A 71437-nucleotide genomic window follows, 5' to 3' on the forward strand; every position below is an offset into this window, starting at 1 on the left:
CCCCTGACTGTAAATATAGAACCACTATGACGTTGATATTTTGAGTTTTCAGTAAAGTATCTTGACAAATATTGGATGAATTAATTTATTTGGTTAGATAGAGATAAAGAATGAAGATCAATTACAATCAAGATAAATTGTACCATTTAGTGATCTCCCAACTTCATTTACCATCTACAGGCTCCTGCGATACTCCTGGGACGTGTGAATTACGTATAGTATGAGTTGTTTTACAAAGCATCCCAGTAAAGCTTTATAGCGTCCTGGTAGCTAATAACACACGTGGAGACACTTCAGTCTGAATACTGTAGTCTGGCAGACATACTTATTTTGTGAGAGAGGGGGTGGGTATGTTGAAGGGATATTAGTTCCACATGCCACTCAGAGCTGCCACCCATGAAGCTAACAAGCCTCTCAAAAATGTTGAAAGAAAGAAAAATATGGTAATTTGCTGCAGTTGCTTGCTTGTTAGTATCTAACTGCTGGAGCTCACACATGACATGCCAGTCAAGAACAAAAGCCAAATTTGCTAATATTTACATTTTTATGTCTGGCATGTGAACACATAGGTGAATAGTTCCAAGGCCAAGTTATTGTCTCTCACCTCAACTGTTTTGCACCAAAGACGTTGATAAATCTGATGACAAAAAGACACTACACTGAGACCCTGTGTGGGGAAGAATAATTGATAGTTAAAGTAAAGTCAAGGAAGATTTGTAGCTTGAAATGTTGGATGTAAAATGAGATGATGTTGATTGTTTTTGTAAGTGTGGACAGGTTTCTCTGTTGCGCCGTAGGGTAGGTGGCTTGGGTAACCTGAGCTTACCCACTTACTGGCCCTTGTAGCTGAAGCAGTGATAAAACTAGCAGGGGGCAACAGGGTGGAGCTTTCCTGCAGGCTTTATAGCAAAAAGACCTGCGAAAAAGACAGAGAACAGGCAGACAAGCCGCACACACACACACACACACACACACACACACACACACACACACACACACACACACGTAAATGTTAGGTGTGTGGTGTGAGGAGAGTACGAAACGTTAATAACGCAGGCTTCATTTCAGTCTGCCTCAACCTCTGCTGGCTCTCTGACACACAGCGGTGGAGGTCTGCTCACTCACTCTGACGTCTTCAACCTTTAAATGAGCACTGCACAGCTTATAATTACATCTGAGCTCATGGCTAAACTTGCTGTCCTATGTGAAAAACGCCACATTGAAATTCACCATTTCAGTGGAAGGACTTGAAGGGATGAACACAGAAGTCAGTTTAAGGTTTAGATGTACGTTTTTGTTCATACGGTGAGATCTCAGTTTAGTTTGGTCTCTTCAGCCCGCCATCGCTCTTCAGGTCCTCTCATTGTTTCCAGTCTATCGTCTACATGTGCTTGTCATTTGGAGCAGTTGTGAACAGTTACTCATATTATGTGGTCAGTGCAGTAATCAAAGGCCAGCCCACTAGGGCTGAGTAAACACACATCAGGGAATTACACTGCATCTCTTCCCCTACGTGACAAAGATGAACACCGTCTGCTCCCTGACTGCACATGAATACTTTCACTCTTGGCCCATCTCTGTTGTGACTCCAAGTGTGTCCTGAAACACGGAGTGTGTTTCCTAGTATGGGCACCCTTGCTTCTCGTCCAGTCGTTTCAAATGGGTCTGGTAACTCTCCCAGCAGACGCACACTCAAACCCACACGCTCACACCAGACATCTATTCAGAGTTGAATGCAGTCTGATCTGCCGTTGTTAGTTGGAGAATACAGCTCCTGAGCAGGCCGCCCTCCTCCAGGCCTGGGCCAGACAGTGCAGCAATCTACACAGTTAGCCCTTTCATTGGGACAAACCTCCTATAAGCCACTTTTGCCTTTATAACCTGCCAAACCACCCAAGTGCAAAGGGGCAATTTAGCCTTGTTTGTTTTTGCCCTCTTACTGGACTACTGTGTTTTTGTAGCTCTTTTAAATAGGCTTGCAATCCAACAGCTACATTTGGATCTTGGAATACCTCATTTTTTCCAGCTTTTGAGATGACACACCAGTTGAATCATACCTGCCTTCGGTGGCGGTGCTTGCTGTATTTAAAACAGGTCACATACATATGTGTACACACCATCCAGCCTTTATTATTGTACCTGTGTACCTGTCTTAGTACCTCCACCTCTTTGCTCGCCCTTCCTGATGGGTGCTGACGCTGGCTGCTCCTCCAACAAGATGGGACCTTTCTGAGTTGTGGACAGATCCCAGCAGCCTGTCCTGCACTGATTTGAAGCGCGGTAATGAGAATAATGAGCAAAGAGAGGGTCGAGGCAGTCTGGCTCTTGTCCAACTGGGCCCCACTGCACCATGGGACACAGGACAGGCAGGCAGAGGCACAAGGGGCACTCATTACCAGGTCTGCTCACCCCACCGGTTGAGAGGGAGCAGAGGGAAGAGCAGAGGGCAACGATGATGATGGATGAGGGAGCCGCAGGTCGCCTGCAGTGAATAGGTCTGAAAGGCAGGAGTGAGGCTTGTGGTTAGGAAGGGTTAGCGGCTCAAAGGTGTTGGCAGCATGATAGACTTTGTCAACAAAAGAGTCTGAAATGACCCCTTCAGTAGGAATCTACCTGACATGACTGTACTTTTAATTTTGTTGCGCCACAGAAGAGTATGCGCAGGAAATATCATGCGAGATTATGACTTTCATTCAACAGCAGGAAATAAGGAGGCATTTGTGATTCATGCTTGTCAAGCAAAAAAGGGAAGTTTGTGACAAATGTCACAGGGCATGATACTGTGCAGATGTTTTATATGCATGTCTGCATGACAGAAAATATATACACTATTATCACATTAGGGTCACGAATGCTAAGACTAATTCATTACTTTTTTCACTTGATAGTATCTGTTGTATAAATGTTGAGACGAGCCACTCAGTCATTGCCTGAGCCTCTCTGGAACCAACCTTGAAATCGCCTCTGCCATTCTGAGCAGCTGGGGTTAGGAAGTTGTCCAACTTAAACAACTTTACCATCTGACACAGGGGAAGTGGAGCCAAGATGGCTAAAGATGGTATGGTGGCTGCAAAGGGAGGGAGACGAAGAGAGGGAGAGAGGGAGGTAGGGAGGGAGGGAGGGAGCAAAAGAAAGCACACTCCTGCAGTTTGTCTTATATAAATCTGGGGTTGTTTTTCTTAGTGGGAGATTAACGGTTATTTCCACACAGGCTAAGCAAATTACCTTGATGAGTTGGAACAAAGCAGAAGTAGGCTGCGTTACAACATGTAAAAACAGTGCAAAAAGTGCGGACATGGCAAGAAGCCCTCCTGTCTAGACCAGTCTGGAAAAGACGGTTCAGATTGTAGCAGCCCACCATTCTGAAGAGATGGGAGTCTCATTTCCCCCTTACACAAAAATGGACATTTATGTTAGTATGTTGGCCTGCACACGCCATTGAGTGGCCCCCAGTTAGGCAACAGTCACCTAATGAGAGTGCATGACATTAAGGGGTGGAGCGGGTGAGGAAGGGGTTAAGCGTGCTGGAGAGTGGAAACAGAAAGGGGGGTGCTGCTGGAGTTGATAGACTCCAGATGTGTCTTTCAGATAAACTGAAGGAACGGGGTGTGTTTGTATTGCAAGCCTAGCTCAGTCATGGCTCTGGGGGTTTATTGAAACAGCGAGTGAGTCCCCTCATAAGCCCATTACCAAATTGTGCGCTTTATACGCCAGTAACTCTCTCTCGCACTCTCATACGGCAAACTTGATATGGTTTCAATGGCATTTTCCTCCAGAGGAACTTGAGCTATCCCTGGACTTACTTCCCCCCACTTCCGTTTGTGTTCCTTTTCTGCTTTATTTTTGCATCTCCTCTCTCCCAGCTCTGAGGGTCTTTTGCTGTTCCTCCCCCTTCCCACTCTCTACATGCTGTCGTCCACCTACTGGCTGAAAATTCACTCACGGACTTGAATCTGCCTCTTCATTGATAGCATGAATGAAAGGCGTTTGTTCCTGTTTCTTAGTTATAATGTGTATGTTATTTGTTTCAATTCTATGCGTTAGAAAATATTTATTAGTAAAGATGATCTATGCAACTTTTAGGTCTTTCAGATCACTCACTTTGACCAAATAAAATGATTATTTTTTTGTAAATATGATCGAGATCATTGAACAACCAAAAGGAAATTGCATTTTGCTGCCTCCGACAGTCCCATTAAACATAAACTTTCTTTGTTTTCTGCTGGTAGATTTCAAGAAAATCAACAGAGCTGCCAAAACGGGCATCGGCCCCTTCTCTCTGCTGCTCCAAAAGCCAGAACTGAAGTCAATAACAGTCCGTGGTTCCAGAGTTTTCCTTGGCAAAATAATCTCCAGATCGTCTTGCTGCAGACTATATAACATTATTCAAATAAGGACTTTTTACACTTCAAATATAAGTGTATATTGCTATTTCTGTGCAATTGGGTCCACAGTTTATGTTACTGTCAGTCATGAGCTAAGCCATATTTGTTTGAAACATAGTAGCAGCGAATGATCATGTGGTCATGGTCCATATTTGCACATAAGTGCGTGTGTCCAATGCTTATCCAAATGAAAGCAATTTTATAAGTGTAAAAGTCTGTTTCACTCCTTTACCTTAATAGCTGCACCAAAGACTTGGTTTCTGATAAACACAGATAAAAAGTTGATGAAGAACCAGAAAAAAGAAAAAAAATCTGGGGAAGGGGCAGCAAAGCAGGAAATTAGTAGAAAAACAAGAGCTCGGCAGATCCCGGTTTCCTGTTTTAGGGGGAAGGCAGGAGTATGTTTGGGGCCAGTGTTACAGAGACCCCATTGTGAGCAAGTGTGTTGAGGAGAAGGGAGGTGGGGTATGCAGGGCCATACACAGGGATAATTTTGCTCAGTACTGAAACCCCTAACCCACCTGCCCCTCCCTACAGGGGAAAGCTAGCTAGTAAAAAAAGGAGAAAAAGGAAACTGTAAAAATAAACGAGCAAGGGCCTCTGCAAGAGACGCCAACCAGACAGGAAATGACACGCTGCACAAAAATGGTCTCCACCGACCTCTGTCAGGAACCAAGGTGCAAGTTACCGCCCTCTCCCTCCCCCCTTCCCCAGAAACCTTTAATCCATCTATCGACTAATAAATATATTAGTCTTCACACAGTTGCTTATATACGTTTGCAACAAGATTTACATGTGTCTGTATCCAAATTGGCGCTGTAATGTCATTAAAAATTCCAGGAACCGGAAATTCTTGATTCCAGTCTGGCGATAATGAGTGGCCATTCCCTGGCTTCAATCATTTTCCCAACTCCCTCTGGGTCCAGGGCCTAAACAATGTCAGTGGAGCACTCCAGTCCGCTGTGCTCCTGATAATGGAGCACTCTACGTCTGGAGCGCTTTACAGACCATGTCTTCATTATTACCCTCTTGCTGCCCTACAAGCACGTCGCTCCTCTCCAGCCTGCATGGGGCCCAGGTGCTCAATTGATCAGGAGGAGTTTGTGGGGGGGATAGATATTCTTAATGGCAGCCGCTGGTGTTAGGCCCAACGGCAGCAGACAATTGTCCCTAATGGGCTGGGGACTTGAGTCTGTCGCAACCCCATCCCATGGGCCGCATGTGGCGATGAGGATAAAGCACTACACTTCCAAGGTTGCAAAGCATAACTCAAAGAGGAATAATAATGCGTCAACGCATATCACAAAGCCTTTTGAAGAAGTATGCTGCTGCTGAAGATAATGAAAAAGGAATAGCTAGAAGTTGCAACTTTTAACCTTTTCAACTTTGATATTTTCATCCTCAGCAAGCGTGAGTCTTTGAAGTATTTCTTGTATCTGCTGTTATCCTGTTGCTTGGTGACAGCTGTTGTCACCAGTGTCGAGGCCACTGAGCTGCGAAGTTGTTGTCAGGGAGGGCGCTGTCTACTCCAGAGGGCACACAGACAAGTCATCGCCTGAGTATGAGGCCTGCTGGAGCTACTGTACTGTAAATTTGAAATAAAGCTGGAAATACATCTGACAGTGTGAGCAAGTGGTGAGGGCCTGCAGCACAGATTTAGCCTGGATTATGGTGTCAGGCTAAGCGCTTGGCGAGTGCTTCAAGTCCTGTTGACTCTGGTGAGCTCCTCCACATTCCCCAGCTTGGTGATAAGAGAGTGTATCAGAAGAAGTGGACTGCTCATACTCTTTAGGCCAAACCACACAGCACTGTACCTCTCAAGCCAGGTATAAAGGAGCAGACTGTAGGAATTTAAAATGTTTAATATGTGATACTTTATTTATTGCTAATTGATGGCTGGTCAGAAAGCTTGAGATGCTTATAAACTACTCACTATCAGTGTCATGTGCTAATGTGGGCTTCTCACTGAAATTAAGTATCTGCGGCTCATTTAGGATCATGCATGTCATTCTTTGCTTACCAAAGAATCTAACCCAATAGGATGTCTCCTAAAATTAGCTAAACCAATGCGCCGGTGTCTTCTTGTTCGTTCTGGTTAGATAGACACAACAAATTACAATTATTCTTGCATCAGTCAACCATGTGCTGATTGATTTAATTTGTGATTATATTACATTCATTTTTTTTTTCATATATATATTTTTTGTCTGCACAATATTTTGTGTAGTTTACTGATGTGCTGCAATGCCATTTTAAACTACAGAAATATCAAATACCTCAAATAATAACATTTGTAAATGTTCAGGGACTTTTACTAATTTATTGCACTCCTATAACATGGCAGAAATATTTATGGACAGTAAAAAAAAAAGATCAATATCAAGGCAGTAGAAACAGAGAAATCGTCTTTTTTTCCCCACATATTTCTTTTTCATGTTGAAACCTGCTGCCTTCATTACCCGCAAAGCAACTCGACTACCAACAGGTTGATTGGGGATTCAGGCGTGTGCTTGTACTGTGTTGATGTTGCCTGAAGCCTCTCCACCCTTAAATAGAGATAAGACTTTTTAAAACAGGATTTTTTCAAATCGAAATGTACGATAGTTTTTAACAACAATCAAGTAAGTTTCAGTGTGAGACTCAAATGAGAACAAACGCCCAATGACTGCCACTAGATAATATCATGGAGTTGCTCATAAAATACGTTTTTTAAGAGTGAAATTACTCGAGCAGTGTTTGAGTACAGGATATCAACAATAGATAATGTGACAAGAGAAACATGCTTAATAAGGAAAAGCACATTTGAGTCTTTTTAGACATGAGGTTGAAAAGTGAGATTGTTATCTAGTAACCTCATCAGGATTTGGTGTTCATGTGCTCTTGTTTACTTGTAGGAGTCGATCCCATTACAGTATACATGATAGTCAGTATTACAAACAAAAGCATGTGTGTGTATGAGTGTGAAAAGGACGGAAAGAGAGGGACGGTCATAACAGAGAGGAAATAGTGGGCAGTGCCTCGTCTTTCATCGCTGCACTAATGAGCCCCGGGACACACAGGCTGGAAACTGCAGTATTGTTCTCTGGACAACAAATCCAATACAGCTACTGACATCCAGAAATTGTACATTCAGAGCGCGTGTGTGGGTCTTTGTGACAGGCACACACACACACGCACACACACACACACACACACACACACACACACACACACACACACACACACACACACACAACACACACACACACACACACACACACACACACACACACTGGAGAGAATTCTTGTTCTCTATCAAACACACACAAACACCTTTAAATCAGTGAAACAAATATAGTTTCCAAACTGTTTTATTTTTGTCAGAAGCATGGAGGTGGAAATGTATCCACCTTTTTAAAAGCTGCAAAGTTGTTGAAAAGTGACAAGCTGGCATGCGCTCAAAGATCTGGGCTGAGCTGTCCAAGACTCTCTGCTTTGAGACAAACACAAGAGACCTCAGCCTTTTGGTCTGAGGCCAGCTAGCTTTTGCTCCATCATTATAACCTGTCTCCCGTCTATAATCCAGATATGAGCGATTGCTCAGAAATTGTGTGGAATCTCTGCCAGCAATGATGCACATTATAATTCTTTACTGGAAGTCCTTTTTACAAATATTTGTCCTGCCTGAGTTTGATCAAAATAGCTCATCTCATGGAAAGCGGACAAGACAATGGTTAAGAGATGCCGGAGGTTGATGGTGTGAGACAGTGTGGTCAAGAGCAGCAGTGGCAGATATATATTTGTGGTTAAAAGAACCAAAAGGTCCCCTGAGGTCTTCCCTACCACAGTGTTTTTTTGGGGTAAAAGTGAATTAGACAAAAATGCAGCCACGACGTTGATGCTTGTGAGCTCCTGGAAGGAAATCCTCTTCTGTGACCGGTCCAATGGGAGCAGGCTTTTTTATGCTGTTTTTATCGCATTCCAAACAACAGCGTCCTGCCGAAACCCATCCGTCTCTTGACCTGTTTTAACCTCGCTATTCCCTTCTGACCAAGAAGAAAACACATCTTGGATTCAAAATCTAATGCATGTTAGCTGATGGAGGGGCAACTGGTTAAAAAGTTAAACACGGGTGCTGAATGGGGAGAGGGTGGAGAAGAGAGCAGCTGATAGTATTGAATTTAATCTTCAAAGGAAAGCCAAGGAATTAATATTCATGGTTTGCAATGGCCAACACTATCACAAGAAGAGTCATTTCAAACAAACAAAAAACGACCACTTTTTTTTTTTTTCAGATCTGGCCAATATCTTATTTTGTTGAGTACCTGCATCTTGCTGAAGCAGAGGTGGCTGATTGGATAAGATGTCCTATCTGTGCATAAATACCCTGCTGTATTCCACTGGAGGAGCCAGGTTCAGGAAATAGGTTTCCAGTTCACTCCCCTTAAACTAAAAGAAGCCTTGTCTTGAAGTCCGTGCTAAATAAATAGTGAAACATTTTGGTGAATAACTTAATTTGCCATCTTGAGTTAGATGATCATATCTTTACCACTCTCTCTTTGTGAGAAGTTTCAGCCAGCTTTAGCTTAGTTTTAGCGTTAAGACTGGAAACAAGGGGAATATTCTAACCTGGCTCTGATTAAAAGTAACAAAGTGACAAATTATGGTTTTTAGATTTCGGTTTCCACCTTTAAAGGTGCTGAAAGGAAGAGGAAGCAAACATTCTTGCTCTCAAAATGTAGAACTATTCATTTGGACGTATCATCATTATCCTGTGAGGCGTTTTCTCATCAACCTAATATTTTCTCTCTCCTCAGAGACCTCAAGCACAACTTAATCAGCACCATCATGCCTGGAGCCTTCCAGGGTCTTTCTGAGCTTCGGAAACTGTAAGTAGACATTAACATGATAACAACTAACATATTAGCAGAAATCATAAACACGTGCTTTGAAAGTTTGCACATTGAAGTTTTTTTTTAATCAAACAAGCACTATTCACAGTAGTTGTTGAAAGAGACAGGCCTGCATATCCCCTTACATCTTATCAGACACTGTTTTGGCAGCTCAAGGCAGATGTCATGTGTTATATTGAGCTTCACTAAGTGTTTCTGCCGATCCTCGCGGGGGCCCTGCAATGTCATCCCTCGTGTCTTTTGGCCACCACGTTAGAAACTTCAGGGCTACGACGTTCATCCTTGCACATCTTTAAAAGTGTCAGGACTGCTGCCAGCTTACTGTGTCTTTGGACATAGAGGTCTGGTTGTGGCGTGGGTCGGAGCTGGTCGTCTGGGCTGCACCGCGTGACTCTCCTTCCCTCCTCCCCCTGCTTGTGTTTTCCCTGCAAGGTCTGGGGCTTTTCAAAACAAACAGGGAGAGATAAACACATGCTCTGGACAGCTCTCTACTGGGTAGTGTCAGAGGTGCAACAGAGCAGATCCCTCCCTGGCTGTGGCTATACATCACACTTGGAGGTGGACGGCAGGACTGCTTTTACCCCATTAGTGATAAACCTTTACTGGGTCCCGTGGAGTAAAGATAAGAGAAAGTGGCAGCGACTGTGTGCGTGCTTATGTTTAACTTTCTAAGATTTCTAGCTGTGGAAAATCTATATTTATTTATATACAAGACCAGGAAGGAGATCTTGCACAGTTTGACATTCTATGTCGGATGTGTAGCGTTTGATCTGATATCACAAAAACAACATGGGCATTGAAAGAGTCGAGATATCTTAATCTGTGACTAATGAGTCATCCGGATTAAAAAATAATCTACACATTCCTTTGTCTTTTCTCAATTTTAGCGACATATCCAACAACCGCATTGGCTGCCTGACTGCAGACATGTTCCAGGGGTTAACCAATCTCACTAAACTGTAAGAGACAGATCCAATGAAAATATTTTACTTTCTAGGTTGTGGGAAACTATGGCGTTCATATCTCTTTCTGTGTACTGCTAGGAACCTCTCCGGCAACATCATATCGACCATGAACCCGGGAGTGTTTCGGGAGCTGCCGTCCCTCAAGCTGGTGTGAGTATTAAACATTGTCAGCACTATATTCACTCTCACAGCATTCAATTCCATAAATGAACAAAACAATGAATATTCTTGACAAAAATAAAGGTAATCTGAACTTAATATTTATTTCACAGAGGGTTTGTTTTCTTAGCGGCTTCAAGTTTGGACTGTTTTATACTGCCCGTTATTGCATAAGACAGTCAATTAATTTCAGAATAAAAACAACATATCTGTGATGTGGAAAATAAGTATTGCTGGAGTGGCTGTAATTCAACATTTGTTGTCATTGATAAAAATGCAACAAAGATTTTTTTTTTGTCAAGCGGTATGATATATTGATCTTCTAATGAAGTGATAACAGTGTATCTGAGCCAGGTAGAATGAAAATACTGATAAATGCCCATCACTTCTCTCTCCAGGAACTTCAACTCAGACTACCTGTCATGTGACTGCGGGCTGAGTTGGGTCCCAGGATTCTTTCGCAGCAGTTCGGCCCGGCTGGGGGAAGAAACCCTGTGTGCCTATCCCAGGAGCCTGAAGGGAAAACCCCTGCGAGGACTGAAGGAAAGCCAGCTGAGCTGTGGTGAGAGCCTGGCGAGAACAAGGCATATGAATGAGACGGTTCACCGCTTTGTTTCAGAGAAAATTGCCTTGTGAATAGACAATATATTCATATCAGCGCTCAAGATCGTCCCAGTATTTTTTAAGTATTACTAACACCAAATGGGCATGAAAGAGATAAATCACAGCAGCTCAGCAGGGACACATTTCTAAAAGTATCAGTGAGCCGCGTTGACAACTAATCCCAAGGGTTGCATCTTGGAATTGGTGCTGCCTGCATCTAATCTGCTCCAGAAGAGCAGATTCAAACTTCTGTGGAAATATTTAACTGAGGATGAGTAATGAGATAGCAGCAGAAATAATTCAGAGTGATGACGTGTAATGGTCGTATCTCCGTCTTTTGCCACTATGTTGCTCAGACGGTCCTCTGGAGCTGCACACCCTGTCACTACTGCCGTCCCAGCGGCAGGTCGTCTTTAAAGGTGATCGGCTTCCCTTCCATTGCACCGCCGCCTTGGTAGACAAGATTACCACTTTACATTGGCGTCACAATGGTCAGCTGATGACCTCTGACCCAGAGATGGGTGTCCAGCTGGAGAACAGTGTGCTGCATGACTGCACCTTCATCACCAGGTACAGGAACTTAAGTTAAATCAGATTGCTCTTTTGTTTTCAATGCTCTCTCTATTCAAACGTCTATAACCTTTAATTATTGTGGAAAGAACATTGTTGTGATCCGATAAACTTAAAATGATGAATGCATAAGTTCAGATACAAAATGGAGCATGTGGCGATAACGTGTTAAATTGAGCTGTTTCTATCCTCTTCATCCAGTGAGCTTATTCTATTCAACGTACATGTGGAGGCCAAGGGAGAGTGGGAGTGTGTGGTTTCTACTGGGCGGGGAAATACATCTCGCAGTGTTGAAATATTGGTGCTGGAGAACAGTGCCTCCTTCTGTCCAGAGGATAAAGTTGTCAACAACCGTGGGGAGTTCAGGTTAGTTACACTGACACTAATTATTAGTACATGCGTACAGATCCAGCGGTCTTACTCTTCTATGGTTTGAATCCCCAGGTGGCCCAGAACTCTGGCAGGCATCGTCTCACATCAGTACTGCCTGCAGCTGCATTACCCCCCTCTGTCTATGGAGGGAGGTATTGAACAGAAAAAAGCCTCCAGACAATGTGACCGCTCTGGAAACTGGCAAGAGGCTGACTATTCAGACTGTCACTACACTAATGGAATCACTCGTGTCCTGCATACCTTCATCCTGGTCAGTAGTTCTTAGTTTTACTACATGACATGCTTCCTGTTCAGTAAACACTATGTATTTAACCTTACTGCTCTCTCTTCTCAGAGGCCCATCAATGCATCAAATGCTGTCACCTTGGCTCATCAGGTGCGTACATACACCCTGGAGGCTGCAGGCTTCACTGACTCTGTGGATGTGTTGTACGTGGCGCAAATGATGGAGAAGTTTATGGATTATGTCAAACAGCTGCGAGAGGTGAGAAAGATTTCCTTCCATATTTAAATTGGCTATATACAGGTATGTGTATATTACATTACTATCTTTTGGTTGTGAAATGTCTGTATGTGTGTGTTTCAGTTGTCAGAGGTGTTAGTTGAGATGGGTAGTAACGTGATGCAGGTGGACGACCAGATCCTCACTCTTGCCCAGAGAGAGAAGAGAGCCTGCAGCTCCATTGTCTACTCTCTTGAAACATTAGCCTGGCCTCAGCTACACAGTCACGCTCAGGACTTCTCCATGGTACGCACTATCATCCTACATTTCGTGACCTTTTTTTTTTTTATCTCATCACAATTTCTTCTTTTAGAGAATCATACTGAATATATATGTAGTTAATTGTAATAATGTATGTGTAGTTTATTACATTTGGGAGTAATACCTTATATTTTCATTATGATTTTGCCATGTAATACACAAAAACAATGGGATGTCCAGAAAATATAGAAGCAAAACGTAAGCCATATTCTATTGTTTATCATTTGTACTTGATATGTGCAGGTGTCTAGAAACATTGTAATGGAGGCCCACTTCATTCGACCAGCCCATTTCACTGGCATAACCTGCACCGCTTATCAGCGTCGTGAGGACTTAACGGAAAGCCTTGGAATGGACACGTCAGAATCCGCTCATGAGCAGCAGCTTCGCTTTCGCTGCAGCACCGGCTCCCATAACACTTCCCTCAACAATTTCCCCCTAAAGGTAAAATATGAACTCTTTTATTTACTTTTAGCTATTGCTGCATACTGTGCCATCATTACCCTACTGTATCTGCATTCACAGTTATCGAGGTGTACTGGTGGATTCCAACATGACATACAAAATGTGTTTTGTTTCTTCAGAATTCAGTTGCCCTGGCCTCTGTGACTGTCCCAGCTACTCTGTTTCCTCCTGATGCTACTACGGACTGTAAGCTGCAGTTTGTAGCTTTCAGAACCGGCATTTTTTTCCCTCTCTCTGGAAACTCAAACAACACTGGGGAACACTCTCGCCGACGTAGCGTCAACACTCCTGTCATATTTGTTGGCATAGGTGAGAAAGACTCTAAGCCTGTTTGAAAACACCTTTGTTTAAAATGTTGTTTTGCGCCTTTTTTCAGTCTTGTTTTACATGGTCGTGTAAGATATGACATCATGTTAGAATATTTTAAATGCTACAACTATGTAGTGTAATTCTTAAACATCAACAATAATGTCTTGAGTCCAATTTTATTTTTGTATTTTCAACTATTTGAATTTAGAAACAGTCTTTGCTATCATTTTAGCTTTTTCCACGTACTTATAAAAAACACAGTTAATCACAGTGTCAGAGGGATGTTGAGAGTCATTCTTAGTATAGTAGAAATTCATCAAGCAATATAATGGTCAATGAAACAAACTAAGATAACATAGAATGGGTATGTCAGATTAACTAATATCTACAAAATATAAAAGACTGATATCCTCCCACTCCTGTGACAGACGGCTGTAGCAGGTGGAACAACTCAGAGCCCATCTGGGTGTCGCTGCGCCACTTGTCTCCTGGTACTGATGCGGTGGCGGCCCAGTGGAGCCTGAGAGCGCTGGAGAAGCAAGGAAGCTGGAGCCAGGAGGGCTGTCAGCTGGTCCACAGTGACAGCAGTACCTCCACAATGCGGTGCTCTCTGCTTAGCAACTATGCTGTGCTGCAGGTACGAGTCATGTGTATTTAATGTATCATTCATCCAGGATCAACAAGGTTGAATCAGACTTTCATTGAATTTGCTTGTGATTTTTTCTAGGAGGTGCCTGACTTTCCTAACTCCACACCCATCACTGCAAGAGTGCTCCACCCTGTGGTCTATGCATGCACTGCAGTGCTGCTCCTTTGCCTCTTCACCATCATCATCACACACATACTACACCACAGGTATTGCGGTTGTTGTGCAGACGCAGACTTTATGCTGCTCTTTGTTATTTGCTTCTTTTCCTGATTATTTTTGCTCTGCGCCCCTAAAGCTCTATTCACATATCAAGAAAAAGCTGGCACACGTTACTTAATACCTGCTTCCATATTGCCATGACGACAGCCATTTACGCCGGAGGCATAAGCCTGACCAGCTACCCAGTGGTTTGTCAAGCAGTAAGTGATGAATTTAACAGTCCCCTCATTTTTACTAGTGGCGCGTTTAAACCTAATGTCTTACCTGAATGTGAAATGTGACAGGTGGGCATTGCCCTGCACTACTCCTCGTTGTCGACCCTGCTGTGGATTGGAGTCAGTGCCCGGGTCATTTACAAAGAGGCTCTGTGGAGAATACCCCGGCAACCGGAGGGAGAGTCTCCTGCTCCACCTACTCAGCGGCCTATGCTCAGGTCAGTGAGCAAGCCACTTCCTGTAGTATGTGATTGTTGTTTGCTGTCAATATGGTTTATGTTTTAGACAGATGCAAGAGTGCTTTTGCATGGCCACCCATACTGTGCACCATCAAAGTGGGTCATTGTGCCCAACAACTAAAGTCCCTCTGTTTTTGAGGAAACCTTTGAGGGACAGAAGAGAGTATTGCTATAAGGCACAAAAAGCTATAAGCCTGTATGAATGCAGAGTGGAGGAGGGAAGGAATGTATGTACCAACATAACAGAACCAGAGGGGTCGTCATAAATCTGAGCAGGATGATTCAGGGGGTGCACTGTCTTTCCAAATATCCCCTTCTATTTCTCCTCCCCCTGTGATCCTGAAGCTGTGATCATACACTGACCTCGCTGACCCTCCCACTAACCCTCTGTTGCCCACTCAGTCACATGGGATCAGGCTGCAATAAATCACAGGCTTCTGGAGCCTACACTGACCCATGTAACACTCTGCACACTATGAGAATGAAGGATCACATAGCTCTGTTCAGATTATAGACAGCCGGAGTGACATAAAAACCGAAAAAGGAAAATTACACAGACATGCACACTTTAAAAACATCGTAGCAGCCAAAGGTCAAATTGCATCCTGTGGGCCAAACAAGAACTGCTCTTTATTTCTCAAACTGCAGCTGGGACCTTGTATTTGATATGTTTTTCTCTATTATTCAAGGTTCTATTTGATAGCTGGTGGAGTTCCTCTTATCATTTGTGGGATCACCGCAGCTGTCAATGTCAACAACTACGGCGACAACAGCCTTTAGTAAGTGCTTCTCTTTTTTTCTGGAGCCATTTGGCTTTTGACTTTGTGTTGTTTTGGTACTGAAGTGAATAATTCTGTGTGATATGTTGAAAACATAGACGTGTCCTTGTTTTGCACTGACCTTCCTGACTCCTTTTCTGCCTCTTGCAGCTGCTGGCTGGTGTGGCGCCCCAGTCTGGGGTCTTTCTTTGTTCCTGCTGGCCTAGTGGTGTTGGTGACCTGGATCTATTTCCTGTGTACTGTGTTTCGCCTGAGGCATCGTGTGGCCAAAGAAGGCACAGGGACCACACTGACCACTCCTGTGACTGAAACCCAGCCTGCACTGGCAGTAAGCACAAGCCTCCTCTCCACAGACTCAGTGGTGGGACCTATGAACCCTGTTGTCGTACCGGAGGACCAGTACACACTGAAGACACAGTTCTTGGTGTTGGTGGCAACCCACTTCCTGTTTGTGGTTCTGTGGTTTTGTGGAGCCATGGCGATGTGGCTGACAGGGCACACTAGCTTGTTGTTTAGCTGTCTCTATGGGATGGCTGCCACAGTTCTAGGGGTGTTTCTGGTGGTGCATCACTGCTTTCGACGACTGGATGTGCAGGCCTCATGGATGGCATGTTGCCCAGGCTATTGCCGCTCACGTCCTATGTCTACATACACGCACACCTGTACGACCGGGAGTGGAGTACAGACCTCTGAGCAGGGGTCACAACTTTTCATCAACTGCCATCCACCAGGTGACTCTCATAACTCCTCATCTGCGCGGTCATCATCCACGCCAAGTGGAATCAGCAGTGTGGGCCCCGGGCCCTGCAAGCTCACCAACCTGTTGCAGGTGGCACAAGAAAATCCAAACAACACTTCACGTGCCCCTGCCGGCCATCACACCAGTACCAGTACTGACAACACCACCAAGCCAACAAACAATGTTCTGCCCATCATTAACTCCGCAGCCCCAGTGCATCCCCAGAGAAGAAAAGTGATTAGCAGAACTAAACAAGGAAGCAGCCAGTATCACCATCGAAGTGAGGGCAGAGGTCACTATCGTCTAAAAGCTCTAAGGACTGCTGGTGGTGGGGGAAGCCTGGGAGCCTTAGGACCTACTGGTTTCGAGCACCTCAGTTCTTCACATGTTGTTCACAAACAGGCAACGAGTGAGAATGGCAGCATCCACCATAGCCTTTCAGAGAACCAGGCCAGCCCACTTAGCAACGGTAAGCTTCTTGGACAGTCAGTGCCGACCAGCCCCTCAGAAGGAAGTGATGGGGGCAGCAGCGGAAGTCGCAAACCCTTCCCCCTGCTGCCTTCTATGGCCAACAGAGCGGCCATGCACGGCGCTCAGAGACGATGCGCCAGCAGAGACAATTTGAAATTGGAACGAGACACTAAGCGCTGCTCCTACCCATTGAACAGTGTCACCACCACTGTGCCTGGAGCCGCTGCCCCAAATGGCACCCTCAAAAAGTCTGTGCTCGAGCTGGAACAGGATATGAGTGGGACAGACCAATCCCTGAGCTCCGTTGGAATGAAGAGTGGTTTGTGGAAAAGTGAAACCACAGTATAACCTATACTTATATGTGAACTTCTATGCATGGCCTTGATGGACTAAAATGATTGGGTTATGTTTTAATGGTCTCTTGATAATAATAATAATGATATAATTTAAGATATAAAATCATTAAGGTATCCAGGACCCTAAACTGGTACTTTTTTGCCTCTGTAGCATTAAAAGAGTTGTGAAAAGGTAGAAAAAAAAATTTAAAAAAAGAAAAGAAAACAAATAAGGCAGTCATTTTCAAACATAAGATACTCATTTCTTTTTAATAATTTCACAAATTACAAAATATCTCTGGAATTGGCATATGATGTTGATTCTGGATGTCTAATGAAAGCTTTACTGTTTTAGTTGTGATTTTTCTATGCATATCAACTATAGCATGAAAGGGAGTGCAAGATGATCCAGATCCAAAGTACAGCTATATGCATTTAATCTGTGGACAACCTGTCACCCTTTTGTTTGCTTCAAGTAATTGTTTGTGTGGGTTCATACATGCTTTTGTGTGTGTGTGTGTGTGTGTGTGTGTGTGTGTGTGTGTGTGTGTGTGTGTGTGTGTGTGTGTGTGTGTGTGTGTGTGTGTGTGTGTGTGTGTGTGCGTGTGTATGTATGCAGCGTAGAAGAGAAATTGCATGACTGTGGCTGTATAGAATCTCTGAGTGAATTAAAAAAACTATCGCGACTTTTGAATACATGCTAAAAGTGTTTTTGTTTTGCTAAGCTCCCATCAGCACTGACACAGTTCCCCTAACTAATGCATTCAGAAGGACTAAAAACCAGGGGTAAAAATTATTCGCTTTTTTTTTTTTTTTAAACCTAGTCACTTGATTTAATGTTCTTTTCCAGCAGAAGTCATTTTCTGTTCTAATGCAGGATGACTGCCCCCTTCTGGGTGGCAGAGACACTTTTCAGTCAGGGATCTGAAATGTGTTAGCCTTGCAAGTCAGAGAAATCTCTCGCAGGTTTTTCAATGACAAATGTGTCCCGCCTATACCTCCATTACAATAATCCATTACACTATTATTTATTCAAAGGTATTAGTAATGACTATTTCTCTATGAGAATCCACAAAATACCTTTCATGCATCAGACGCCTGACCAAAAACCACCACAACGTGCAGATCATAAGCTTTTTAAATGAAGTATATTAGAATGCAGCCATTATATTTGAGTAGATTTACAAAGGCATAGGCCGTACTTCTGCATAATGGTCAGTTTGATACACTTGCAATTCAGGAAATTACATTAACAGGAAATAGTGTTTCTAAATGCAGCTCATTGTCACTGTTTTTTCCTTTGTTCTTTGTGAGGAAGTATTCATGAAATCCAGAGGATGCTGTTACTATCAGATGTTGTCAGTCTGTTGAGCATATATTCTGTGTGCGGTGTAAGCTTTTCGACCAAGATGTATTTAGAATGTACACATGATTATCATCTATTCCTCGTGACAGGGACTCGTATTGAACTTCTCGTTGACAAATATAAATATTGAGGATAAGATAAGGAAGCCATTGTAAAAAAGATAGACTTGTCATGTTCATGATTGAGTTCATGATTTGATGTCATTGTGTTCAAGAAGTATACTCCACGCATCTGAAGTCATTACTCTTATTTCTGTGCACACCTGCTTTTAATATTCACTCACCTAAATAATTATTAGGAACACCTGTTCAATGTCTCATTAATGCAATTATCTAATCAACCAATCCCGTGGCAGTTGCTTCCATGCATTTAGGGGTGTGGTCCTGGTCAATGTCCTGAACTCCAAACTGAATGTCAAAATGGGAAAGAAACCCCTATAACGTTGTTAACATAAAAAGATAAGGTGATTTCATCCATTTTTTTTGTTCTGGATGACTTAACACATTCATGGATTCACATTTAGGCGATATGACATAAAGAATCATAACCTGAACCTACTGTTCCTGGTAGGTGCTTCTGCAAACGACACTATCCTCTTACCAGTTTTTGTGAACCAAAACATCCATCCACATTGATAAGAAAAAATGAAGATTTTTATACATTTTGCACATCAAAAGGCCTTCTTTTTATTTTCTATTGTTATGTCATTTCCCAGGAAATAGTTTTTAAATCTGGCTTTCCATGCCTTACACTTTTAGACCCAAAATAAAGTGATACAAATAATTCATCTGGACATCCTCGATCCTTTAAATACTGAATTAGTATCACTGAACTTAGTTCAGTGTCAATTGTAGTACTTTTAAAGCGAGAATAAACTGACGCTTGATCAGTGGCCTATTTAAGGGTTAGCGACGTCTCAACGCCCTCTTCCTCCACCGTCCAATTACCCACGGACTTTAAAATCAACAGACTGAAATATTAGCCAATCAAGCGGCAGAATACAGAATATGGGCGGGACCTCCTAACATCAGGGAAGTGAAGTGTTTTACCCTGCGAAGTCAAAACAAGTGAACAGTTTTTATGAAAGCCTCGCAAAGATATTAGTCGTCACCGTAGTGGTTTCCTGGTTGGGCGGTGCTCGCGGTAAGTTGGTTAACTCACAGTTAACTCAACTCAGGTGTTAAGTGAACATTAGATACAGCGTTACAAAGAGTATTACGACTTCAACTTGAGCTTCCTGAACCGAAGTCTAGCTTGGTAACCTAAACCTACAGCTGCGGAGGACGGCGAAGGTGGACAATAGTTCAGCAGAAGGTTAGCGAACAGTCCGGCGTAGTGAGCTTTTTTTATAAGACAACTTTTGGTCAAGCTTAACGGGCTTCGGAGATGTCTCTGGCCGACCAGAGCCAGCAGTGGTTCCCTACGAGTGTCAAGGTAACGGTCCATCAGGCTCGGAACCTGCGTGCCAAGGGGAAACATGGCACCAACGACGCCTACGCCATCATGCAGGTGGCAAAAGACAAGTTTTCTACCTCTGTCGCTGAGAAATGTGTCGATCCCGTGTGGAAAGAAGAGGCGTCGTTCGACCTGCCGCTCTTCCACCCGGGCAACGGCGACCGCTGCACGCTGTACGTCACCGCGATGCACCGGGCTCAGGTTGGGCCCGACAAGAATCTGGGTCAAGCTGTGGTGAACTTACTGGATCTGCACGACAACACCCTTCGCAAAAAGACAGAGTAAGTGACTACTGATGTGTGGGCCTCATCTGTTTCAAACTCATACATAACACTGCAAAATGGTTCTTAAACAGTCCCACAAAAGTCGTTTCGTATTAGGTGAGCTCCCTTTGTAGTTATGATTTACAGAAAGGTATCTACTAGTTCAGGTAAACAAAGTATTATTTTTCTTTCGTATTTTCTTTCAGCTTCAACATTAATCCCAGTTTATTTACAGTGCAGCATCACTCCAGAATGTACACAACCGAAATGATCCACTTAGTAAAATGTATGACTTCACATCATACAACTTAGAGTCAACTTAAAGCAAAGTTAAACTGCAATGTGAAATTTATTAGGTGGGTAAACACACTTTAAATTGGTCCCTGACCCCATCGTATCCCATGGGTGTTATTAATTTGAATTTTTAATTTCAAGATTGATATTGTAACCTTCATTTGAGCATGCTCTATGCCCCAAGCCGGGTTATTGCTAAGCGGACTGGGAAGAAGCAGGATCGCTCAAAAAAGTACTGCTAAACCTGCCTCAGTGTTTTATTGTGAATGATTTAGCAAATGTATATTCGAGATATTGGAATATCTAATTCCTTTCAACCCTTAAATGTAATCTTTACCAAACTTTAGCGTAGCTGTTGTGGCTAATACCTTCCGAATTGTAATTTGTGTAGCGATGGTAATACAAAATTTTAAACACAAGAAGTTCTTCATGGCAAGCAGTGGGGCAATTTATTATTTATATATTTATTATTTGAGACAGCCAATATATCTTTGAATTTGATAATCAATCCTATAGGAGCATTGCTTGAATTGCTCTTAAGCATAAACTGTAATGAGCAGTAAATGATTCATCTATCTTTGAGATTAAATTGAATGTCAGACTTTTTTTTATCCAATCAAGCCAAGCCAATTTTATAAACAAGTAGAGCCACAAATGTACTGTCTTTTGATGATCTCTTTTACTTAAATACAGAACAACAATTCATGAAAAAACACAATTAACCTTAAAACGTTAAGAATGTGATGGAACCTCCATCCCGACCTTCCTCTTATCAGAGTTTTTAAAAGAAAAACAGTAAACTATGATAAACATAGTGGGTAAACAGTCCAAGATAATGTTAATCTCAGCATGGTTCTCTCTGTTATACAAACACAAATCTGTTTTATTTCATTAATTGGTCTGAAGCCAATTTTATAACTGCCAGCTGGCATCTCACTTTGCTGTTAACCATGTACATTCCTCAGAGATACTTAGCTTTACTAACCAACACATGTGTGGGCTCACACCCAGAGATGTCACATGATGACATGTGGTCTGACGTAGTTTGGGGTGTGCCATGGATCAAAATAAAACATTGAATTGTTGTTGAATTTGGATGTACACACCCTATTATTAAGTAAGAGTATTTTTAAAGATAGACATGGCTTAATGTAGACTCTGACTTCCAAATGTGACCTTTTGTAAAAACTAAGTAAGGTTGTTGGTTCATGGTATCACTCTACACTGCTTTGATACAGCGCTAGTATGACCTCATTCTCTTAGTTATCGTACCGTCATATCTGAAACGCTATCTTGTGTTTGCTCAGTAAGTTTAAGACATTTTAATGGCAAAGTTCATTCCATGAGCTTTCCAGTCCATGTCTGAAGTTCTTCACTCTCCCTGTTTGGCTTAATCCCTCGGTTTCCTTTAGGATCCAATATGCAGGGTATTGGATGTTGCTGTTGTTGCCTTGAAGTGTGTGGTGTTGAATTACTATCCTGTTTGCCTGTCCTGCTGATAAAGGGTGTGACATCGAGAACTTTGTTATCCTGCTGAAAGGGAGCATTGCTGTTGTCCTTAACCAAATACAGTGTATTTGAGGAGAAAATAGGTTATAAAGTGTTGTATATTTGAGTTTGTATAAGAGCAAGAGTCATTTATTATCACAAATCCTCAGACATTAAGACAGAGTACTAAATTAATTTTTTTTTAAAGTTTGCTTTGAAAACATTATTTTCGTAAAGTGTTACCTGCAACATATTGTTGTTATGGCTGCAGCTAACTATTAATTACAATAGTAATTAAAATATTGATCAATCATTTAATCATTTTTATTGATCCAATTTAAGTTAAAAAAATCTTTAAGCCCAAATTGACATCTTCAAATCACTTTTTTCATCCAACCCAACGTCCAGAACCCAAATAAATTCAATTTACAATTACTTTACAAAAAGCAATACATTGTTACAATTTGAAGCCTTTACCTATACCAGTGAATGTGTTTTTTCTTTGCTTTGAAAATGTGAAACAATGAATCCACTATCAAAATAGCAGATTAATTCTCTTTCTATATATTAAGTTCCAAATTGGATAATTGTTGATGAAGGGTCAGGTTATTATTTTCTGCTCAGACAACTGAGCCACATTATTTATTTTGTAAACAAACAGCAGAGCAGTGGGACAAAATACATCTCTCATCCTGATTTGCTTTTTTTTATCCATCAAACATGTGAATCACCTTTTTTACAGAATTCATACAAAATTATCTTAAACGTTTTCCTGTTGTGTCTATAGATTTTTTTTTTTTTAAAGATGTTATTACTCGTTCCTTGAAAAAACCTTAGAAATGCAATTACCTGTTAGCGTGAGGTGTCACTGAGTGTTGGAGGAATGTGTATTTTACAATATTGACAGCTCTTTATTTCTTAGGCTGAATCCACTTGGCTGTCCAATCATACGATGCATACTTGTTAATCATTAAACATGAAAAGAGAAGTGCTCTTAACAATTTACTGATGAACCCGTCCAGCTGGACTGGGTAGAACGTGTCTCGGGTATGGCTCTGTTTTTCTTAGCAAACAGAACATGTACACCCTGACAATCTGTTAATACGTGTAACGACGCATTGTCTCCATACAGCCTGCTATGTTGCCTTTCCTGCTTTAAGAGACGTAGGCAAGACAAGAATAGCACCTTGATTGGCCTGATGAAGCGTGATCCCTCTGTCCTTGTGGTGAGACCTAGTTAGCAATTGTTTGACTTGGCTTGGTTTCGTGTGGGAAATGAGAAAGTTTGAATTAAGCTCTGTGTGACTTTCAATACATCACATTCTGCATAGCACCTCTCTGTGTGTTTGAGGCTTGTTGGTTCACTCCCATGCTTGTTTCCTGACTGATGATTCTGTGCGGATGTCGTTCTAAAATAAATGCTGCAGCAGTAAACTCTATATAAACTGGTTAATACTGCAGCATGTTTTGTATTTAAATTCAGTGACGGTTATCTTTGCTAGACCTTAGAGTATGTCATACAAGCTTAGATTCAACTTCAAAAGGGCCCACATCATGTTCTACCAAAGAGGAAATAACATACAGTGACCTTTTTTTTTTTCTTTCTTCAAAATGCGTTTGTGACTGTTTTCTCATTCAACTTCAACCACCTCAAATATTGCTGTGTTTACAGTCTATTTTGCACATGTTTGCAGACTATTCAAAACCTAAAGTATCACAATATTACCAAGAAATAGACTGATTTGCTACATTCAGCTAAATCTAAGAAATACAAAATAAAAATGTGTGAACTCATAATTGGCCATTGATTGAGTCATTAATCCCTTAAATAGCTTCATAATTATTTTCCAGTCACAGAGTTGTTTACAGTCTAGATTCTCCATTCTTCAACCCTGTATGGGAATACTTCCCCTCATGGAGGTGGGACTTTTATGACCACCAACCTGGTGATCAGATGAGTGAATGATGGAGATCTTCAGAAGATTGTCAGAAGATCAGCAGTGCAAAGGAGAGGTGATGTGGATGAGAACTTGTGACCAAATGCAGAAGACAGGGGATATTAGCTCAATTGTATTTCTCTTTAGCTATCCTACACAAACATGTATATTATTGTACAGTTTATTACATTACTGGAATTCCTTTAATTTTATTGTGTGCACTTGAAATTACTCTATGCAAAAGAAATAAAGCCGACTGAAACATGTTGCGACAATTCTGATTAGTTTTTTTGACATACTATAAGGTAGCACAATCCATGTATTAAAGAAGTGATTGTTTTTGAAAATTTTGCAGTAAAATCTTAGCCAAAGGGCCGAAGTAATACATATTGCTGCCTGTTGTTAATGTGTCAGTGCATTCTGGATATTAAATTAGTTGTAGTATGTCGGTAAAGAAGAGTTTGAACTTGTTTGGAAAAAGTGAACTAGTCTACAGATATTTGTTGCTAATTGTAAAAACCTGTAAGGGACACACGGTTGGATGGTGCTGCTGTGGAACAGAGTTTAAAATGAAAAGGCTTGTTATAAAGGGCACTTCTACACTATTAGTACATCTAATAATCGCAGGGGCAAGGCTTCATTTGTACAACCATGAGGTGTCCTTATGTAATGGCACTAATTTCATGGTTTGAGAACGAGTTCTCAAGAACACTCCTACCTTTCCTTTATCCCCATGAGTGCTGATCCTGTGCAACAGAGAGGACATTAGAGGTGAGCCTGGACAAAGCTGTAATTGTGATTATTTTTTTATTTTTATTTTTTTAATTGGGGTTTGAAATGTTTTTAATTAAAGCTTTATCTGTGATTTGCATGTTGCTCCCAACAGGAACAAGCTGTACACACATTAATGACACATTTCTGTCTAATAAGACACACATTTTATGCATCTTAAGTTAGAGCTATTAAGAACCAGTACATTATTTACAGTGTGTTTTTTTTTTCAGATTCTTCTTTAATCCTAATTTTTTTGAAACACATGTGTCTTACAAGGGATATTTTATCTTAATACATTTTTCATAAATTGTATCTGTTAATCAAATAGCATAAAGTTTGGTAAGATTGTGAGGATCTTTTTCTGTAATTTTGAAAGTTAACCTTTAAAAATACGATAATGGGCTATGATAAGGTAACAAGTGGTTGGTAATAATAGTTAGAACGTCACATTTTTGAAAGGGTAATGAAAGTAATACAATAAAAACAATATTAGGCAATTTACATGTCATATAAATTAAGGTGGAAATTATTTTTGGGGTGTGGGTATTAAGTGAGTCTATGTGTATTGCTTAGATTGCAGTTTTTTAGGGCCAACCCAAAATCAAATTATTGTGTAAAGGAGCACATGGCAGTTAAACGTGAGACTCGGACATCAGGCAATATTTTATTTTGAATCATTGATAAATTGTTTAGTTTATGGAATTACATAAAATTGTGAAAGTTTCCAAAGGTCACAGCGCCTTCTTCTAATTGCTTCTTTTGTCCAACCAACAGAGCAATACCCAAAGGCATTTAAATTACAATGATATAATGTAGCGCAGTCAAACGTATGTTTGCTTGTGAATTGACTTGGACGATTGAATGACTAAGACGATTAAACAGTTATCAGAATTGTCGGCACTTAAGTTTATTGACTGTTTCACTATTTGTCCTTTTACATAACAAAAACTTGCATCAGGAACATTTCCCATTTAACGTTTTATTTGCACTAGTTCCTGTACAAATCAACTTGTTTCATACAGTTTTTAGAACCATAAACTATCCATCTTGATACTAGCAGTGCTCTGTCTTATGTCACATTGTCTGAAATGGACATATGTAACCCCATTTTGTCATGTTATATTTTTTTATTGAAGAAAATGTGAGGCTAAATTACAGGATAATTTGTGTTTACATACACTACAACAGGAAATAACCTGGGACACATTTGGAATGTTTAAGTTTACAACAGTGAAATGGTCTGATAGCAACAACATATTTATAACATTTAAAATGTAAGAAGCTTATTATTTGTTCTCCTGAAATCCCAATATTCTGATTTGCTCTTTCTGTTGTTTGCAGTTGGTTCAAGCTGGTGAACAAGAATGGAAAAGAGGACAAAGAGCGAGGCGAGTTGCTGCTAGATATCCAATTTATGAGAAACAACATGTCAGCGAGCATGTTAGACCTTTCTATGCAGGACAAACCGCGCTCCCGCATCTCCAAGCTGAAGGACAAAGTCCGTGGGAAGAAAAAGGATGGCTTCTCTGATTCTGCTTCGGCTATTGTTCCTTCTGTCAGTAAGGTCCTCACAGACAGCGAGGGAGAGGTTGACACGCAGTCCCTCAATCAGTCCGAAGGAGTGAAAAAGAAATCTAAACTCAAAAGCCTCTTTGCACCCAAATCCAACTTGCAGCGCAACATCTCACAGTCCATGTCTACGCTGGGGACTCTTCCAGAGAAGAATTCATCTCTCAGTGGCAGCCGCTCATCTGGCCTCAATGTGGACTCTCCTGATGGTAACTTAATCTTTCTGTACTATGTTGACAGTTCTGTCTTATCTGTGCGGCACAGTGCAAGTTAAATAGTGGTGTTTTGCATGTCAACAATGACATAATGCTTCTTGTCTCTCCTACCACAGTTAAAAAGAAATTCAAATTCCTGGGACACAAGCGAACAGGCAGCTCTGACAGCAAGCACTCTCAGGGTCCTTTCTCCCTTCTGGGTCGCTCCAAGCAAAGCAACAGTGACCTGAACAACTTGTGCATCAATGGCAGTCATGTGTACGCAGAGGAGACAGATCCCCACAGTGGATCTACTCTCAGTCTGAACAGCTCAGGCCAAGGATCTGTGGAGGACATCCGCAAATACACCTCAGAAGTCTCTGTCGATTCCTTTATAAGTGTACCGGTTCCCTCCTTCAAGCATGAGTCTACAGATAAGGCAATACTGGAGCATCAGCGCCATCAAGAGGAGGAGGAGAGAAGGGAGGCAGAAGACAGGCACAGAGCAGAGTCCAAAAGGCTGCAGGAGGAAGAGGATCACAGACACCAAGAGGAACAGGAGAGAAAGACTTTCCTTGAAGATGAGGCAAGGAGGAAGAAACAGAGAGAGGAGGAGGAAGAAAGGAGAAAGCAAGAGGAAGCAGCAGAATATCAAAAGCTTGAGGAGGAGCGACGCAGATCTGACGAGCTGAAACGACAGGAGGAGGCCTCCATGAGCGACCGGCTCTCGTCTCTGTTCGGAATGATCAGAAAGAAGGAGGAGAAAAAAGAAGAGCCACCCATAACAGGTGATTTCAGCAATTCAGGAAATCCTGATAAACCGATCTCCCACCCCTCCACCGATCTGTTTGAGGTCATTGATATTGGCACTGACCATGAAAGAGCAGCGGATCTCCAGAAGTCCAGCGGCAACCCGCAATCGGCTTCTGGCATGGTCTTCCTCAACCGAACTGCTAAAGTGTCTGCAGTCAAACCCAGGTAGGCCTTCTTCTCTAGTTACTCTGCACTACTGGTTTGAAATAAAGGCAACTGTTATGCCAATGTTAAAACTCTGGGGTTGCTGTTGGCTGATTGTAGGAACACTATTCTTAGACTTGCATGACTAGAGTTAGAATACTACCATCATTAGGCAAGTGTCTTTTTGTTATGTGCATTTTATATAACTAGAAAAGGCTTAATACTAACAGTCTCTTTGCTAAGCCCCACCCCCTGCTGCAAATCCTTCAAGCTCTCAGCTACAGAGCCTGTACTGTCACTTACTGCATGAAGTCCCTGAATACATTTTAAAAAGCTATTTCAGAGAGAAGCAGACAGAAGGGTTTACAATATGTTTGAATGATATATCCAAGTTATCAAACTGATTCAGCAGCAAAGTTTAAAAAGATATAAACTAAAGGTATTAGCGTAAGAGTAAACCGCCACTTAATCTGGCGAGCGATGCAGAAGATAAAACAATTCAGGAACAGCACTGTTCCTTTTTTATTCACTGTCACAATCATAAATGGCAAAAGCAGCATGTGTCAGTCAATAACGATTAAAAAAAAACATATTTTTCTTGTCTTTGGTATCCATGCTCGAGTGAGAGGCACATACCAATAAGAAATGTTGTTTTTCACTTTACAGCACTGTTTTGTGTGTTGTGTGTGTGTGTGTGTGTGTGTGTGTGTGTGTGTGTGTGTTTGGACTCAACATTGTGACTGTTTTGAATGACCAAAACTCTGAATGCCGTCTAACGGTTGATGGACCAGTTTGACCAGTTTGGTCTCAGTGCAGACAAGAATCTGGGTGTGGCTTTTGTTTGTCAGGTTTTTGTGGAACAGGTTGTAGACTTCTCAGAGCTCATAAGGAGTGACTGGCCCGCAGTGTTACTTGTCTTGTAGATGTCTGCGGTGATTGGAAATGGGATTTTCTTTATAGTTTTTTGTGGACTTGATCTTGTATTATTTGGTCCTAATGGTAAGAAGCTTGTTCTTTTTCTTGTCATTGATGTAACCGTAGTCCTTGTTTTATAAAATGTTTGCTATGACAGATAGCATTAGGCCTTTCAAGTTGCTTGTGTTGTTTGTGATATTTTGTTACCTTTTAAAGCCATTTTGGAATACTTTGTCCAATCTTAAAGCAGAAATGTCACATTGTAGTCTTTTAATATTGGACAGTCAAAACATGTCTCAATGTGAGCAAGTCACAGATGGAAAGAAAAAATGTAATGAAAGACAAGTGACGATTATTAGAAGTTCTGTCTGTAGGTTGGCCATTAAGATTTAACAGTAGACAATTAAAAAAAAATCATAACTACTAGCAGTGTTTAGGAAAGTAGTTGAGAATACATATTGAACTGGCTATGGGCTAAATGACATGTGGTTATAGATGGGTATTTAATAGTTTTTATTTCATTTATCTCTAAGTAAGATGCTAGTCAAATTGGTGATGGGTTGTACATTGGTGGAAATAACTTTAGCTAATGTGATGGTCACACTGACCTGTAGGCCTTGTTTTCACTCCTTGGCAGATATACGCAATCTTTGGAGTCTGAACCTGCTGAGTGCCAAACCCCCAGTCAGCTGTATCCTTCCCCAGCCACCTCTGAATCCACCCTCTCTAGTGTCCCGTTTGACTCCCCTGATACCTTCTCCAGCCTCCACTCATCCCTGGCTCCACCACACATAAGTCAAAGCCCATCTGGTTCTCCTCGTGGCAGCAGAGAAGATTTGTCCACAGAATTTTTTGAATCTTCACTCATGGCGGAGAAGAAAAGAAGAGCCCTTGTGCCTTCCTTGTACACACCACATGGCTCCCAAACTGGAGGAAATACCTCTCCAGTTCAGATCACTAACCCTGCATATGTAGATAAAGATGACCCAGAACCAGGCAGAAAAATGTCTCTACCACTTCCTGATTATGACACCCTATTTCCTCATAAGAGACACGGAGTGGAAGGGCACACTCGATGGGACCATATAATCGCTGAGGTCAATCAGAAACACAGGGACTTTGCAGAGGTGAGTGTGGATGGCCCAGAGGAGAATGAACCCATGTTTTCACTCCCACAGGAGAGTCCTATGAAGCATTACCAAACACATTCTCTGCAAACCAAATCCATGTCATCAAAAAAAGCAGCAGCCCCAGCGCCCCCTAAATCAGTAGCTCCTCCAGACCCTCGATCAGTGGCAGATTCCAGTCAAACACAGAGCCAGAAGACTGCCAGCCAATCTCTCATGAGGCCTAATCTACCTGCAATCTCAGAACCTGTAAACCCAAGAACAGAAAGTCTCTCTGAGTTTTCCAGGTTTAATGCAAGTAGGTTGTCACGTCCATCATCTGGAGCAACACATGCACCCAGATCAGCTAGCCAAAGGGACTTGGAAACAACACCACATGATAAAAGGGAAGTGCAAGTCCCTGTAAATATAGAGGCACCCTCAGCCAAACCGAGACATAGGGCTAGTAGCAGAGAGCCAGTAAAGAATAAAGACTCTGCAGTGGACAACTATATGAACAGTACCATCCAAACATTACCTAGTTCAGGTATGAGCAGCACAGTCACAAGAGGCAGGCAGGCAGAGCGTGACCCATTCCCCATCACTGAGCTCCTCTCCAAAGATCCACGGGCACAGCTGAAGCCAAATCAAGAAGTAGATTCCTTTTCATCTGGCAGTGGAAAAAATGAGCAGAAAATTGAAGATCGCGGAATGACTCCAGGGGATCTAGATCAAATTTTTAATGAAGAAAAACAAACCGATTTGTTTGCTGATTTTCATGGCAGCAATTCCAACAAACACACTGAGTTCTTGAAAAATGATGAAGATTCACATCAGGTTAGTCCTGTTTTCCAAGGAGGGAATTCACAGAGACCAAAAAAAAGTATTCTGTCCACAGCTCACTTGGATAATCAAACTTCCAGGTCTCAACAAGAGCCCATATATAACAAAGAAACAACTATAACCGCAGCTGATCAAGTCCCCTCCGCAAGAAGTGTCAGGAATTGGTCTGTCAAACCGAAGCCTTCAGATGATGTGAGAACTCAAAATGATTTTTATGGAAGCGAAGATCAATTTGGAGCTGAACCTTTTAGCTCTACGTTGACTTCGTTGGAACCCCTCAAGGTGGTTATGGAGGAAGTGGAACCAGCATCTCCGGCAGGAGGGTTGTCTGGGGGAAAGGCATCTTTGCAGGCGTGGGTCTCACCCGCTGATGTTCAGCCTGTCAGTGCTCAGAATAGCAATGGAGGTGGGCTAGCCTTAACTCTACGCAGGTGAGATTGAACAGGCAATTTACAAAGAATGCATTTGTGGACTGTTTATCTAGACTTTTCATATAGCATCTGGCTTGCTGCTGTTGTATGGGGAAGCAGATATGGTGTTGGGATTTGCCTTGGCTGAGACTATTTCAAAAGCTTGTGGTTTCGAGGCAACTTTTTTCATTTGAGTTTAATTCTGAATTTTACACTCTGATCAAAATGGAATGATGTGGAAAATGAAATGTTAAAAAAAATCGGTGAAGATACTGTTGTACTTACTTGCAGTAATCTTTACAATAATGTATGTGCTTTCTTTACAGGCCTCATCCTGTGAAGCCCATGAGCTCAGAGAGCCAACAACCAATCAGCACCACTGCTGTGAAAGAGATAAAGGGCCGTAAGAGCACACCAGGGAGGGTTCAGGTACTGTTTAGTTGACATTCATGACTGGGACTAAAAAATATACAGATTTGTTGAAAGGAGAAATTCTGGAACACAATGTATAAACACTCATTTCACTCTATAACATGATTCCATTACCAGTCAACCTTTTTTCAGTAAATACTCTGAAATTATTCATGAATTGCAAAGTTAACTTCATCAACAAAACCTTTCTCTGATGAAATATTGGGGCAGTTGGTTCTGAAAATAATTGTTAGATATTGATCTCGAAGCTTAATTCTTGACTGGAAATGGAAATTAAAAAAAAAATATTCTTACCACAAGGTTCTCTTGCCATTTTCACTCAGCAAGAGAAGTTACGCTCAGTTTTTAAAAACCAAGCAAAGCTCAATCTCAAGAGGAAAGGGAGGCTTAAAGCTATGACCATGTAAGCGGATCAGGAGATATGAATTATATTTTGCAATTATCATATTTGTGTTCATAGTGCAAATAGCATCTCAAACCATCCCTTAACAGTTCAAAATGTACTAAATCGATCAATATGTTTTCATCAGCATGCTTGTTCTGAATTCACTTTTCCTTGTTCCCTCCAGGTGGCCAACTCGGTGGAAAGTGGCCCTTTCACTCAGCTGACACAGGAGGAGTTGATCACACTGGTGGTGAGGCAGCAAGCCGACCTGTCCAAGAAGGACACTCAGATTGTGGAGCTCGAGGAGTACATCGACAACCTGCTGGTACGCGTCATAGACGAGCAGCCCGGCATCCTGCACTCTCTTCACTCTGGCAAACCAGTGTAAGGTAACTGCTGCTGGCAGACCAGAGTCCCAGTTCAGGACCCAGTTATGTTTGTTGTGCGTTTATACTGTTGTCACTGTGTGCTGAGCGATGCAATCCCGTCTCAGAGCATATGCACTTTCTTAGTTTCAGTTGTTTGAGAACGCTGGGAATTTTATTAACACCTAATAACTAGCTGGGAAGCATCGAGTCAATTCTCAGTATCGATATCTGAGCTTTGTGTATCGCACGATAGCGAATACCGATCAGATACCAGCGTTAAATTAATTAGCTGTCTGCTTCACTGTGAGGAAGTGATGGGATCATTTGTTTGTACAAGGCAACATCATACTTGACTTAAACATGGCCTTCCTATCTTTGTTATGTATTTGTTACAAAATGCAACAAATTAATACATAGATATACATGTAGTAAATTGTTATATATAAAAAATAATGGTACTCGATAGCAGATTGGCTCATTGTTATCGATCCAGCTATTTGAGTCAGTATCGGACCGATATTTGATATCAGCATTGGTATCGATGCATCTTTAATAACAATAAAACATCTTTATATGAACAAATGAATGTATTTGTTTTGACACTATGGTACTGGGATTTGCTTTAAAAATAATTGTCACATGAAAATCTATTCAACTTGGGTGGAGCTTTCATTTGCAATACTAATGATGTAGATACAATTTTTTTTTTCTCCAAAGATTATTATCTGGCCTTTTTAACTCATGTCTGTGCAATGAATGATGATGTACATAACCTTGAACAACAATCCAAATTCAATATAAAGATTGTTTGTATAACAAGAGCACATTGACTTTTACCACTGAAATCTTATTCTGTGTTTCCTTTGTTGAACTGTTTGACTTGCATCGATTTGTTTAACCAGTCATTTAAAACCATTCCTGCAATGTTTAACTCACCACAGATGAATGTCAGCTGGTCATCCAGTCCTTAAAAACATAATGTGCCTATTTCTGCTTCAATTTCTGCTTCAAAGTGGTGTTATTTTAGAAAAATGACAATAAACAAAAGCAAGCAGCTGCTATGTGTTTTGCATAGATTGAAATGCACGGCAGCTGATCTGTGTGTATGTATGTATTGTTATTAAGCCTGTGCACATTGTTTAAAATATTATGCAAGTAATCGTGCAGAATCAAACTCTTTTAATAATAATGTGAGATTGTGATCACTTTGGTCTTTGTGTTGTATTTGTTCAGTAAAAACCAAGAGATAATACAAAACAAATAATCAGACGGTAATTGACTCAGTAATATCAGTAATAACCAACCAGCCTTGTCTTTGTATTTGAACTACACTAATAAATGAACATCTATGCCTTTTTATATGACAATATGATTATCTTTTAGCAACAATTATAAGACCTATGCCTTCAAAACCTTTCAGGAGTTGTGTGTCTGGATGGACTGTTGTTGGCTACATCTCTTCTTGTACCAGAGTGGGAGCTCAAAGACTGTGCAGCCTGATGTATCGAGAAAATGTGGTTTTATTTTAAATAAAGACACTAATTATGTCAACACATTCTTTGTATCTGTGATTATTTACAGTTATTGTATGTACAATTGGAAAGAAATACAACTTGCATACATTACATCATTCAAATATGTGTATGTACATAATTTTCATTTAATAAGCACTCAAACAAGCTACATGTAACATATTGCTGATACAACAGTAGTTTTAACAAAGTATGCAAACCAGCGGCTCTCACATAACATCTAATATAGTCCAACAGTACCGAGTACAATGATCAAATGTTGCCATGGAAACAGGATGTTTTATTCTGGTACTGGCTGCTTTTCAGAGAGAACTTGTGGACAGTTTAATTATGTAATCACTATGATTTAAACAATGTATGATACATTTTAAATTGTTAAAGAATTATGTCATTTTTTTTCAAAACCTACAACAACAAAAAACAGACCAGACCACTGTAGCCTGTTCTTAATCTCTGCATGAGTCTTGAGATTAAAGTCAACATGTGTTGTAACAAGTTACACTCAGGAAACTCCAACCTAACTGTGGTTGAGCTGCATTGTGGGTAATGTGTATTCCAGGTTTTGACAAGGACAATCAATGTAAAAAAGACAACATATGGTTTGGCTACATTAATCATCATTTCAAACTCCATTGTGAGTCCGCCAATGTTATACATTTGCACTGCTAAATGGACTGCTCTTAGCACATCGGCAAACAGAGGTTTTAACACTGGGCTACTAAATTATGGTCCTCACAATTTGGCCACCTTGCTTGAACCTGGATAATTATGTAACTATTTAACTCTGCGTTGCCTTTCTGTCCAACGGAGCGATGATTATCCAACAGTAGCCCAAAACACTGGAGCTTCACAGAACCACACTGCCTGTGGCACAGTTGTTGGCCGAGATGCCAATGCGACTGCGGCATGTAAACATTTTGCGGAGCTCGGCACGGAAGCGGTCGTGTAGCCAGGCGTAGAGGAAAGGATTGCAGCAGGACGAGCTCATCGCACACAGGTGACAGAGCAGCTGAATGAGCAGAAAGTACCGCTTATCAATCAGGTCAATGTCAATGTCACGCAGCACATTGAACACACTGATCGGCATCCAGCAGACCGCAAACGCTGCCACCACCAGGCTCACCAGCCGGAAGGTCTTGCGTTTGCGCACGCGCTGAGCCTCGGCCTGGCTCTGGGTGTGGTGGCCGGGGACGACGCAGTTGCGCAGTTTGACGGAGATGCACAGGTACGAGATGCAGAGCGCCGACAGAGGCAGGACGTAAGTGATGAAGAGAGTGCTGTACGCGTAGGCCAACCGCTCCCTCTCCTGGCCAATCCAGAACTCCTCGCAGATCGTGAAGCCCTCGTTCTTGAACTCCACGTGGTATGTGTGAGCCACAGCTGGAGCCACAAGACCACAGGACAGCAGCCAGATCCCAGACAGAAGGTAGGTGCACGCCAAGACTGAGATGCGCTTTTTCAGAGGATGAACTGTGGCATAGTATCTATGAAGAAACCGAGTAGAGATTGGCCTAAATTAATTTGACCAGAATTAGATTCAGGCATCTTATTTCAGCTGTTGGGGGAAAATACATGCCAAACATGAGTTAAGTAATAAAGAACAGCACTAACAAGAAACATTTTTTTGATGCATCCATTATTTGATCTGCTGTATTTGATCTGCCTCTGCAATTTTGTGCAAAAACAGATAATGACATTCATAGTGAGATATTGTGTAACCTATTATTTCTTAGCTACGTAGCCATGAGATATTTTCCCAGTCGGCCCGCAGGCCTTACCTGTCCACACCAATAGCAGTGAGAGTGAAGACCGACACGTAGACCGTCACCGGCTGGATGAGGTACACCAGGTAGCACATGAAGCGGCCAAACACCCAGCCGCATGGGTTGAAGGCGTATGCCAGTGTGAAGGGGACACATGTGGCACACATCAGCATGTCAGAGAAGGCCAGGTTTCCAATGAAAAAGTTGGTGACGTTGTGCATCTTACGGGTGCGGCATATGACATAGAGGAGCAGGTAGTTGCCGAAGACGCCCACCAGAGCCACCAGAGTGTAGCAGGGTATGATGAGCAGCTTGAAGGACTGCAGCAGCACCACATCCACAAATTGGGGGCTGCGCTTGGAGCCGTTCTGTAGCGCCACCTCAAAGACCTGACTAGTGTCGTTCCCATTTCCCTCGTGCATCACGCTTGAGGGGGTGAGCTCTGCTGCCCAGCCGCTGCCTGTGCCCTCCATCCAAAAGAGCTAATGTCAACCTTGGAGGGGAAATCATAAATGCAATAAAATACATCACTGCAAGGCCAAAAATGCACTGAACGACTAATGAACATAATGTATACTGAATATACGTGTGTATACAGTAAATTCACGAGCTTTAATGGAAATGTCCCTTTTGAAAGCTGATAAGATCGTCAGTTACTGACCAATTCTTCTTTCCGCTTATACTTCTTGTCTTTGTCCAGCTTCAAAGTGAAAACCACGAGTGTAACCTTGGCGAACCAAATGATGACTTTGAAGGTTTAAATGAGAAATTGTATTATTACTAGATATTTTCTTCCAGTGAGACAGGTAAGATGCCTTTCAGTTATTTCATCATATTTTCAGAACTTGACAGAAACAATGAATATCAAAGCAAATGCTGCTCCGTACTCAGGGCTATTATTCACTCTACACAGCTCGTGCAGTGTTTACGTGCACAGGTCTTTAAAAATATTTCCAGATGGCATTTGATCAAAATTCCTTAAGTTACCGATAAATAAGAGGTATTCGATTCATGTCTCAAGGTGAATACGATATAATCATCATCATTGTTACTGTATAAAACATTGTTGTTGTTTTTTAAGAATACTTATCTGTAACAACCGAGTCAGCATCAAATGTGTTTTGTAAAGATGTTTTTGTGGCTATGTTTTCTCTAAATGATTGTCTCTATGCGCCCTCGGATTTGTCATTTTTCGGATATACGATATATACAATGCAATACAGCATATGAGTCAGACAGAGGGAACTGTCACATGTAATTCACAGAATATAATGATACTGAAAACTGAAAACAATATATATATATAGTTTTCTGTTTATTTATATATATATATATATATATATATATAATATATATATATATATATATATATATATATAATATATATATAATATATATATATATATAAATAAATATTATATATATATTATATATATATATATATATATATATATATATATATATATATATATATATATATATTGGTAGGTATATAACTGGTTTCAACACGGCAGTGCTTTTGCTAAGCAGAAGTGCTACAGTAAAATAATGATTTTTAAGTTTACTTAAACAACCTTCGACGCATTCAAACAGTCACTGTATCTTGGTCTCTCAAAAAGACATGCAGACTTGGAATGCTGCGATGCAATTGACGAATACACTAAAAAAAAGTCTGTATCGAACATATCACTCCTCTAAACGCAAGCATACTCGCATAAGAAGATCGTTTTTAAATAAAATCATACAGAATTGACTAATTCGTTTGCTTTATCTCTATCTTTTTCTTTTCCACTCAAATGCTTGCGTGCCGACTTTTAGTTCGACTAAATCTACGTTAGATTACATGCACATCTTGCGTTCCGAATTGGAGAAGAAGAAAAAAGTAGCAAACCTACCGTGTGTTGGTTGTCAGTTTTCAGATGCAGAATGGATTACCGGAGAGAGAAAGCGCGGAGCCCCGGTGCGCCTCTGGTCGAGATGTGCGCCTCTCACACAGATCGACTTACATGGGTTTCTGAGCTGCACTAAAGCCGCAACCTCTCATGTTTCAGCATTGATTTGAATTACACTTATGTGGCAATGTGTTAGGTGTTACTCGCGTGTGGCCATGCAGGCGATCAACAGGTGGCGGACGTGGATGGCTGTCCTTTATATCTGCCTCTAGAACAGGCAGGCAGCGCTGATGACTGAAGGACCGTCTGACGCGCGTGTCTTCGTGGACTATTTGTTTAGGCTCCATGTGGAACAACGGGAAAGCAACTACTACGATACACATCAGTACAATGATTCAAACAAAAGCTATTTAGATTCATACATTTTTCATTTCTGCATTTTATTTCTCTCAACAATATTTTAATAGGGACTGCTAGAAATAGTGCACATTGACCAGCCGCTAACCATTAATATGTTTTTTTTGTTTTGTTTTGTTTTTATTGTACTGAGGAATACATAAGAACCATGACTATTCTTTTATCAGTTAGTAATGCTCATGAAAGGCACCAATGCTCAAAAGGTCACACTGCTATCTGAGTTCACTGCCACAATGGCTCTAATGTTTGAACTATCACCCTTTACAGGTCACAAATATTTGTAAAAGAGGCCAAGGGGCAGACTGATAAGGAGGTGCCATGATGTGATGTCTGAATGTCCAGTGGCCTTTGTGAGGAAGACAATAAGAGCTGTTCCTCTGTAGGCATGGTGTTTCATTTGTGCAAACTGACTCTCAGTTTCTCCTTAACAAGTCAGGGTTTACCATTGCTGTCTATATGCTGGCATGATTTGGCTTCACACAAGGCCATTGATTAGCCTTGTGTGAAACCAAATGACCAGACTTGTTAGACGTGACATCCACAGTGGAAGCTGTACTCAGTGTGTCTGTGCCTTCGCAACATTCATTTAAAGCTACAAGAGATGTGTTGTAATCAGTAGAGGTTAACTCTCCTCTCTTTTCCTCCGGCATGCAGTCAATCTTGAGCTCAGTGCCATGTCAGAGGGATCTGTTAAGACAGAGATAAAATACCACTTTTTCTTAAGCTTTTTGTAAGACGTCCAAACACGGAGCAGTTGCAAAGGTTCCCACTCAACTTTGTGACTAAATTGCAATTCTAAAATGTTTGTGTAAATAAATTGTAAATGTTGATTGTGATTTATTTCGAAAGAATCAGCACAGGAAACTATTCATCTCTTGCCCTTGCCAAACCAACCTCTTTTAGAAACTTGAGCTAATAAGTGGCAAAAAGCAAAGAAGGGAAGATGAAGATAACGTAAGGAGAAATTTGCAGGACATGTTCTATTATTGTTGAAAAACAACTATTCATGCTCTCCTTGAATTTTGAAGAAACTTTAGTGGAATCATGAGGTAACATTTTCAGCTCACTACAGGCTCTGGCATCTGTCACATATTTCTCGGCGATATCGAAATGTTTACTGTGTTTTCATTCAGGTCGACATCTTGTGTGTTACTTACTGTACATGAACAAGCATGGTTTTGTTCATTCATTGATGTAATTGTGACAAAAATCGTCTGACAATTGCACACTAGATCACAGTGGTTGTCTCCTGGTCTCTCTTGCTGTGTTTCCAGATTTCAGGGCATTCAAGGACCTCTTGTTGCATGTTCCCAAGCTTATACATCAGGTCTGCAGAGAGAACTATTGAGTCCATCCTGGACTTGTACACCTCCAGAGTCAGGAAGCGGGCTGGAAAGATCTCTGCAGATCCGTCACACCCTGGACACAAGCTGTTCCAACTCCTCCCCTCTGGTAGGCGCTACAGAGCGCTGTACGCCAAAACCACCAGGCACAGGAACAGCTTCTTCCCACTGGCCGTCAGTCTGATGAACACTTAGTGCAGATAGAGTTGTCTGATTATCTTCACTTTTTGAACTAGTGTTTTCTTTAATGTCTTTTTCGTCTTTTCTTTTCTTCTATTTATCATGTTTATTGTATGTATATAAGTACAAAGATAAAAGTGAAACCAGCGACAAATTCCATGTATGTGTAAATTTACATGGCCATTAAAGCTGATTCTGAACTTTAAAAATCTAAAATGAAACATGATTACACATGAACATGAGATCATCATCCAGAGTTATATTTATGCAAAGCTGAATATTCAAAGACAGCAAAAATTATTATACAGTACAGCATGTAAAAAAAAAACCTGCATGGTTTTTGCCTGAACTAATTGGGATTCACAGTAAGTTGTACGGTCTGTAAAGGGAAGACTTGTAGGTGCTCATAGGACCCATTTTAATTCCAATATATTGAGGACAGAGCTCTTCAGTTTTCTACTCTTTAATAACTGAGCCCATGACAGCCTTTTAGACAGTAGCCGGTGGGCCTGGGAGATAAACAATATCATGCGTCTCTGAAGATAGTAAAATGATGTCCTCACAATAGTATTTCACAGGTCAGTCAAATATTATGCACTATTCATACTGACAGAGGATTACACGGTTTAAGTACTTAATGTTTCATTGTTCATCCACTTGAAATGATTGTGTCCTGGGAATAATTTTACTGTAATATAAAGTAGTAGATTATTTTAGTTTCAATTGAATAGTGATTGGTTTTTCAGCATGGGTTAGTGTAACTCAGGGGTGGGCAAACCTTTTGGCTTAAGGGCCACAATGAGTTTTAAAACATGACAGACAGGCCCGGCCTAGCATAGTAAAGCTCCGTTCACGCCAAATGTGTCGGGAATTTTACTCCCGCCTGAAAGGGGGTCGTGGCTTATCTCTGTGGCTTATCTCTGTAAAAAACAGTTACCATTTAAATAACCACTAGTTCTGCTTTATACTTGTAAAATCTACAAAAGTGGGAACATCAAACTCCATCGTGTCTGGGTTCATAGTATTATCTGTATTCCCACAACAGCGTCTTAATGACAGCGGCTACCAGCGCTACTGCAGGCGGACCAGCAGCAGTTTGGTTCAGCAGTGGCAGGACGGCGGTGATGACGGGCGGAGCCTCTCAACGCTGATTGGCTTACGTCACACGTCAAACACGCCATTTGCACCGCCCCGCTGAAAATTTGCTTTTTTGCAACCTTTTGCGTCTGAACGTCCCCTGCAGTAGAAGGCAGCTGTGAATGAATACAATATATATATATATATATATATATATATATATATATATATATATATATATATATATATATATATATATATATATATATATGTATATATATATATATATGTATATATATATATATATATATATATATATATATATATATATATATATATATATATGTATATATACTCTGCGGGCCAAATCAAAATGTCCAACCGGCTGTAGACGGCCCGCAGGCCGTAGCTTGCCCACCCCTAGTGTCGCTAATCATTGATCACTGTCAATCAGCACATCCTCTTCTGTGTCCAAGTGCACTGGATTATAGACCTAGTCCAGCAAATGAATTTACTTTAAATCAAAAGGCTGCCGTGTGTCCACTGAGTGGAACCAAAGCTCCTTAATTTACTGTCTCGATCGCCGTCTTGCTGTGACGATTAAGAGATCTTAGTGAAGTGCTTTTATAATCATTTAAACTGCTATCTGACATGTGATTACTCCTTCAAAGTCTAATATTTTCTCCGAGTATGTCAAGGACGGACTGCTTTTCAAAACGTTCAGAAGAGGCTGATGGGAATTCAATTTCGTAGTGGTCCAGTCTTGTTTGTTACATAAATATGATTGATGGGTAATGCTGGTATTAACTGGAAGGCAAGCAACACCTTTCCCCCTAAATTTAACTTTTTTTTAGACCGGGTAACTAGTTTTGTGGTAAGGTCCTTTATTCATGTAGGAAGGGAAAAACAGTTTGTGGAATATTAGGATGCATGTAAGCAACCTATTGCAAATTTGAAAACTACGAGCAACACACTCATGTGCAAATAAAAGGGCTCCAAACAGCATCTAATGGCTCAGACTCTGCATGATGGCAGATGTTGATTATGCTCAGTGTTTACCCAGGGTCACTGAAACGAAAAGAGCGAGTACACTGCCTCCATTGAGTACCTCAGAACTATCCAGTACAATAGTGACATATCTCTCAAATGAAAAGTGGGTATACATTTTTCTAATAAAGGGTCTCCATACAGATGTGCATGATGAGGGAATTACTCATTGATGCTTCCAGATGAGCAATGATTTGTTTCATAACATGTTCACATCATTTTAAAATGCTTCTCAGTTGAAAAGAAATGTTACTAAAAATATTTGGCCCAAATAACCTAATAAAAATAAAACTCTTTTTAGATGAAAGGTTACTTCGTGGGAAGCGCCCAACCTCAGAAACCTGCAGCATGAAGTATATCATTTTTGTAATGAAATTATTAAATTGAATCTTTTGGCACTTTGGTAGGAAGATATGATGCCGTTATTGATGACACATGACATACTGACCGGGGAGTCGGCCGAAGCAATATGGAGAAAATCATATCTCAAGATTTTTGTTTCGAATTTGCAACAATATTGTTGGATTAAGCACTAGCGCTTTCACAAACTATTTACACGACCATCATCATCATCATCATCATCATCATCATCAATGTGGATACAATGACTCGGTCGGCAATAAATTACATCACTTGCAGCCTTTAAAACCAAGAAAATTAAAAACATATGCCATGTTACAATATTCAAAATCCAAGATGATATTTAGTTTGAAATCAGAATAGCAAAACGCATAGCTTTCACACAAGAAGCGTAAATGTTTGTGACATTGTTTAGGTCAAGGTTGTCTAAGTGTTAATTAATTGATTAATTAATTAATCCCCAGTGGGGAAACTCATTGGCCCTCAAATCAACTCATAAAACAGACAGCAAACACTTTAAATTACATTAAATCATAAATAACGGCATAAAATGCCATTTGAGACATGAATAACATCAAAAAGATGCTAAATCTAAAGACCTCATCTCAAAGTGTTGATTAAATAAAACAACTGCTGCTGGAAAAAAACAAGCTTCTGAGCTGTTCAATCGAACACTGAAGCATCGAATCGCTCACTGAATGAGCGTCTGAGTCCATTCAGAGCACAGTGTACCAGATGGCCTTCAGCCAAGGTGCATTATAATGGCAGCTGAGATCTGCTGTGTACTCAGCATGGGTTTTAATATATATGATCCTTATGTTATCCTCTTCTTTGAAGCAGTCACCAGTACATTATGTTTGTGTAAGGCCTTTCCTTTTCCAATGCCACTGATTAGCTCTTGGCTCTTGTTATATTGAATAGATCTGGGGAGTGAAGTCTGGACGTCAGAGATGAACAAAGTACAATATATAGCTACACAAAGATAATACCTTTTATTCCTTGTACAAAATTCACTGGACTCAAATGACTAACACCCATTCCTGACAATAACAAATAGATTACAAGTCCAGTCCATACGTAAAAAGAATAGTTTGACATTATGGTAAATTCTAACTTATTGTACCCCAAAATAACAAAACTTACAAAAGGCTCTCAAAGCATTACAAAACATGCAAAATATGCAACTCAACTGTGTACTTCTTACTGTGTACTTATAATTCAGAGAAAAACAATACCCAACAGACACATGTTACCATAGTTGCTTTGCAGATTTGAATTTCACCAACAAAATACATTAAAATAAAAGGAATTAATATTAATTTAACTATCAAGCATTAAAAATCTTGAACAGTCGTTAGGAACATAAGTACACTGCTGATTCTTCTCTTTTACTCTTCATTTAAAATGAATGCAGAACTCTTTTTTTTTTACAAGTTTTACAAAGGAAAGAACAATTTGAGTACTGTTAATATTTCAATTTATTAGGTTGTAATATGTTGTGATAAACTAGCCCTTTTGATTCCCAATATGTGGTTGGTTTATCTGAACAATGTCTGTTTGTAAATTAGCTGGGATCATCAACAGAGGAGAGCCGTGACAGGGTGCCTTGAAAAGTATGACGTAGATCAGATGAACTGCTTATAGTAAGGCAGGTTGCACATCTGTCGTCAAAAGGCATGAGGGTAATTCAATAAGCGATCATATGTTGGTCTATATGTTTTCTGTGCCTGATTTACTTTAAACCTACCGTTTAACCTACAATTGTAATACCAGTAATCTTGCAACTGTGACACATTAAATGATTAATTTAATTCAGAATTTCAGTCCGACTGAAAAGACCCTTCGACTGATTATAGTGCTTGACTGAAAGCTACGTGGTTAGAATGAAGTGGTCAGAGCCAAATGCATGGACTCGACGACATAGTCCAAGTTACGACTGTTGATTGCACTCACGTTTAAACAGCCACTGGGGAACAGATACACGTGTCTCTTCTTGGACAAAAATTCTAACTGTTCACCTAAAACAAAACAAAAAAACAAAAAATATTGTGAAAGCACATCTATAGATAACATGGCTTTTGTTTTTGTTTTATGATAATTAAAAAAAAGGAAAAAAAGAAGGAAGTATTTAAGCAAAATGTTAATGTAAAAATTCATTACGGCAATCTATGAAAACATTTTTAATATTGATTAACGTTGATTGAGTGCATATTCTATTATACGGACAGAAGCCGAACACGGCAGAAACTGTCGGCTACTCACCATTCAATCCTGTAAAACAGTAGAGTCCTCCTTGCTGAGTCAGGTGGTCCCAGCAACCTGGAGTTCCCAGAAGCCTCAGCCTTTCTCTCAAAATTTCTCTGATAAGCATACATCTCTCCAGAATGCACTTTACTTCTTCCTTCCTGGTAAACGAAAAACATAGGCAGCAATTTGGAAATGATGCCGAAAGCTAATACTCCAGGATTTGCAAAACATGAGAAAAAGGTGCATTTTGTAAATGAACGATTTTATCACCAGTTCAACCTTTTGAGCATTGTATGCCTGTAAATCAATTATACATGCAAATGGCGCGTTACTCACCATTCAACCAAATGGGCTGGGTTACTGAGCACTGTAGCAACAACATGTGCTCCTTCTACGGATGGCTGCGCCCATAGCGACCTCACTATTTTGTCAGCTTGAGACTCCAAGGAAAACCGAAGGGAGTTCTGCTTTAAGACGCACAGAAGGTGCCCGACAGCGTCACCTTGCGAAAGGAAGTTCAAGATAAGTCTAATGTGAAGTCAGTAGTAGTAGTAGTAGTGTAATGTTACACTCCCTTTCTCTGATGTTTCTGCTATTGAAAATAAAGTTCAAGAGGGACACTTTTTGAAAATGAAATACCTAACGCCTCTTACTCACCATATAGTCCAAAGCAATGGGAGAAGGACTGAGCACAGAGGAGCTCCATCCCTTGCGATGCACAGTACTGAACAGGCCAGGCACCCCGCTCTAAATCTCCATAGCAAAGCGCCTGAGGAGGCAGCAAGAAAAAAGGGAAAAGCCTACGTCTCTGTTGAAAAAGTGACAAGACAACACATGGTCTTAGTATGAGTAAGGAACTACTCGTTTGACCAGTGAAGCCCCTGTTAGAGAGCGTAACTGTACACATATGTTACCATGATGAGCTTTGCGATCACAGCCCATTGATTCTGAGAGAGGTCCACCCCGGTTGGGTAGTGGGCAGATGCTGACAGAACAACAACACTTTGCTCCGGAGCTTTAGCCAGATCCTCCAGAAGCTTCTCCAAACAAACGTCCCGCTGCTTGTCATCCCAGTAATAATACTCACGGATATCTTGGATCCCTGCTGCCCTAAAGATACCAGCCAACGAGTCTGCAGCAAGGATCAAGACAAAACATTGTATTAGAGACCTAAAGCTGTACAAACTCCTCAAGAGCAATGCTGCTGAAAACTGCAGTGTGTCATTTTAGTATGAAGCCACCAATGTGAGTGAAAACACGTTTTAATTTATGCTATGAGCTGCATAAAGTATATTTTACCTATATGTGACAGTATATGTTGCTCTGGATGCAGCTTCTGTTCATTGTTAGCAAATCATGAATTCACTTGTGGCATACGTAGAGTATGAGTCATCCTCTAGCCCTGTTCATAATACGATGTACAGGATGAACCAATAGTGACCACACAAGGATTATTAGCTACATGCAGTGTGTGCTTACCATCACAGGGGGAGGAGAGGTAGACCGGCCCGCACCAAACAGCACAAACATCAAACCAGTGTCTCAAGAGTTCAGCCCCAAGACGCAAAGCAGCAGTGAAACCAGGAGTTTGGACACCTAACACCTGCAACAAAAGTTCCAAAATACCAAGAGTTTAGTTGTTAATATGACTAATGCGAAAACATTTGAGTTCTAATCTTGTGCTGATTATACTATGAGGATGAAGGTGGACATAAATCCATGACTACAATTATTTTCCTCTGCACAATGCTGATTGAGTCGATGATTAAGTACTTAATCTCTTTGTGTTTGCTGCTGTTCAAACCAAGGCTGGAATAAATACTTAAGCTACGATCAGTTACAGTGCATGTACAGCTGATATTACCCGATCCTCCACGATAGCCCGAGAGCTCTTCCCCAAAGCTACCTCCGTGGCTCGCCTGGTGAATTCTGTCAAACCAAGAGAGGATGGATACTCCGGACGAGAAGTGGGATCAGTGCTTCGCTGTTGCTTTATTTTTCTAACAAGGCGCAGTTCAAAGGTCTTCCCTTCCTCGCTGTAACACTCTGCAGAAGACAGTTATTGCAAAAGTTGTTTAATCCAACAAGACACTCTCAAGCTGTTTTAAAAAATAATGTACTCACAACATCCGCCCTCAAATGGAATTTAACAGACCTTTTCTTAAACATATGCTTTTTTAGTTTCAATGTGTGATTTGGAGTTATGTCTATGAAACAAACAAGTGGCAACAACCAGGTAAAATGTTTAAATGTGGTATATGCCCAATAGTCCTCGACTGACAATGTTCTACAGCAGTTATTATCTTAGTTTATTGCATATGTCAAGGGAAAGAGTTTGAACATTATCAAGAAGATAATAAAGATAATATAAACAGTTTAAAAATGGCTGATTTGACGAGTCAATTTAGGAGTAATCAGAATCAGAACTGTTTTGCCAAGTACGTTACACACACAAGGAGTTTGGCTGGGTCAATGTTGCATAGTAATAAATGCAATAGTATGAGACATAATTCAAAAAAATGAAATTTACAATAAAAGTCCAATTAAAAACAGATAACAAAGTCATAATTAATTGAAACTCAATATGCAAATGGTTGGAACACCTCTATTATTTTATGGTTGAAACTCTTAAAAAAAAAAGTTTAAATCTTAAATGTACAAGCAGACTTACCTCTCCCGGCCAGGTAAGCCTTCCTGGAGTGAGTGTCGTTCTTGAAGGCGGACAATAGCCTCGTTTCAGGACGCCCTGCGGGGACGCAGGAATTGGTAAACATAGAGAGACGATCTCCTGGTTCTCCTTTTTGCTTGACCCCTTTTCCATTAAGGCTGCTCGCGGGTCCGCTCATCTTGAACCCAGCCAGACAAATCAGCCCGCAAGCTGCAAGCCTTTTGTTTGGCTACTGTTGCCAAGCTACAGCACGTATTTGGATACTGTCACCCTGGCAACGGTGATGGATGAGTTTATCACTACCTAATTTGTGGATCTGGTGAGTTTACTTTTACCATCACAGTGAGCGATCATCAAAAAGACTTGCCTGTAAGAACATGAAAGGATGAGTCTCGCTGAAGTCCAGTCCCAAATGTATTGGCTTCTGTCTTGCACACTCACAACAAATCAGCTCAGAGAGCTCCGTCTGCGCCTCATTAAGGTTTGTTTTGGTGGTTCTACAAAAGACCTGTAGCCTCCTCACATTAATAAAGGACCATTATCTTAGACAGTGAGCCAAGAGGCATAGCAGGTTCACTAAATGTGTCTAGAATTAACATGGGCTGCCCATACATTTTGCATTTTCTGGAAAGGGTTTCTTTCTTTCATGTTTTCACTGATCGGCTACATCTTTGTACAGATGGTGGTTTTTTTTTTACCTCCTAGAATGATGAGATAATTATAATCTGAAATGATTCTGTATGTGCATGTGCACCAAATTTCACTTCCTCAAATGCTAATGAAAAGATACAACCACACTTAAGTTTTAACAAAACACCACAGTGTTGAACAGGCATCTGGAAAATAGAGCTGTTGCTCTTGGGAAGACAATTGAAGAACAGCCATTTCATGTGCATGAAGAAGTAACAGAGACTCTCACAGTTATTGCAGACGAGAATCAAAGGAATCATCTGGCAGCTATTGCATAATAGAAGGTCTGTAGTTCACTTTATGAAGCTGGTAGGCACAAATCTGTGCACTAGATGGCAGTAGTTGGCCAACCCGTGCAGGTAGTCCTGTCAATTAGCTGACCAGGAGTAATTTAAGAAGCTTAATTAAAGGGAAAAACAATCCTCAGCTTTTCTCATCCTCTGTGTTACATCCCAGAGTACATCTTTCAGTTCAAGCAAGAGATCTTAGTGTCTTATTACTTTACGTGAAGGACGTTTTCCTTTCCCTCTGTGGTTGTTATACTTCAGTGAGTGTGTATAAAAAAATGCTTTATATTTTTGCTCTAACACAGTAACAACAAAACATATACCCTTCACTCTGTTGACTGCAGGATATATTTTTCTCCCACCAGACTGCATTATTTCTGCAGTTGAATTATATGTGGCGCGTCAGGTTATCTGTGTTTGCCCAGTTGTCCATTACAGTCAAACAACCCACTGAATCCAGAAAAACAGGTACAGAGATAACAGTAAAAAGTGTTAAAACGAAGCCATTGTGGATTTCAGGCCTGTAGTTATCTGGGGTGAAGACTCACATATTCCTTTATGTACCGCTTTGTAAAGTAATGAGAAAGAGGATGCCCTGACAGGGTTGTAAGATCTTACAACCCTGTCGGGGCATCCTCTTTCTAGGATCTTGGTCCTTATCCTGGTAATATGATAGCGTGACTTGTACACATAAGGGGTCTCCTTTATGTGTACAAGTCACGCTATGATATTACCAGGATGAATCCCAAAAAGTTAATCTAATTAAGATGTTGTTGAATATTAGATTCAAAGGCTCCTAACTGGTAAGCTTAGCTCTTGGGTCTAAGTTTGGTGGAAAAGGACTTTTGATGCCCCGTGTTCGGAAAATGTATGTGTGGCTTGAAGAAAACTGTGACACTGAGTCTCAGGACAAGTTGTTGGCACAGGAAATCCCTGACGGGAAAGTTGAGATGAACAGAATATGTCTTTAAAGTGTTGCATTTTTTGCATTTCCAATTAAGAGAAAAGAGAGAAAAAACGGCACTATTCAATTTTGAGGATATTCTTGTAAAGCGATATGGGATATATTAATATGTCATGTTATGTGAGAACTAAGAAGGGCTGCTTTGTCAACAAGAAACAGTTGGATAGACATTTTTGAAAACACACATTCACATGTCTAGCTTGAGCTAAACATGTTTATGTAACACATTCATATTATTATTTTTTTAGGGTGAATATGATTTGTCTTTGAATCATCACCTTCACTGTACTTGCCAATAATGAATGTTTGATTGCTTATTAAGTCAATCAATATGATGAACCAAGTTTTCGGACGTTAAACATTGATTTTGTATTTCATTAAAAAAATTCTGCTTTCACAAATCATTAAATACTCATAGGTGTATCGTAAGTGACGGCTTCTAATTAATTTTTTCGAAAAGTTTAGATTTCTTTTTGAACTATAGCTCTGAACTATAGCTCTGCACTCTGCAAACCTCAGACCTCAGACAGAATAATTGTTTTCCCTCTGTGTTGTATGGTATTTCAAAAAGGGCATGCACTTTCCAAAAATACTCTGGATGGTGATTGGATTAACCATTGGTCAATCAAATGCTTGCCAGAGCCAGGGCGAAGAGCAGAAATGTCTTTCCCACTGAGAAAAGCCTTCAGTGTCATTGTTTTGTAAAATAATTGCTGCCGTGCGAGATAACCAGACAGAATAGTTCAAAGCAATATAATGCTATAAACTCAATGGACTTTACATTCCAACATTGTGGACTCAGTTTTTAATATGATTTACATATGTTTTTAAGTTTTTAATATGATCAGTACAACCTTTTTTTTAACTTTCATAAGGCTAAATTTGCACACAGAACACACATGAGCAATGTTCCACAGTTGTATATTTTATTTCTCAATGCAACAGATGATGATGTGAGTAATAACACACAACAAGGTGTCCTGATTTAACAAAATAATGGAAGATGTTGAGGTTGTTAATGTTTCTTCCCTCAACACTGTTATTTTACATATTAGGATACGTGAGAGTGTGTTATTGACCTAAGACTATAGCCGAAGATAAGGAGTTTACAGGAAACGGCATGGAGCAGAAGTGTTTTGTTAAGATGACATGCAGTTTGTAATACTGCACCTTGCTCATTGAATACTGACTGTAGATAGGAATTATGTTTGAGTTGTCCTGATATATTTTAACAGCCATTTTAACATCAAAAATTAAAATGTTCTATAACTGTGGTATAACTAAACTTAGCTAATTATTGTGTGAAGTTCAGGCTCAAAACAGAAAAACTAAAAACAAACAGCAGAATTGAATATTAAAATGCACAGCCCTTTGATTTAGTTCATATTGCACTGGCAGTGAGGACAGCCTTGCCAGAATCATGACCTTAAATAAAGTTAGACAAAATGTTCCTAAAGATTCATTGTATCATAAATATATAACTTACCAGATAATATACTGTACAAAACTAGTTCATTCTGTAATTTTTGAAACCACAGTTATACACACTGTGACCAAAGGTTCACAGCAATGCATTTCAAACTTGCAGCATTGTCTCATTCAGGATAGTTCGTTGTCACATAATGTCTGTGAGGTGCTGAGCTGGAGCAGCCCATCTCATGTCCACTGTTCCTGTCCAGACCAAATCAGCTGTTTTCTATCCAGTCGTCTCTTTGGGATCAGCTTCAGTCAGCGACGTTTATTAGAGCCGAGGGTTGTACTCGCAGTTGTTTGGTCTCGGCCTTTGCAGGAATCGGCTGGGAATAAGTTTGCTTCCGTAACGTGGAATTTTACAGTTTATCCGTCCTTTTCCTGCAATGTGAAGCTGAAAAGAACGCCAAAAAAGATATGAGTGAATCTCACATGTGACAACATGTACCTCCTAGTGACTTGTAAAAATGTTATGAGGTGTGTTGATTAGCCTTTACTCTAAAGATAAAAGGCAGACATTGTTTACAATGGCAACATTCATCTGAGTCACATTTTTTTTTTCAATCCTATTTCTCTATTACATTTTTAACAAATATTGTATATTATGGGTGGCGGGCTAGGCGTAACTGAAAAGCACTTGATCATTCAGTGTTCACATTAGAAACCTCATTATATCTTTCACATTGTGTGCAGCGCTGTAAGATGTGATCCTACTAATAAATTAACTATTTCTTTGTATTACGACTTCTTGCCCTGCGTTGCACACACACTGTATGGCATTCCAGTTTCCATCAGATAAGAAAGTTCCAAGACAACAACAATGATTTGTTGTCTTACAGTCTACTTTACCTTTTATGTTTCTTGTAAATTACAGAAGGTTACTATGAAGTTTCCCTCTTCTTTGATGCTTTGAAACCTTTTTTTCCCCAACAAGATTGTAATTCTACCTAGAACTGTAAGTTTCACAGAAATGTGAATGCATAAATCAGCAGGAAACACTTCATCTGTTGGTCTGTTTCAGTTATTTTAAAATGATGCATTTGAAAGATTTCATGGAAAAAGACTTCAGGAATATTGTGTTACACAATCAATTGAATCTCACATTCACACATGAGTTGTTGGATTATGTTAATACGAACCACAGGCACAGCTGGCTCATATTTAGTTCAAGTTAGGGGAGTTCAATTCATCAAAGTTAAGGATGATCTATCCATCAGCTGTGATGCATATTTTCTGTCTTTTAAATATGTCTGCATGCCAAAGGGAGATGCAATGAGATTATTTTGTTCATGATTCATAAAATTCTTTAAAATATTAGAAGCATCTCTCTATTTTAACAAGAACACAAACTAGATTCATTAAAATGTATTAATTTAGCTTGGTGTACTTACAAAACTGGCAACTAATTAAATTTTTCTCATGAAAAGATTTATAAAGTTGGCACGAATATAAACAAATAGATTCAATTACTATTGCTTATTTATATCTGTCCAAACCTTAACTATGTACAGTTATATACTGTTCTCAAGTGTTTGCTTAACTTCTGGATACCGGCATTGTCCTCATTCAGCTCAGGGAGTGTTTAAGGTTTCTCACTGCTAACTATCCCCATGATTTGTTTAACCTGCTCCTTGTTTCACGCTCTCTTAGGCTTGATCTCGCTCTAAGCTAACTAAATGCACGTTCTGGAAGTTGGTGTGTGAGTTTGGGTTGGAGGCCGTGTTAACATGCTGCGGAGAAAAGCTGTGAATTATGGGGTTAACAGTACAGGAAAGAAAGCATTACTGTCAGCTTGTCCATCCTAAAACAACATCAAAACATCAGGATACCTGTGTGCCGACGGATATGCTCGCTGCAGTGCTTTTATTTATTACACCAGCATTCGAGCCACTTTGAAATCCCACAGCCAATTACAGCAGATGTTTTTCGCCTGACCACAGTCTGTACAGATTAATCTAATCAGTACAGTGTGGGATTGTCTGACGGCCTAAACAGAATCACAAAGTTATCACTATTTAGAAAAATGTATATATTAGTGCTGTCAAATTAGCGCGTTATTAACGGCGTTAACGCAAACTAATTTTAATGTCGTCAATTTTATTAACGCCGTTAACATTTTAATTTTCCAACGCGGGATGTAGCTCAACCGGATGTAGCTCAACCGGATGTAGCTCAACCGGATGTAGCTCAACCGGATGTAGCTCAACCGGATGTAGCTCAACCGGATGTAGCTCAACCGGATGTAGCTCAACCGGATGTAGCTCAACCGGATGTAGCTCAACCGGAAGCAAAACAATAGGCACGCCGTTTGCGGTTTAAAATGAATGAATGGTGAGCGTGATACAGCAAAAATGAATTTTAAGATGCTAATAAATGGAGAGTTTACTTTCAAAAAGTGTTCCCAGGACAAGACCGAAGTGGTATGAAACGTTTGTCATTGTGAGCTGAGCTATCACCGTAGCTATCCAGTCTGAAATACCACTCGATGGCCAAGCACACAGCTGATGCTAACTCTGCGCCCCCTCGTCATAGCCAGACACGAACGGAAGACTTCAGACAGAAACACATGGACACCACAACGAAGAACAAACTTACTGCAGCCACAGCTAAATGGATGCTCCTGCATGTAACCTGTTAACGTTGTGGAGGACGAGGATCTCGCTGATATAATACACATCACATCCAACGACAGGACCTACGAAGTCTGACTGCTATGTTCACCTCTCTCTCTCTCTCTCTCTCAGCTTTATTGGCATGGATGTTGCAACAACAATATTGCCAAAGTATCAAAACACATCAGAAAAACAAAGAAATATACAACTTATACAGATAATAACAATAACAATAAAACTAAGTAATTAAAATAATCTCTCTCTCTCTACCTCTCTCTCTCTCGCCCCTTGTTTACCTGAAATGTGCACTTTATAATTGTATTTTGAACCGCTCTGTTTGGCAGTTGTTTTTTTCAATAAGATAAAACATTTGCATAAAGCAAGCCAATCCACTTTTTCATATTAAGAGCATTAAATTGAAAAAGAAATGTGATTAATTGAGAGTTAACTATCACATAAATGTGATTAATCGCGATTAAATATTTGAATCGCTTGACAGCACTAATATATATATATATATATATATATATATATATATATATATATATATATATATATATATATATATATATACATATATATATATATATATATATATATATATATATATATATATATATATATATATATATATATATATATATATATATATATACACACAATCACATTTCACTTCCTTTAAGTAAGATTAGCCTAGTTATAATACATGAAAAGGCCTTCGCGAGACTCGAGACGTGTGATTGGTCACAGGACCCGCGTGACCATTAACATGCGCTGTGATTGGTCAGTGAAGCTAGAATCTCAGGACTTACTGATGATCCCTTTTCCACAGAGGTTTATCTGCATCTGGTAAATGCTGATTATGTTACTGTTTCTTATATTTGCTGTCATATTTAATCATAAACAAGCCACAGCACTTTAGATCATCCGTACCCGACCTCGCTGCTTCCCAGGGCCGTGCATTATGTGCTTGCTGTGACTTCTCCCCCTGCTCCCGACGCGACTGTCCACCGGTGTGCACTGTCACTGTTAGTGCCGCGTCACGTCAGAGGTCTGCAGCGATATCGGCAACCCACCCGACACATCTATATATATATATATATATATATATATATATATATATATATATATATATATATATATATATATATATATATACATTCACACTCATACTGCAATTGCACAAAGGGTTCCATAATAAAACACAGATCGCTCTGGAAGGACTCATGCTTGGTTGTTTGGGAAATACAATTATATTCATATATTTAGCTGCTATAATGATGAACAGTTTGTTCCAGTAACTGTTAGGTTTTGTGGAATTGTAATAGTTTGGGTTGTAAATTGTAATAGTTTGGGTTGTAAATATTGGACTTGCACATGTATAATAAAGAATTGTTTAATGTGTACATTAAAACATATAAGGGTTATGAGAATTAATAAGTGATATTATTGATGAAAGATATGTAATAGTATCCTTTATTTACTCTGAATAATGAGCCACTTATAGTTACTTTGGTGAGTCAGTATACTCAACATGTCATTCTCGATCTCTCTGCGCTTTGTCTAATGTCAGGTTATTTGTGCTTTAAAAAACAAACAGACTTTAGTTCCCCACAGCTGGAAGTTAACCCGCTGAGCTACCAACATATATCCAAATATGTAACATATTTATTTGGTTTATGTTATAAATAGATTTTTATTTTTTTAACAAATAATGACAAAAGAATATGAATACAAAAGCAAAATCTGAACCGAACAGTGTCAGTGATTGATTGTCCCTGTGCCTTCAGTGTATGCTTTTCACATGAGACCTAGTTAATGTTTATCCTTCACCTTGTGTGCACATGTGATGGCCATGCAAGCATATCCTTCTTTAATATTTCTCAGCAACATGTTGACAAATCATTTCCTTTACGAGTGTCTCCTAATACTTTAACTACGGCTGTAGCGCACGGCTTGTTTCCTGTGGCGTATGAGCAGTAATTATGATATTGTTATGCATCTCACTTGCATTGTTTGTCTCGTGTACTGTAATTCTGCAGGTATATTAGTCCTGTAACCGGTCTACTCGACTCTTCATTTCTTCTCCACATCCACACTGCTGTTTAGCCACTCTTTTTGAAATAAAATGTTCTGCTCTCTGTTAGCTTAATTTTAGTGTTCTCTTTCATGGATAAACTGTGCCTATAAACTCCTTCCTTCTATAACACATCGCAATATCTTTCAAGTACATGAAGATTTTGTCCTAAATACCTCCAATACGCTTATTAGAACTAATGCAGAAGCCGACTGTCTCCCTTTAGAGCAAAAGGATGAAAATAGAAGAAGAGAAAGCTAAATTCACTGATGCTGTGAAAAATGTCCTGTGGACTCGACACAACTTGGGATATTTGGATCCACTTTAAACCCTGTCGTCCGAAAAGAAAGTACGTTTTTTCAAGCAATATGTTGAATGTTGATGTTTCTGTACCAAAAATATGTTTCATAAATACTTTTCATAACAGCCTCGTAACAAGCTTGCAGAAATACACAATGTCACATGAATAAGGCTGTGTTACTATAAAGTAAAGGATGTGTTTAAATAATATCAAAAGTTGTGTGTTAGTCAGTGTGTATCTAACATAAATAAAGAACAACTGCCCTTAAACGACTCTCTTTTTGTAATGTTACGCAACCAGCGTAAAGTCAAGTAAAGACTTCTGGTTTAACATTAAATACGAGAAAGTCCTGTGTTTGTTTGACCCATTTGTTTGACTTGTTTGCCTTAGTGGACTGTCGCATCTGTAACACTTGTAATTATTCCCATTACATCAAATCACTTTTAAAATTGGTTGCTTGATCCTCCACTACAACACTTTCACTAACCGAATGCAAGTAAACGTCTTCATTCAACGTGTAGTTTGCAGAAACATACAAAAACATAATTGTTTTGCTACCGCACTGACCATTTTGATGACCAAAAACATCTCTCTGAGAAATTGCACTTTGATATCACATGGTTTATATGTGACAGAAGGTGAAGGCTGCAGTGAATGTTGATAAGGGCAGCAGTGATATGCCTGCATGTTTTCCTATGAAAACAAAGTAACCTGCTGTTGCATGTTGTCCCAGGGTTAAAAGGAAATGTGCACAATTGCTCTTTTGTGTGGCTAGTCACGTAGATATAGAAGGTTGACAGGGATGACTAAGGCCTGAAATAATGTTATTGGCCCTCAACAAACCACTTCAGCAGTGCAGACTCTACCTGGAACCGTGTGTCATATTCTCTCATTTATAACCGGTCTCCACACCACGGCCCCGCCAGAGTCCTTTACAAACGGCTGGTCTCACTTACGTATGTAATCCTGCTCAAAGCGCACGATGAGTCTGCTGAGCCTTCCCCTTGGGGTGATTTACAACAGATCACACCAGGCTCCTTTTAAGGAAGACTTTTATATGCTACTATGACTCCTGTTTTAGCGCCGCATTGATTCTGTTGGTCATATTCCACTGAGTGGATGTCATTTAAAGTGTGTGTGTGTGCGTGTGTGTGTGTGTGTGTGTGTGTGTGTGTGTGTGTGTGTGTGTGTGTGTGTGTGTGTGTGCGTGTGTGTGTCTATAGACTTCTAATTATATCTTCCTGTATTCTTTGACAGACCTGCTTTCATCCTGGAGTGGTGTACTCTACCAACGTCAACTATCCTGCGTTAACTAGGTGTTCTCATTGGCTGTCAATCTGGTAAACAGCCTCTCCAGTTATGGGGAAGTCTTGTGTGTAAGTGATAAAGAGTTATCTGCTGCAGGCAGTGTTGGGCAGGGCACACTGATAGCCACGCTAATATTTGGAAATGTCACATCTCATCTTGGTTTTACAGAGTCATCTTTTTCATGAAGGGATGCAGTTTTTAGATACCATATAATGAAATTTAAAACAAAAAATACATTTACAATATTAGGGTTTCTGCGAAATAGAAATAGATGAATGACATTACTAACTATTATTAAGGAGTGTGCTGAAAAACAGTATATATACATATTAACAGGAACAACAGTAACTGATACAGGTACAGTCCTAAAATGTTTTGTAAACATGCATAGAAATCCAAATAAATATGTTTAATTTGTAGTTTGGCTACCCCAACTGCAGCCAATCCTCCATAAAAAAAAATTCTGCACGGTTCTGCTCCAAACTATTGTTTCTACATTTAGAAAATGCACTGTGAGCAGAAAAACAAAGATTTTATTTGACTGTTGTTGAAATTTACTCATAAGAAGAAAACAGAGGCGAATAAGAAAAAATGTTTCACACCAGAAGCCAAAGCCACGGTCACACACACCCTGATATACCTTCCTGTCCTCTCTGAGTTCCTCTCATATATCTATATATAAATATATAACTATATAACTATATATATATATGTATATATATATATATATATATATATGTATATATATATATAGTTATATATATATATATATATATATATATATATATATATATATATATATATATATATATATATATATATATATATATATATATATATAGTGAAGGTCAGTAAAGGTTCCCATGATGATCCCCAAAGTCTTCAGGGCCTTATTATCTAATTAATTTAAATATATAATAAAAACACTGTTACCTAATCTCACCCCAATTCTACATTGATCTTGACGTTGCCGTTGCGGTTATCCATGATGTCCAGGTGTACATCTGTCAAGATTATTCACATCACTATCTTAAACTTATGGTTTCACTGTTGTACTTGAGATGGTAAAAGTTTTTTAAACATTTATCATACATTTCCAAAGCAAAATGGGAAGAAAAGTGAACTTACTATTTGGTTTCTGGCTCTGATAAGTCACTGATTTGTGTGCTACCATTGGACTGCAGAGGATCAGGGAAAGTCTCTTCACTGTTGCTGCTTTGATGAGTACTGGTCAGTCTCTTACTGACCTCAGTCCGAGCAGTTGGAGGCTTCTGGAAAGACCCGGCTGCAGTGCCCGACTCAGCCTGCAATAGAAAGCAGGAGCAGCAAGTCCGCAGCTCTTTGCAGCAAGTATTGAGCCACAGAGTGGACCACCACGGACAGCCCAGCAGGTTCTTGAACGCAGCACGGAACTCTGGACTCCTGCAGTAGATGATAGGATTCAGGCCAGAGTTGATGTAACCCAGCCAGTTCAACAGTCGGAAGATCCTCTCTGAGGGAATGTCTCTTTCAAATGCATTGATGATGTTGGCGACAAAGAACGGCAGCCAGCACACAGTGAAGGTCCCCATGATGATCCCCAAAGTCTTCAGGGCCTTATGCTCTTTGACGAGCATTAGCCGTGACGGCCTCCGCTTGGCACTCTTTCTCCGCACTGTGCTGCTGAAGCTACTGGAGCCTGCACATGCCATTGACAGGATATTATTCATGGGAGGGTCAATTTGCACCTGCTCTGTTGGACACTCATTCTGGAAACGCATGCGATTCTTATCTATGAGCTGGACCTGCCGTTTGGCTATTAGAAAGACTTTTGCATACACAAATATCATTATGAGCAGTGGAATGTAAAAAGACACAATCGAAGATACAATAGCGAAAGCTCTGTTGGTCACAAAGTCACAGCATGTCGGATCAGCGTAGCACGCCTTCGCTGCTTCATCGTCAGTATCGTGCCAATATCCTTTCATAATTGGTACAAAGGAAATTAAAGCGGACACCACCCACACTAAGCAGACTATTGCCCTGGCACGCCACTTATTGAGTAGAACCTGGTGTCGGAGCGGCCACGTGATGGCTATATATCGATCCACCGCTATGATGCAGAGCGTCTCGATGCTCGCCGTCACACACAGGACGTCCACAGAAGTCCAGAACTCACAGAATGTGTCACTGAGCTGCCAGTTACCAGTCACCAGAATAGTGCCCCCCAAAGGCACCACGAGGACCCCCATGATGAGGTCTGCGCACGCCAGAGACATAATGAAAATGTTTGTCGTTGTTTGTAGCTGTGAAGTGCGAGATACAGCGATGATGACCAGCAGGTTTCCCACCACTATAGTCAGTATTATGATGACAAGTATGATAAGGCTCCAGGGTCCTGCCGCCGTGTGATAGGGGTCTGTTCTGTTGGTCACATAGGATGCTGAAGTGCTCAGGTTTACATCCATTATAATCAGCTGAAGATGTTTTTTAAGTCAAAGTTAACTAAATGTAAGATTCCACGCTTACGAACATCATAAATCTGCTCACTAAATAATAGGTATTATTTCCTTTGCAGTCACAGCTTACATTTCAGAGCTTGGAAGTCTTGTTCAGCAGGGTTCAAAACGCAGTAGTGGCTTTCCATGTTTACATATGGGATGAACGAGACGTGGTTGTTCGAGGAAGTTCTTCTGGTGTAGGCAGCAGCAACATGTTCTTTAAAAAAGATGTATCCAAATTGTTCGTAAAGTTGGATTAGTTCAGAGACTTGTAACTCTTTCTTGATTCCAGAAAACATCAACATAAAGTGGGAAAAAGTTTTTGAGAAGAAAATCCATCCGTGTCCATTTACATGCGTCCACTGGGAAAAGAGTAGTTGCAGTGTTTCCGCTGAATCCCAGATGAGCCACAATGCAACAGTCGGACTGTCAAGCAGCAGTGACACCGTTGGAAGAACCACCAGAGTGCACCAGAGTGGCTGCCCACTCTTTCTTTTGCTGTGTCTCCCTCTATCTCTATCTCTCTCACTCTCTCGGTCCCGGTTGCCCAAGACTGTATTGGCTCTAATCACACCCGGGCTGAAGGCAGAGGGGGAGGAGTTGAAAAGTGCCTGTGTGCCGAAGCCATACAGGGCTCAGTACCCTAATAGAGCCAAACACACATGCAAACAATCACACGCATATAGACACACATTAATTAAGTATAGGAAAATTACCATTTCTGCATTAGAGCTTGTCATATCTGTGTAATGTTTGTCAAAAAGGGCAAAATGATCTTCAAGACACACACATTGTTTAATTGTACGTTTAAAAGTATGTGATGACCATCAGCTCATTATTTTATAATGTCACTGATGTTGTGTTGAATGAAGCAGCTGCACTAAGCCTGTTAACCCATTAACTGTATCTGTCACTTGACTGTGTCAACAATGTGACAGGCTTTTCCACTGCTGGCTTCTGTTCTGATTGTCAAATGATGCTGGATTATGTCAAATACACACTTTCAAGGCTCATGTTTTTCATCCGAGCACCTGCTTTGCAGTAAACATTAAACTAATGAACTATATTGGCTAGATCGACTATTTAATTGTGACTATAACTCACATTTCTCCCCTTTATTATGGCAACTCTGAAGGTCTGAAGGATTATTCAGTTTTCGGTCAATTTAGCAGACTACAAGACATTAGGCACCCCCAAGTAGAGACCAGGAAATACATGCCCTCCCTTTGACTTAAAGCAGTAAAAAAAAAAGAAAAGAGATCGTTATCTCACTTATATTCAAGCCAGTGCATTGAAGAAGAACAATGAGGGAAATGCCTTCCATGCGATTCACTTCAGATATCCAGCGCTGAGCTGCGGCGCGGAGCTGTCATGTCACCAAGCAGTTCCTTCTTTGGTCTGATCAGCTGTGCAACTGCAGCTGTGATTTCTCTGTGTTTATTCCCACCTTGTATTTAACTTGTACTTAATGAGAACATCTACATAGCTTCCATGGTGATGTTTGTTGTTAGCTGTCAAACCCAACATTTTGTAGATAAGGAGCCAAATATTTACCTCTGAAGACCAGAAGAAAGAAAATAAAGGTAGTACGTATTAGACTTATATTCACTTATGTCAGAAACACGACTAAATAAATGCTAGTGTTGCTCTGTAACTGCAGATCAGTTTTTATGTGTAATACAGGTAGAAAGCTGTCCCCATCTGTACTTATTTGTTGCCAATAAATGTCACTAATAAGACAAACGCTCAGTGAAAAAATCTAATAGACGTTTAATCAACTTGTGTTGCAGCATGCTTTTCTTTGCCTACACATACACAACGTCTCCTTCCTGTTTTCCCCATACAGGTTTACATTTTTTTTTTTGTCAGGGGCACTTTGTCACTCATCTGGCAGGAAGTTGTGGAATTGTAAGTGTATTCAAAAAAGGGAAATGTGGGCAAAAGCAAAGCACTGGTGCCTTTTTAAACTTGATGACGAAGAGGCCCAATCTGATGGCATTTCTGTAGATCAATGTCACCGCTGTGGAGCTAAAAGATGCTCATCTGTCATTGCGTGAGAAGATACCATTGTACCTGGACCTAGAGTAGTCAAGGCCGGCAACTGGCACAAGAAAAGTTGTTAATAGTGGAGACGTGACAGCTTTGTCACATCACAGAAAGACTTGTGATAGTAAGAATGTTGTACTGTGCATGCAGTGATTAAATAACTAGTCCTTTGCAAGAATTATCCTTTTTAGTTTGGATTTTCTAACACAGAATTTACCAATTTAGTCCAAATGCGTAATGCCTGATCTGTTTTTAAAATTTTCAAATTCTTCAGATTAATACAGTTTTTCTTACTTTAGTGGACTCAGACTGTCTGATGGACAGGGGCATTGAAAATTAAAATAGTCTCCAGCGTGCAGTGTTTTCTAGCAGGTTTTCTACATAGAGTGCACTGCATCATGTTTTCTCTACTAGGGGGGCACTCCAGGTTACTTTTTTTATTAAGTTTCATCTACTGGAAAGGCACCCTAGAGGACATGTTATCACATTGTATCTACTGGAAGGGCACCCTAGAGAACATGTTATCACATTGTATCTACTGGAAGGGCACCCTCGACCCAAGGGTGCCCTTCCAGTAGATCAAACATCAGTAGATCTAATAAAATGTTATATTATGCTTGATCTACTGTAAGGGCACCCTTAAGGACACTTTAATACATTGTATAAGAGCACTCTAGAGAACCCTTTATAATATTGGATAACAACTAAAATATATTGTTTTATTTGTCTGCAAAAGCATACTTCCTTGTTGTGTTTGCTCAGTTAATAATGGAAGGATCGTAATTATCAAAGCAGTAATAAGGCTTTAGAAGGCCTGTTTATTACACACTCACTCCTTATGTATACTGCACCCTCCCTCCTCTCCATGCTCCATGGAAACCTCAAAGGTGATAGTTTCCAATCAGCTCGTATTGAAAAAAACTTCTGGTATTTCACAGCATATAGTGAAGGCCTGGTCCGTGGCAGCCATCTGGGCTTTACAAGTTTACATTTCAATTCATGATGCAATCCATCTGGTCAGTGGTAGCACTCTATTGCAAGTGGAGAAATGAAGAGGGTGTAAATATTGCCGATATTAGCCTGATAATATTCAGCAGCACTGAAGGCCATTTGTTAAATTGAAGATGTTGATTTTTAAATTGAGTTGGTCCTCAAGATATTGTATGGATCTTCCGAAATTCTTTCTTGGGAAGAGGCAAGCGAGACGTTGAATGTCTTCATCCTATCAATTGAAAGTGGAGCAGGAGCCAGTGGTACGAGCGTAACCATGTACTTTTTTCATCTTTTGCACAGAATATTCTACATTAGAGAAGCTCATAAAGAAGGACAGAGTGGTTGCAAATGCAGAACAAAACCCAGAACACTCTGGATGGCTGTATTTTATCTTGTAGAAAATGTGCACTATAATAATATGCATAACATGCATTATTGTGACATATGTCCGCAATCTGAGGATAATGAATCCTGAAAATTAAATTTGACCAGAGAACATTGTACGCATCCTGTGAGAGTCAAAGCCAAAGAGCAGTTCCCCGGCCGGCAGATACATGGTATGAGATCATGTGTTGAGGTGAGAGGAGAGCGGTTTAGAGGCCGAGCTGTTCAGTTTCCACAACTATCATGTCGTGGGTAAATCGTAGTCATTACGCTCTGAGTGGAACCACATGCTGAGATTTAATGATGTAATGAGTCTCTTTTGGGGGCTGTATACAGGGAATACTGAGGAACCGACATCCCTCCATACATTCTTAGGATAGACATTGGAGCACAATGTCATTCTATTTTTGGGACCATCGAAAGTATTTAATTCTGAAAATCACACAGAATTCATACAGATGATTCCAGTCTCAAGTTTGTACAAGGAATTAACATTTTTGGATACCTTTACAGTCGTGACAGCCCTTTTGCATAATCTGCATCTCAAAACACAATCTCTCCTGCTTCTCTTCACGTTTACTTTGTGATTACATTCACGAGCAAAATTGACATCCACTGCATTTGCATGGTTCATCAAAATGTATTATATTTTACACCATCAGTGACACAATGCTCAGTTAATTACCATGGTTAAGTTTGACATTTTGGTAAATATGCTTAGCTTTTTGGTGTTGAAGAAAATGAGAAGATTGTTCCTAAAATATGAGTGGCCCATTACACTTCTCATTTAGCAAAGCTTATTTATCCACATGTTCAATTGCAATGTTCCTTTAATAACTATTATTTTTGACTTTAGAATCTTTAGCCTGCATTAACACATTTTATAGACTTTCATCATGTTTAATAATAATTTGAAGTTCTGGTTGGATGACGAAGCAGCTGGCCAATCCGAACAATATTGACAGCATTTAGGTATTATGATAAGCAGACATGTTTGTAAATAGAATTGTAAAACGTTATTTTTCAAAGTAGTAAAAAAAAAAAAAAAAATTAATATTAAAATAAACAATAATGTTTAAATAACCAGACAAGCATGGGGAAAAAGAGGCCCACTGCACTCTTTGTTGGTAAGGAGACAGAAACTTAGACTTACAATATATTCTGAAGCCGGGCTATGACAGGCTTTAAAAGTAATAAGTAGAATCTTTAAATCAATGCAAAAATGTTTGTTGTACATGTGTATATGGAAGCGATTGATCTCTTTATGACCTCAAAAATTTAATTAAAGTTATTTCTACTAAGTCTCTTTTGGCTGAATATTAATCAAATGTTGATTCTTTAACATGTACCATATTCGCTTGGACTCGTACATGACACAACCTAATGATCAATAGTTACCTTACATGCAAACATGACACATGCCAGGCAGCAGGACAGTACATTTGAAATATGTTGTTGGGCTAGTTTTGTAAGCAAAGCACTGTCAGGACACATTATGAATGATTTCCATGCAGGCGTAAACAATGCAACAAAAGTAAATGTGGCCTGTTTTGTCCTGCTGCTTGCACATCAAGCTCTTGTTCAGTAAGAGCAGGTCGATACTGGGTTGTAAATCTGCAAGACTGTCGGCGATTGCCATTACAACATGCTAGTAAAAATCCATACTGCCACAAGGTCTGCCATTATAGCTTAAAAGCAAACAATAAATTAGAGTCAGTGGTTGACACTGGCTATATATCTTAATAAAGGAAGTGATTTGCTCCTGATCATCTTCTGCATCAGTGTCAGTATGAGGAAGGCGGGAGTGTAGAGTCCTGGCGCCAGAGACGGAGACAGACATATAGAGCAGTGCTCTGGTTCAGCTCTCATCGGGTTCTGTGGGGATCGATGACTACTGCTCGTGTCAGAAGTAATATGTTGGCCCTCTGCAGCCAGTGAGAGTTTAGTTGACATTAATCCCCGTAATTGTTCATCACCTCTCACTGAATTATCTAGGTGAGATCCACCAGTATAGGTGAAATCCTCTGTCAGGTAAACATGCCAGATAAAGATTAGCTGCATGTGAAGTCTTGATGATCAGTACACAAGAAGAATGTGACGCAAAACACCGAATTGTTAATTGAGCGTGTCAGTAAAATAGGGGCTCAAGAACAGGAAAGAGCAAATATGGGTAATATTGTGTGTACTCATGAAGCTGAATAGACATGTTAAAATGTGTTTCCTATCTCATTTGCAAAGCTTTCAAAAAAACCAAAGTGCTTTCATAATAGTGAACCTCTTCCTCTCTTTAGTTGGCACATTACTCTCTTTTTCCACACTTTGTATTACGCAGCATTTCCCTAAAAGATACAGTTCAGGGATTGATCCTAAACTTCACAGGGCCACATTCATTTCTTGTGTTTCAAACCATTGTCATTGCTACTGACACAGGAGGCGCCCTCCAGCGTCAGTATGATACTCCGCCGGGCTTTCTTGTCATTGCAATGTGAAAAACATTTGCAGAATTCATGAAAGACGCTCAAATAAAATGCACCACAAATATAATGATGCAATAAGAAGAGTGAAGAAACTCACTCCGGGTTGATTTGCTTGAGACAACTGTTTGTGTCCCAAAGTCTTCTAATTTCAAAGATACGAGTTATCCGTACCGACATTACGTTTCTAAACCACCCTAAGTGGTATTGTTTGAATTCACAACGTGAACCAAGTTTTTACAGCAACTATTAAGTGGTTTGATGCTGGGCTATCTATGGGTTGGTGACGCCAAGGGCCCTGACCAAGGGTATGTGATAAGCTGGGATGAAAAGGTGTTATGTATTCCAAACTGTCCCCAGTCAACAAACATCAATCTGTTATTAATACGGCAAACTACTGTGGCTGCTAATCCCCTGATTTGTCCCATATAGGTAACCTCGATATTATATAACAGATGACAGGGATTAATATACAGCATTAAGAACAATGTCAAGCACCACTCGTTCAAGAAATGCCCATTATATTTAAGAACCCTACTTTTTCTTTCTAGCTGGGTACATTGATCGCTGAGTGCAGAGCGATTATTTGTGAAAACCGGTTTGAATAGTTCGACATTATGAACATCATGTTCAAGATTTTAAGATAGGGTAGCTGTGGGAATCATTTTTATCCTCCAAAATATTGCAAACTGAAAATACAAGAGATTTCATGTTGTGGCACCATGTGGAATTTAATTAAGTTAAGTTGCTCTTTTAATGTCTATTTACACATTTGTTTTTAGAGGTGTTTAAATTGTTCCTTTTGTGTCATTTTGACCAGCAAACTCTCACCGTCCTTATATTCTAAACATGAGTAAAAAACAGGATACTGTGCAGTCATTACCTGAAGTGGCGTGCTGACACGCTCTACTACTCATTGTGTCTAATACACACAATTCCAGACTTTGACGTCAAAGCCCAGCATAGTGAATGAGATGTTCAAGCCTTGCTTAATAAACAAGGTGTACCACCCATCTTCTCTGGCTGCATAACGTCCACCGTATAATAATTTAGACACGAGAAGACCGTCAGTCAGCCTTAAGATGTTGTTGTTTTTTATAATAAAGATGATAACAGTCAATAATTGGCTCACAACCCCTATTGACTGGCCTGTATCCTCTCAGTGGTCATACTGCACTGCAGTAACCACATGTTTCCACAGACTTGTCATGTACGTTTGCAAGTACAGTGCTTCTAGCCACAGTGTTTCAAGGCAGGTCATTGTATTTTGCTTCGCACCACACCTCCCACAATAAGTGGCCTCATTATAGGTCATTTATTGTATTTTAAGGGTCAGAAGGAAAGATCTCTGACTAATTCTTGGAAAATGCTATTTAATGCAGCTGTAGTGTATCTAACCAAGACCTCTTTACTATTAATCTGTAGATGAAACAAGCACACACCCACATGTGCTGCAATCACTAGCACGAGTACTCACACTTCTTTGTATGTAATAGAATTTGACTGAACTTGTATTCATCCCTTAATATCCAACCTTAGAGTGAACTCTCATATTAAGTTAACCGTAATACTTAAGCTATCCCAGTCCACTATGTACTACATTCCTATAATTATACAAGTGGATGAGCACTTGCTCACAGAAAAGCCCTCTCTCATGGTGGAAAACCTGCAGCAAGATGAAACATTTTTACATTGCATACATTTTAATTCAAAACCCCATAACAGTTTAAAAACATTCCATTGAGTTGAATCTAAATGTATTTTTGATTCAACAATACAATGTATTATTGTATTGTTCAATTAAATTATTAAATTAAATCAATTATTGATTTTATTATTAATATTATTAGCTTCACATTAAGTTTATTTTGACGTAAAATGAAAATATATATAAAATTAAAATAAGTTGACCAATAGAAGAACATGCAGCACTGTCTTTTTTGTTTTGAAAAACTACCAGGTTGATAAGGTCATATACGTTTTGTGTCAATAACTGAGCAGCTTCAGTCAGGCAACATTCATTTCATAGTATTGAAGAATGTTGTGGTGGTTTAGTAACTTACAGGTATACATAATTATACTGTAACTACTGACATAATGTGGTCTGTGTTGTGAAATAAACACTTAACTTATTTAAACATACTATTATATTGTTTGTTTAGCATAATATATTATAATTATTTATTAATAAGCAATAATAAATATTCAAAAGAGAAAATATTTTAGGAAATTCAACATTTGTATTGCTTACATTGTTTGCTTATAATATTGACCCAATATTGATGTTTTTTAACTGAATTACTTAAGTTCCTTGAGGTATCGTTTCCTCCGTAAAAGGGACGGTAAACTGAAATATTAAACAAATTATATTAAGAATAAATATTTGTATTTGCAATTTTATTATATTCATGTTCAGCATATTCTGATACTAAATTGTCAATTCCTACTGCGAGGGCTCTTATCTCACAACATGTAATGGCTAATTATCAGGACTCTTGCCTTCACATTTCTGTGTTGGTCATGAGGACCAACTGACCTCTGTGTATATGCTTTTCTCCTGATATCAGGTGGATGTCAACATTTACGTATTGAGCATGCATTTATGATTTCAAACTGTAAATCCAAAACACAGAGCACAGAATAAAATAAAATCTGAAAATAGAAGCTGTGCATTATTTAGCATATAACATCTTCATAATTTAAAGCTTTTATAAATGTGTTAATGTAGTCAATAGTCAGTACTCAATATGTGTTCTAAAGTTAGAAACGCTTTGTCAATTAATTCTTAAATTATAATTTTTTTGTCTGCCATTTTTGTCTGCCGTAAGCAAAATGTATCTGGTCTCCTGTTTTGAGATAAGGTGCTTTTATTTTGAAGGCGAGAAACAGAGTTGAAACTGAAGTAGCATAGTGCGCCGTTCAATAGCTACGGTCTGTAAGGATCTGACTGTATCAGAGATAACTGTGCTACAGTGATGTCGTCTCAGGAAGAGCAACAGGTGATGCTCGTTGTGACGTAGTGCGCTCCGTTTCATACAACTTGTATTCTCCTGATGAAGCTGCGTCTGGAGGCTTATATGCGCCGTCATTCAGCGTTAGGCCGATCCCATTGCTTAAAAAGAAGAAGAAAAAAAGATAAAATAATTGTCAGCGTTAATGGATTGCTGCGTTAACGCATTTTTATCATGTTAACGTGCCCAGCCCTAAATTAAATATAACAGACACAAGCATTAACTTAAGTGGCTTGATGGGGACCGTGTGCAACACAACTGCACTCAGAAAAGGTTGGATTCTACTGGACGACACGTCATCATTTATATCAACTGGGTGAGCTTTTCTGAACCAGACGGAGCTGCTCTTGAATTCGGCAAACACCAAATGAACCGAAGAACAAATACTAGTATTTTAATAATCTCATTGTGTTTCAGCCTGTTGCTCCTACCCTCATCACACCCCATACAATAATGCAAGATGATGATAATGGACCCACAGAGATTCTATTGAGTGTTTTAGCATTTTTTAGAAAATTGTTCAGTTTTTCCAACCCGTTACTTAACTATTTGGGTTTAGTCTTACCGCTCTCATCAAGATTATTGTAAAATGCAGCATTCAAATTATATCATGAGGGTAAAAGCACAAAAAAAATGTTGTGCAAAATGTAACATGAACTGTAAAATGTAACATGAAGTCTTAAAGGTGCAGTCACTCTGGTGCCCAGAGTGACTGCACCTTTAAGACTTTGTTAGAGGGCTCAACCCCTGGCGCCAAGTAAAGCATATTGTAATAAGGCTTAACATGCTGATTGAAGATAAAGCAGAGAAAAAGGAAATGTAGAGGAAGGGGAACTGGGTTGTGTAACCTATGACTGAATGATCCCTCATTGAGAAGAAAAACATGCTGTATAGTATTATAATTTATTTTTGGGGATTATGCTTGAAATAAATTTGGATCTGTGTTATTACTTTGGGATAGTTTCATGACTGTATCTCTAATTGTTGATCCCATGGGGCTTTAAAGATAAAAGGACAAGAGGTTAGTGGGGGGAAGGCGGCATCTGCCTTCCTTTGTTCCTAAATTCCTGTCCTGCACGCAAGTCCCTTGACATGATCACCTCCTCAATGCCAGTCAGACTAAGATTAGAAGGGCACACCTCAACACTCTTGCAACATGGCCTGATAGCTTGTATGTTCACAAAAATCTTGAACGTCCAGTTCATGCTTGAATTGTGCTGGGCCGGTGGAGCAAACAGAAGAGTAAATTTGAATGTCAGAATGTGTGGGGGGAGGAGAAGATTTTAGTCTCGAGATTGAGACAGCAGGGACACAAATGGCATGAAAACACAAGAGTGCGGTGTGCGATAGCATCTCTTCAGCCAGCTTCCTTTTGCTTTGGAACATTGCTCGCATTGCCAATGGTATATGTAGGCACTCGACGGGCTTAGACCTGTTCCTCTGACTTTTAAAATAGAACAGTCAGTGCCTGTGTTTGGTTCCTCCTCAGTGCTAAGGCCAGTTGAGTACCAGTCCAAAAATGCAAACAAGACATCTTATTGCTGAGGGGAATTGCAGGTCATTGAGATTTTTGATTAGTCTGGTAATTACTATCTTATCAGCAACAGGCTAATGACTGTGTGATCAGGTGGGCAGGACTATTTGTGCCTGTTGAGAAATCAGATATTAATGTATTATACGTGAAACAAAGATAAAAATCTGATCTTTCAAAATGAAATGGCAACTCAAAGCTATTTGATTAATGTGCAAAGAGCTCTAGACTTGATACTTTAATTAGATTTCAGTCACATAAATGGGGACTTTATTTGAGTCTTTATTTGGACTTGACTCCACTTTGACTTGTAGTTACCACATAAAAAAAATAAATGAGACCATGCCATACAGACCTTGCATAGGAAAACACTTCACACATTTTACATCGTGAAACTCAACGATGCAAAAAGAAGAAAAAAACGCACATATCAACTGTATCTGGATAGGTACATTGTTGAGCTGCAAAACCAAAACAATAAGTTGCAGAGCCATTGGTGTTTATGTAGGATTGTACACTGTGTACAACCACTTTCACATGCACATAGTAATTTACTGGGAGAAAAAAAAGATGTATTGGCTATCTCAGTATCATCACACTTAATTTGTCCCAAAAGAGTTACAACTTAAAAAGGGCGTTGATGCTTGTGCAGAGTGCTTTTAGAATTTGAACTTTGTGGCCAATGTTGTAAGAACTTATAATGTACAAGAGCAGTTTTTTGTGTGTTTCCAGCCAACCAACAACTTTCAATCCTTTATGAACGTGTTTTCCTGTCCCTCACTCAGTCAGCTGCAGAAATCTCCAATTACCATTGCTATTGCAGGCTGATGTTAACAGATTAGACCTCGAGTTAGCAGAAGAATTGTCCCCTTATTACTTATTTTAATGGCACTAAATAGCAGTGCCAGGCCAAATGGAGACTTAATAGCCATGGGGAAGTTTGCTGAGATATAGAAGCAATTGCCTTCCCTTCTTGCGACTCCTTATATACATGTTATGCTTATCACCTCTGTCAACAGTATCATATTGAAACGATCCATTTCTCTTGGGCTACACATATTGGAATGAAGTAAAGCTAGATTAAAATGTGTATTCTATGTCTACGCCTCCAGCTGTTTCTCAATTTTTGTCCTGTTTTCCTTGACTGACTCTTGTTTTAGTTGCTTGCCATGGGAAAATGTTTTTGTTGTAGAATGGCCTGTCCACCCATGGGTCCTCTAATTAGGGGACCCTAGGTGTTCTACAGCTCATATGATTTTGATATGAATACCAGACCCTTTTGTTCTTGGTCTCTAAAGAATCTGCAACTTCTTGCCATTAAAAAAAATAATTTCAGATGAGTCTGAGAGCCAATGAGCTCGCAGGACCTCAGAGAAACAATGAAAAAAACAATCGGTAGAACTTTGCAGCTTGCGACTCTAATATATATCACACTGGTACTGGTGGATTCATATGCTACTTCGAGCAAAATTTGTTCTACTTAGGGGTACTAAATAAGTTAAAACGTGAAAAAAACATGAACGTTATAATCGCTGAGTCATGTTGAGAAGCTTCCGGAATTAGGAAATTATTTAAAAATAAAAAAACTTTTTTTTAATAATGTACTCTTTCGTTTCTTTTCTCATAAGGGTTTGAGTACTTTAGTTGTTTCAATTCATTAAATCAGACCTGCGGATGATGATTTAGAAGCATTTGAGGTTTTTTTTAAAACGCACTTCCTCATTTCTGTGAAATCAGGGGAAAAAAGACCTGGGTGCATCAGGCTACAGACCCAGGTTCAATTAACTTAATTATTGTCACTCAAGAAATGTGAAAAGCTTTTGAACAATACTTGGATTATGACTTGGATCTAGAGATATTTTATTAATTGCTTTCCTTCAGCTGTGTTATTCACTTAAGTCTCGAATACTAGTAAATTAATAATAGTATATGTTCTATTATTATTTTATTATTGATCTCAAAATTGACCTCCTTGGTGTGCATGGTGTATCTTACACTAGCAGCCTCCATTTGAATATTAAGCTAAACATCAGACTAAGATCACATGAACATCCATGCACAGTTTTTGCCCATTATTTTCTGTACTATGCACACGTGTCTTCGCACTCATCTTTGCTCGGCTTTGTTTGTGTACGTGGCTGATTTGCAAAAAGCCAAGTGCACAAACCATTTCGTCATGATGGTTTCCTCCCACCTTCACACCAAAGGACAGATGTATACTGCAGAGAGCCTCAAGTTTAAATCAAATTAAGTTATCTGATTATACTGTCTATTGTCACGACCCACTTAGCCTTAATAGAGGGGACGATAAAGCCTGTTTTTGTGAAAGTGCACTGAGCGAGATGAGTTTGGGTTAACAACCAGTAAAAGTTCTTTA

General features: G+C 39.9%; 5 protein-coding genes across 7 annotated transcripts; 2 read left to right on the forward strand and 3 right to left on the reverse strand.

The window, feature by feature from the left end:
• The first annotated feature begins 2350 nt into the window (after positions 1 to 2350).
• adgra2 (adhesion G protein-coupled receptor A2) lies at positions 2351 to 18896 on the forward strand. Its single transcript, XM_068605001.1, has 18 exons — positions 2351 to 2487; positions 9182 to 9253; positions 10165 to 10236; positions 10352 to 10390; positions 10800 to 10963; positions 11361 to 11574; positions 11776 to 11940; positions 12019 to 12217; positions 12302 to 12451; positions 12554 to 12715; positions 12974 to 13174; positions 13315 to 13504; positions 13933 to 14141; positions 14232 to 14359; positions 14449 to 14572; positions 14657 to 14805; positions 15516 to 15605; positions 15756 to 18896. The coding sequence occupies exons 1-18, from the start codon at positions 2351 to 2353 to the stop codon at positions 17161 to 17163; spliced, it is 3873 nt and encodes a 1290-aa protein (XP_068461102.1). The 3' UTR covers positions 17164 to 18896.
• A 668-nt stretch (positions 18897 to 19564) lies between these two features.
• On the forward strand, positions 19565 to 33461 carry rab11fip1a (RAB11 family interacting protein 1 (class I) a). 3 transcript variants are annotated; one of them, XM_068566354.1, is made up of 7 exons: positions 19565 to 20252; positions 26069 to 26505; positions 26628 to 27468; positions 29000 to 30742; positions 31048 to 31150; positions 31723 to 31927; positions 33327 to 33461. In XM_068566354.1, exons 1-6 carry the CDS (start codon positions 19903 to 19905, stop codon positions 31924 to 31926), a joined length of 3678 nt encoding a protein of 1225 aa, XP_068422455.1. In that variant the 5' UTR covers positions 19565 to 19902; the 3' UTR covers position 31927; positions 33327 to 33461. The 3 variants fall into 3 exon arrangements, with proteins under 3 accessions (XP_068422455.1, XP_068422454.1, XP_068422456.1); XM_068566353.1 differs by having other exon boundaries at positions 31723 to 31922; XM_068566355.1 differs by lacking the exon at positions 29000 to 30742 and having other exon boundaries at positions 31723 to 31922.
• Positions 33462 to 33831: 370 nt separating this feature from the next.
• On the reverse strand, positions 33832 to 35674 carry prlhr2a (prolactin releasing hormone receptor 2a). The gene is made up of 2 exons (XM_068566594.1): positions 35217 to 35674; positions 33832 to 34922 (listed from the first exon to the last, which is right to left on the reverse strand). Exons 1-2 carry the CDS (start codon positions 35672 to 35674, stop codon positions 34286 to 34288), a joined length of 1095 nt encoding a protein of 364 aa, XP_068422695.1. The 3' UTR covers positions 33832 to 34285.
• Positions 35675 to 42873: 7199 nt separating this feature from the next.
• got1l1 (glutamic-oxaloacetic transaminase 1 like 1) lies at positions 42874 to 46611 on the reverse strand. Its single transcript, XM_068566555.1, has 8 exons — positions 46436 to 46611; positions 45629 to 45810; positions 45244 to 45367; positions 44679 to 44896; positions 44422 to 44572; positions 44101 to 44266; positions 43780 to 43922; positions 42874 to 43535 (listed from the first exon to the last, which is right to left on the reverse strand). Exons 1-8 carry the CDS (start codon positions 46608 to 46610, stop codon positions 43396 to 43398), a joined length of 1299 nt encoding a protein of 432 aa, XP_068422656.1. The 5' UTR covers position 46611; the 3' UTR covers positions 42874 to 43395.
• Positions 46612 to 50080: 3469 nt separating this feature from the next.
• On the reverse strand, positions 50081 to 58720 carry adrb3a (adrenoceptor beta 3a). Its single transcript, XM_068566256.1, has 2 exons — positions 57270 to 58720; positions 50081 to 50237 (listed from the first exon to the last, which is right to left on the reverse strand). Exons 1-2 carry the CDS (start codon positions 58586 to 58588, stop codon positions 50210 to 50212), a joined length of 1347 nt encoding a protein of 448 aa, XP_068422357.1. The 5' UTR covers positions 58589 to 58720; the 3' UTR covers positions 50081 to 50209.
• Between the last annotated feature and the right edge of the window lie 12717 nt (positions 58721 to 71437).

This window comes from Clinocottus analis, unplaced genomic scaffold (assembly GCF_023055335.1).
Source record: "Clinocottus analis isolate CAN_PGR_092001 unplaced genomic scaffold, fCliAna1.0.p SCAF_7, whole genome shotgun sequence".
Lineage (NCBI taxonomy): Eukaryota > Metazoa > Chordata > Actinopteri > Perciformes > Cottidae > Clinocottus > Clinocottus analis.

What these genes read in the sequence shown, in the direction of transcription:
- prlhr2a (XM_068566594.1), bottom strand. Translation starts at nt 35,674, where the DNA reads ATGGAGGGCACAGGCAGCGGCTGGGCAGCAGAGCTCACCCCCTCAAGC. An exon ending in ACTGCTATTGGTGTGGACAG is followed by an intron (nt 34,923 to 35,216) that starts GTAAGGCCTGCG and finishes GTTTCTTCATAG; the next exon opens with ATACTATGCCACAGTTCATC.
- got1l1 (XM_068566555.1), bottom strand. Translation starts at nt 46,610, where the DNA reads ATGAGCGGACCCGCGAGCAGCCTTAATGGAAAAGGGGTCAAGCAAAAA. An exon ending in GGCTTACCTGGCCGGGAGAG is followed by an intron (nt 45,811 to 46,435) that starts GTAAGTCTGCTT and finishes TGTCTTCTGCAG; the next exon opens with AGTGTTACAGCGAGGAAGGG. An exon ending in CCAGCCCATTTGGTTGAATG is followed by an intron (nt 43,923 to 44,100) that starts GTGAGTAACGCG and finishes TTCGTTTACCAG; the next exon opens with GAAGGAAGAAGTAAAGTGCA.
- adgra2 (XM_068605001.1), top strand. Translation starts at nt 2,351, where the DNA reads ATGGGACACAGGACAGGCAGGCAGAGGCACAAGGGGCACTCATTACCA. An exon ending in TCAACAATTTCCCCCTAAAG is followed by an intron (nt 13,175 to 13,314) that starts GTAAAATATGAA and finishes TTGTTTCTTCAG; the next exon opens with AATTCAGTTGCCCTGGCCTC. An exon ending in ACACACATACTACACCACAG is followed by an intron (nt 14,360 to 14,448) that starts GTATTGCGGTTG and finishes GCGCCCCTAAAG; the next exon opens with CTCTATTCACATATCAAGAA.
- rab11fip1a (XM_068566353.1), top strand. Translation starts at nt 19,903, where the DNA reads ATGTCTCTGGCCGACCAGAGCCAGCAGTGGTTCCCTACGAGTGTCAAG. An exon ending in CAATGTGGACTCTCCTGATG is followed by an intron (nt 26,506 to 26,627) that starts GTAACTTAATCT and finishes CTCCTACCACAG; the next exon opens with TTAAAAAGAAATTCAAATTC. An exon ending in GCACACCAGGGAGGGTTCAG is followed by an intron (nt 31,151 to 31,722) that starts GTACTGTTTAGT and finishes TGTTCCCTCCAG; the next exon opens with GTGGCCAACTCGGTGGAAAG.
- adrb3a (XM_068566256.1), bottom strand. Translation starts at nt 58,588, where the DNA reads ATGGATGTAAACCTGAGCACTTCAGCATCCTATGTGACCAACAGAACA. An exon ending in TCAGAGCCAGAAACCAAATA is followed by an intron (nt 50,238 to 57,269) that starts GTAAGTTCACTT and finishes CGTTCTTTTCAG; the next exon opens with CTTCACATTGCAGGAAAAGG.